General features: G+C 36.2%; 1 protein-coding gene across 2 annotated transcripts; it reads right to left on the bottom strand.

Annotated features, from left to right (window-relative positions):
- Window positions 1-25,929: 25,929 nt before the first annotated feature.
- Window positions 25,930-62,879, bottom strand: LOC131029719 (uncharacterized). Of its 2 annotated transcripts, none has more exons than XM_057960341.2 (3): window positions 62,610-62,871; window positions 62,376-62,528; window positions 25,930-26,383 (listed from the first exon to the last, which is right to left on the bottom strand). In XM_057960341.2, exons 1-3 carry the CDS (start codon window positions 62,686-62,688, stop codon window positions 26,349-26,351), a joined length of 267 nt encoding a protein of 88 aa, XP_057816324.1. In that variant the 5' UTR covers window positions 62,689-62,871; the 3' UTR covers window positions 25,930-26,348. The 2 variants fall into 2 exon arrangements, with proteins under 2 accessions (XP_057816324.1, XP_057816323.1); XM_057960340.2 differs by lacking the exon at window positions 25,930-26,383 and adding an exon at window positions 61,823-62,075 and having other exon boundaries at window positions 62,610-62,879.
- Between the last annotated feature and the right edge of the window lie 9,210 nt (window positions 62,880-72,089).

The raw sequence follows: 72,089 nt of genomic DNA, 5'->3' as shown, positions 1-72,089 counted from the left end.
ATATAAAGGGTCGGATTGAGGAACTCATGCAACTAGGCCTCCCATCCCCTTTCATTTTAAATGGGATAGTGTTGATTGAAGATCAAATGAAGCAATTTCCAAAGAAGAAACAACAAGATTAAACTCCTTTGTAGGCCCTAGGCTCTGATCCCAACATTGCAGAGGTTGAACAAATATTACATCCCTTGCGGAACTCAACTTTCATATGAAGGTTGTGCTAGTTTCTCTAGCTTATAACATCTCCTTTGAGAGATGATTGATTTGAGCTAACATCTCCTTTGAGAGATGATTGATTTGGATAAGGCTTTTGAGGCCTTGCAATTGCATAGTTAACCATTCGAAACAAATTGGGCTTCGTTGCAATTTGTGGGCTTGAAATTATGAATCCTCTCACAGCCTTCCCTTTTTTATGTGTGCAATTTTAATGTGATCTAGAGTTTTGAGTTCCTTTCCTCGCAGGTGATCCCCAAAGTGTTGTCAAATCTATAGATTCATCTACAACGATCCCTGAGACTGAATCATAAATTTATTTGTATTTCTAAGGTTCACAGTCCTCTCTTTATTTATTTTAATCTTTTCAAATATAGTTTTTGAATGTGACAAACCCGCATTAGAAAGCACCACTTGGCAGTCTGGCGAGGTTTTTTTAGTAATGTGGCAACCCATCATTCCTTTAAGGCACACGTATCTGCCACCCGTTGGCCCCATGCTCAGGATTTTTTCTTCGGGGGGGCGGGAGTTCACATCAAATAGTACCAAGTGTCACCCTCGTGGGGTTTTGAGAGAAAGGAAAAGAAGAAGCTCTTGTAGGCTCTACCCACATGCCATTTGTCCATAATGCGAGTGAGTTACAGGTGAACAGGAGAAGACCCTGTTCTCCAAGGTGGTTGCAATGAGAGTGATCTGATTTATGAAAACCAGATTACAATACCTGGTGTGATACCTGCGGTATTGTAGATTTCAACACAAAAATTGACAACAAGAAGATTGCAAGCCAAAAACTGTCTCCATTCTATTCAAAATTGGAGTTTATACAAGTCGAATGTATCCCAAGGGTCACACAAATCCCTTGGAATTGAAACGAAGAGTCACAATAATGTTTATTACAATTAAACTACTAAAACTATCAAAATTATCAAAAAACTAAATATAAAATTTAGTCCACTTTGAGAAGGCATAACTTTCTCATCCTAGCTCCGAATTACAAACCGTTTGATGCGTTGGAAAGGTATTCAAATAATCTAGAACCAAATTTCGGAAACATCGAAGATGTCTCTTCCCAACATTTGTCCAAAAATGCACCGAAGACCCTCAAAATTGCAATTTACTAAAACATAGAAAATTTTGAAAATTAGATTTCAATATTTTCCCAATTTAATCCTGATCATTCCTCCCCCCTTAAGAGGCAATGGGCCCCATTGCACTAATCTGCTGCAACAGATGAGGAAATTGTTCTTCAATTTGTTCCTTAGTAAGCCACTTGCCTTGATGAGAATGCTGACCAGCTCGAACCACCCAATACAAAGGGATTTTCTGATTTCTCAAAGTCTTTAAAATGGCTTCAGTAACATGGTCACACTGGACTGGAGCAGTAGTAGAGGGGTTTAACTCTGCAGCTTGAATGTATTCAGTAGCTTGGGAGATATCCAATAAAGGAGGAAAATAGGGTCTCAACAACTCCACATTGAAAACTGGATGCAGTCCCAAAAAGGATGGCAAATTAAGTTCAAAAGCATTCTCACCAACTTGTTTCACAATAGTGTATGGTCCATAACGAAGAGGTCGGAGCTTCCTATTTGGTCCATGCAGACGCTCTTTCTGAAAATGTAACCATACCTTGTCACCAACCTGAAACTGATGGGGAGTTCTATGTTTATCATGTCTTTCCTTATATTTCTGATTACTCTGCTCCAATATCTCATGAACTTGTTGTTGTAGGTGTCTAATGTTATCAATGAATTTTTCTGCTTTATCTACCTCCTTGTCACCATTCAATGGACTGCTAGACTGTAGAGATGGTATTGCTACATCCATAGGTGCCAATGGCTGGTACCCAAGAGAAACCTCAAATGGACTGTGCCCTGTAGTACTATGGAGTGCACGGTTGTAGCTGTGTTGCACATAGGGTAAGCTTTCATCCCACGTGCGAGGATGTTTTGAATGATACATCCGTAAAATATGAATAATCATTCGATTCACCACTTATGTCTGCCCATCTGTTTGAGGATGGAATGCTGTGGACTTTGTCAGTTTCGTGTCCATTTTAGCCCATAGTGCAGACCAAAATTTGCTGATGAACCTGCTATCCCTATCAGAAATAATGGTTTTTGGCAAACCAAAATGAACCCACACATGTTCAAAAAATAGCTTGGCAGTATCTTCTGCAGAAATCATCTTTTTACATGCCACCATGATAGCCATTTTAGAAAACCTATCTACCACAACATATACACAATCATGCCCCCGCCTGGTAGTTGGAAGCCCAGACATAAAATCCATTGAAATAGATTGCCATGGCTTATCAGGAATAGGTAATGGTAAGTATAGACCCAACTTACGGTTTGTTGGTTTTGCAATTGCACAGGCTGCACAAGCTTGTATATGTGAAATGACATCTTGCTTCATTTTTGGCCAATAGAAATACTTTTGAAGGATAGCAGTAGTCTTACCAATACCAAAATGTCCTGCAACACGACTGTAGTGAGCTTCCCATATCATTTTCTTCCGTTCTTCGGTGGGTACACATATGTGACCATTATGGCAAAGAAACCCATCCTGCAAGTGAAAATCAGAGACAGATTTTCCTTCTACCAAATTACTATGGATGTTAGCAAAATCAGGGTCAGTACTATATAGTTGTTCCCAAGTGGATGATTGATGACCGCATGAATCCAACACTATTGTCAAACCTGCAATTGGAGGCCTACTCAAACAATCTGCCACCTTGTTACTGCTTCCTTTTTTATGACGAATGTTGAGGTGAAATTGTTGTAAATAGACTGACCACCGTTAATGTCTATCATTCTGTAGCTTTCCTTGTGTTTGCAAGAATTGGAGTGGTTTATGGTCTGTATGTATAACAGTTTCTTTTCCCAGTATATAGTGTTTCCATTGTTTGCAAGCCTGAACAATGGCATACAACTCCTTATCATAGGTGGGATACTTACGTACTGTATCAGAAAAAGTTTCACTGTGATAGGCAACAGGATGCCCATTTTGTGTGAGTACCGCACCAAGAGCATAATCTGATGCATCTGTTTCTATCTCAAATGCTTGGTGTAGATCTGGAAGGACCAATACTGGTGCTGAACATAGTCTTTTCTTTAACTCCTCAAATGCTTGTTGTTTTGCCTCTGTCCATTGAAATTTTGCTTGTGCTCCACCCCTGAGTGATTGATTAAGAGGCCATGATATGTGTGAGAAACCAAACACAAATCTACGATAGAAGTTGGCCAAGCCCAAGAAGCTGCGAAGCTCTGTGAAATTTTTAGGAGATGGCCAATCTTGAATTATTTGAATCTTTGCTGGATCAACATGAACACCCTCAATGTCAATGATATACCCTAAGTATTGAATACTCTGCATACCAAAAGAACACTTCTCAATGTTGGCATAAAGTTTGTGTTTTTGCAGAGTTGAAAGAACTTGTTCAACATGCTGCAAATGCTCAGACCAAGTTCTGCTAAAGATGAGTATGTCATCCAAATAAACAACTACAAAGGAATCAATGAATGGTCTAAGCACATCATTCATCAATCTCATAAATGTGGCTGGGGCATTTGTTAGGCCAAAAGGCATGACCAACCATTCAAACAAACCTTCCTTAGATTTAAATGCAGTCTTCCACACATCTGCTGGATCAATTGGTACTTGGTGGTATCCAGACTTCAAGTCAACTTTTGTAAAGAATTTAGCCCCCCTAAGTTGGTCCAACAAATCATCAATTCGAGGGATTGGATATCTATTTTTAACAGAGATTTTGTTTAATGCTCTATAATCAATACAAAGCCTCCATGTCCCATCTTTCTTTTTAGCAAGGACAATTGGACTTCCACAAGGTGAAGCACTTGGACGAATGTGTCCTTTCTGAATCAACTCCTGAATTTGTCTCTTAATCTTATTATTTTCCAAAACTGACCTCCTATATATTGGCTCATGTGGTAGCGGTGTGCCTGGAATTAAATCAATAGAGTGCTTGACTTGACAGTGTGTTGGTACTCCCACTGGTGGTGTAAACACATTGTGATATTCTTTCAAAATTTTATCTATTTGATTTTGTTGATTCTCTGTTACCTTAGCATGTGTATTAAGAACAACTGACTTTGTTTGTTCAGGGCGAATCATGAGTACAATAAAAGCTCCAGTTTGAGCAATCAAGCGTTTACATTGTTTAGCACTAATTAAAGATGCAGTTTTTGTTGGACATACCTCTGGTATTCGGTACCTCTTCTCACCAAGCTTGATTGTAACACTACGTGGCCTTGACTCATACACCCCATGCCTCTGATACATGTATGGCTGCCCCAGCAAGACATCGCATACATCCAATGGTGCTACATCACATATCACTTCATCCTTGAAAGGCTTGATTGAATATGGCAATCGACATTGTTGATTGATTTGAATATCTTGTCCCTCATTCACCCATCCCATAGAGTATGGTTGTGGGTGTCTTGTCACTTTCAAATTTAATCTTTTGACTGTCTCCCTAGAGATCAAATTCTTTTGACTCCCACTGTCAACAATAAAATGTAGAGGCTTTCCATCAACCCACATCTGTGAATGAAAAAGTCTCTCTTCATCTTCACGGGGAAATACTTTAGCAGTTCCAACTACGGCATATGGGTTTGCTTCTATGATGGAATCATTCTCCTCTTTCTTAGAATTATCTATTGGTGGCGATTCAGGTTCAGCTTCCTCCCCTCGTATTTCTGTCATCAAATTTTTAATACTTCGACAATCCTTTGTATTATGGGTTGGGGACCTATGCAGCTCACACCACATGCCTGTGTCTGTCTTTTTAGTAGACCACCATGTGTTCTTGGGTGAATTTGAATGAGGTTCCTTGGTCACCTGTTTCCCTGCAAATTTATTGCCACCTTCAGCCCTTGGCTTGTTGTTTGCAAAGTAGTCCCTCTTCCATCTTTGCTTGGATTTTTCTTCAATTTTTGTAGCATATTTATAGGCAGTTGCCAATGTCTCAATATTTAAAAAATCCATCTTTGTTTGAATATACCTGTGAAGTCCACTCCGATATTTTAAAATTCTATGCTTCTCTGAATCATTAATACCGAGTTTTGCTGAAAGTGAATGGAATATATTGGTGTAATCTTGCACAGACTGATCCCTCCTTTGGCGAAGAAGCTGCCATTCTATGTATTTTTGTTCATATATATCCTCCGGGAGGTAAGCTTCTTTTATATATTCCACAAATTCTCCCCATGTGGGCTTCTTATCAAGAGATAGTATAAAATCATCTTCAGCAACTGATTCTTGTTCTTTGTTTGCTACTTTGGTTTCCCATGCTAATTTCACATGGGTTTCAGCTTTGAGGAGAGCAAATGTTATCTTTTCAGCATCTGAGAAATTATTTACAGAAAAGTACCTATCCAACTTTGATAACCAGTTATCAACAGCTTCAGCATCGACCTTTCCTTCAAAATTTGGGATGTCGAAATTGACCTGCACTTTGAAAGGGGTATTTCCACGAAATGGTGTTTCAGATTCAGAGGGTTTTTGCTTCTGTAGGAGGTTTGAAAATTGACTCATCATCTCCTCTCGTTGCTTATTTAAAGCTTCCTCGACCAACTTCTTAACATCATTGTCTGACATCTTCGATTGTGTGCATCTCAAAGGTGGGTATTTTGACAAATCTTGTGTATCCAATCCTAATCTTTGGTAGGAAGACCTTGTGTAAATTGGCATAAAGGAGCGTTCCCGCTCTGATACCACTGATCTGATTTATGAAAACCAGATTACAATACCTGGTGTGATACCTGCGGTATTGTAGATTTCAACACAAAAATTGACAACAAGAAGATTGCAAGCCAAAAACTGTCTCCATTCTATTCAAAATTGGAGTTTATACAAGTCGAATGTATCCCAAGGGTCACACAAATCCCTTGGAATTGAAACGAAGAGTCACAATAATGTTTATTACAATTAAACTACTAAAACTATCAAAATTATCAAAAAAACTAAATATAAAATTTAGTCCACTTTGAGAAGGCATAACTTTCTCATCCTAGCTCCGAATTACAAACCGTTTGATGCGTTGGAAAGGTATTCAAATAATCTAGAACCAAATTTTGGAGACATCGAAGATGTCTCTTCCCAACATTTGTCCAAAAATGCACCGAAGACCCTCAAAATTGCAATTTACTAAAACATAGAAAATTTTGAAAATTAGATTTCAATATTTTCCCAATTTAATCCTGATCAGAGAGTGATGAGCATTCCAAGTAGCACGCATGAGGAGGTAATAATGATTCAATATGGTTGCAACACCCTCCATGATGGCGATAACATGCAGCAGATATGTAGGGGCACTTTTTGTTACGATCACTCTTTGCATTTAGGAATTGGGATCTATTTAAGACTTGGATATTGTTATTATGCTCAGATCTTAGCTTAATTTTTTAATTTCATTAATGAAGGAAGACATACCAAATTGTTCCTATTTTACCTCTTTTGTGTGTTTATTTATGTTTTAATGAATGATTCTGAATTTTTGTGTCACTATGAATATAAGATTGTGAAGTTTTGTTTCTAACTTTTATGATTTCAAAATAAGTATGTAAGACATTGGATCATGTTTTCTACTCTTTCAATCATTTGCAATGTTTGTGATTTGAAGTTATATTATGTCATTTGATGAGCTAGATTGATAAAGAATAAGTATCATTCTAGATAATAGGGTTAATTTACACTCTAAGAAGCCTTGATAGGTGCTCTCGTTGAGGGATCTAAATATCATGTTATGTGTCTTCCTAACCTTATCGCATATCGCCTTAGATTTAAGTTTACTTTTTTTGCATCTCTCCATTCCTTTTCTTCCTCCAAAAATAAATGAAAAGACAGCTTCTAAGATTTCAAAGGTAGTCCTATAAACTTCATCTAATCCCTCATTTGCTAAACTTCTCATAAGCTTATTCCTAGAGTAGTGAAAAATTTAAGGATCAACAATATGTATATATGCATGTGCACGCACTCACACATTAACATAACCATTGCACTTCCTTCTAGTGCAAGTGCTACTTTATCTATTGAGGATGATTTTTTAATGATAGATTATTCTTTGATTGAAGTAATTCATTTGGTAAGATGAATTAATCTGAGTGGTTTACTAGTATTAGATAATCGTTTACATCATTGGAATTTATGATATTCTTTTAAATAGATAATTAATATGTAGGGAATGAACTATTGAAAATTACAATAATTACAAAGAGTGGTAAGCAAGAATACAATAAATACCTTTTATTCAATTACCCTTGGTGGAGTATAATAGTTGGAATTTTTTGAAGATGTTATAAATCAAACAAGAGATGCATTGCGTCAAGTTCCTTCCTATAAGTGTTAGGGTAGTTATTGTTAGGTAGAGTAGTTGATTATTGTAGTCAGATTAGTGGAAACATAGAGCATTTATGTGCATCGTTATTCTTCTAGCTAATTGCTCTTTTTCAATGCTCTATATTAGTCACATGGCTTATTAGGTTCAGAATTGCATGCAAGTAGCCACGTTAAAATTTAAAAACATAGATGGTCAAGATTATCTATAGCATCTTGCACCCTTCTTTACAATTCACAGCCATGTATTTCAATAAATATCTTTTTTATTCCATATTGAAATGCCTGACAAAAAAATTATTATTAAAGTAAATTAAGTATAATTAGTAAAAAGTTGTTCTTAATTAAAATTATTATACATAGATTTGAAATATTGTATCTATTTTTTTAATACAATAATAATGTATTCCTTTATTATACAAATAATAGATACATAAAGAATAACAAAGTATTAAAAACAATCAAAACATTAAATATGATCAATTGTTAAAAAATATGATAATTGTTGCATAGAGGCGGGAATTTTTGCATAGTGTTTAAGATTTTTTTTAAATTGTATATTTAATTGGATATATATGAATGACATCACAAATGTCATTCGAGGAGACAACATAATGTTAAAGTCAATAATGTACTTTTATGATGATGTAAAAAATATTTTATGTCATTCAAGTCATTGATTTAATTGACAAAAATTTTAAAATAAAAATAAAAAAAGAAACTTGTTTTTACAATGACTATTCTCAACATGAACCAATAGAAAGAAAGATAAATGACATTTTTAAATTATTAAATGAAAAAAGTAATTATATACTATAAAATTGTTGCTCAAAATTTTTAATTCTGTACAATGATTGGTTGAACTAATTAAAAAGTTGGATGCAATGAATGCATTAGTATTCTACGTATGAGAGTCTATGGCAAAACTAATAAATATATTCACAATGCTATGCATAGGTGTTGATTTAATCTCTTATTTAAAATTTATTGTTTGGAAAAAAGGAAAAAAGCTATTATTAAATATGTGTATTTCAATCAAGTATATTTATTTATTAAATATTAGAATATTCTTGAGTTGATATCTTTGATGATTTAAATAAGAATAGTTATATAATTAATTGACAAAGTTTTGAAAATTTGATTAAAGAATTATTAATACAAAGATAAGATTGTATTATCAGATTACTTAGATAAGATTGTATTATCAGATTACTTGAAGGAGGAATAATTGTGAAAATACATTGTTAACCATTATTTAATGAGTATTAGAAGCTTTGTTTGTCTACAAATAATACAAGAATTGTCATTGCAATTAGTGAATTCAAATATTCAAGTGAAGATTGGGGGTTTCATTAAAGGCTTACTTTCAAATTTTGGAAAGTATGGGGGTAGGATCTTCTACCCGAAGTCACAAATTTGAATTCATCAATGATATGCTAACTAGAAATTGTAATTGTAAAGGGTAATACACTTGATTTTTTTCAAATTTAAAGAACAAAAAAATCTAGAAACTATAGAAATCTTGTAAAATTGCATGAAATCATAGATGTGAAGATTGTACACCAAAATTGACCTGTTGTGATCAATCGAACCATGTAACTATGTTCATATATGAAACCCTAGATTTGAAAGAGAGAAATACAAAAGTATCAAACCATAAATTAAGAAATTGAAGCTATAGTGAATCTCACCAAATTAGCATTGACACCACCATTATGTGTTGTTTTATCTTATAGTATCTCATTTATACCCTCTTGTACTTGTAATTTAACAAATTGAATTTGAAATCACACTTTTGTATGTTGAAACCTAGTTTTGAGTTTGGATAAATTGGAGGTTTAGAAAACATGTTGACAAACAATTAAATAGTGTAAAATGTTCACTAGAACAATTAGATAACTCTAGTAAACTTAAATTGAAAATGAGTGATGAAATTTGAGTAGTCTGCAGGACAATTTAAAAAGTTAATTTCAAAAATTGTATTGTCATAAATGAATTATGAGTTCATTGGAAGAATATAAAACACTTGTCGAATATATGTAAGCAAACAAAACTTTAATTTTTCTTACAAGAGGCCATCATTGAAGAGGAAAGCTTGTGGCCTATCTAGACAAGACAATAACACCCAATATGGATGCTTGTGTCATATACCAAACCCCAACACCCATTAACAGAGTTGGAGATCCATAGGACAATCTAGTACCCATGTTTAGTGCTAGAGATCATGCAAACAAAACACTAGCTCCTAGTTTGGACACTAGTGTAAAAAATAAAATATTTTTACTAATACAATTGGTACTTTGATATGTCTAAGTATACGATCCTCAAAAAGTATTGAACATTTGTCACAAAACAATTAGTACTTCCAAATATGAAATCAACCAAGTAAATACATAGGGTGAAAGGAAAATAGTGATCTATCTTTATCTTGGAATAGAATATTGATATCAAGATTTTTTCTATTAATAGTATTTTGTTAGTTTCAAGCGTATTTTTAGGTTATTCAATTAGTCAATTAAATCGAGAATGGATAAAGATTGAATGTCTTTTATAAGTTAAACAATCAATGACCAAACCTAATATTAAAAATAACTGAAAGAGAACTATGTATATGATCTTGATTTCATGAATGTAGATATGCAAGCAAGTCTAATGAAGAAAGAATTTGTATGGAATCAAATCAATGAGTGCAATAACTTATGGTCCATTATCTTAACTATAATTAGGTTTTGAAATCTAATAAGAAAGACTAAATGTGTATGCATTGCATTAGGGATTGCTAAACCTTGCACAACTACTAAATAGTTGTGATTCATTTAGATAGTGGTGATGGGATATAGATCTTGATCTAGAGATTTTTGCATTAAAATAATATATCTATCTTAATGAACTAGATAATTAAATGAATTATGTGAAGTGTTTTCTATCGTGTATCAAAGTTCAACTATTCTATTATCTCATATTTCTCATCACATAAAAATTTAAAAGATCTACTTGTATGCACTAGAGATGATGTTTTGATATGTTGCACAAATGTACTTATGATATGTTCTATTGAAAGGGTAGATGATTTGATGTCTTTAAAAAAAAACGAGTATGCACTTTTTGAAGTTTTATGATGGTTTTCTAATAGCCAAGTAAAGGGGTCATTACAAAATGTAAGAAGAAGGTCATAAGGATCCTAATTTTATCATTGGTGTCATTGTGTGCCACATGGTGTCTTTTTTGCTTTGTCTAAATGTTATAACTTAACAACAATGATGGTTATATGAATGGATTCCAACCTAATTTCCACGATTGCAAAGGTCAATACAACCAATAGTAAATTATCCTTAGATAATAGTATCAAAAAACATCTCATTCTTAACAAAGATATTACCTTTAGATGAGGCCCTAGTGGAGCGCTAATCAAAATGAGTGCATGAACAAATAGGCAACATAATCTCTTTTGGAAACATTATCAAAATGGGAAGCCCTCTTCAAAATGTACAATTTGTCACACTAGAAAATGTGCTTCAAATACAAGAACTTCAACATACCATTGATTATTGCCATGAAGAACAAGTCCTAATAAAAGTCAAAGTGAACACTTGTAAGTAGAACAATTACTACAAAAGTTTCCCAATCAACCATATTCCATCCATCACACTACTAAAAACAAAAAAAAGAGTAAAAACATATGTTCCATAGAGCCTTGAGACAAGAGGATGGGTGACCAAGGGCCTGAATTTGGAGTTGACAGAAAGATTATGGAGTAAATATGTAAAGTACTTTAAAAACAATGATAAAAATACATATAAGGAATAACATATGAAACTTGGAAAAAAAATATTTGATATTGCATTAAATGAACAATGAAAATTTAAAATATCAATATATTTATATTAGATTCAAAATGATAATTGCATTCAAAAATACAATTGGCCAATGGCCCAATGCCTCACAAATCATCACTCATCTGCAAAGTCCATGCCAACTTACTCATCACTTGAACTACTAGACTCCTCAAGGGTAAGCTCCAAAAAAATACCAACAAACCTTGTCTAATCTTCATTAAATTATTTTTGGCTCCTCAAGCTCTGAATTTTATTCAACTATTGGACTCTCCTTGCCCATAAGCATGTTGCAATCAATGAGACACAAGGTGTCATGTACAATTGCAAACTTGTCCACCCTTCTAGAAAGTCAAATCCTCAATGGAGTGAATGACACAATAAATAGACTAATTCCTTTCAACAATAGAAGAACTAGAAACTTGGGGTAGTAGATGAATGGCTAGTGTGGTTGTCAAAGAATTAAGTTTGTGCAAAGTCCGCCATAGAATTGGATCCTTTGTACCATATTATCCCTAACCATTTTGGCCTCTTCTATATATCCCTAAGAGTCAAATTTTGTCCTCTTCTAAATTATGTTGGCCTATGTAGAATCATATATCTTCCGAATAGCTTTCATGAATACCTTGTTGGAAGTTGTTGGTCATTGTTGCTGCTAGGATATGTTGTTGTCATTGATGTTAACATATTCCTGTGATTTTCTCTGGTGATTGCAGATTGGGAAGATCTTATGATCCGGTTTGTAGTGTTGGTTTGTTGATCACTATTTTGCAAATTTCGGTATATCCTCCGGTATATTCCGGTGTGATCAGATCTGGTGTTGAGATTTTGGGATATTGTTTTGGATGATCTTGTGTATCTTCTTTTCAGATGGTTTGTGATTTGGTGCTCCGCAAGTTATCTTTCTTCGTGACAGTTGATGAGTGGTTGTGTTCTTGAGCTTTCAGATGTTGACCGATGAAGATTTGAAAAGCGATGGTGGTGCAATTCTTCTGGATGATTCTAACATGCTTGCCGGTGTTTCCTAGTCGTGACCTATTTGTTTTGGTGATCCGCATTGATCGTTGTACGATTTTTTGGTGGTTTCTATCAATCGGTGATGATTTTTCGTGTTATGCGGTATTTCTGGTGGTGAAGCATGATGCGGTTGATCTTGCCATGATTTTTGGTGGAGCTGTGCGTTTGGGAATTTGATTTAGGACCATGTTATGCTATGAAAACCTTTATATTGGTCTGGTGGTCGATCTTTGTATCGTGTGATGTAATTTTGTAATTGAGGCTTGAGGGTTTAGTCAACCTTGTTATCAAGGTTGATGAATTGTATATATAGGTAATATAGTCATGTAATTTGGGTGTCGTTGTGTCTGCATTATCAAAGAGAGGTTTGTGTGTGAACAAGTGATTTATCCTTCGGTGTTGAGTTTGAGGTGAGATTGGTGTTGCAGGACAGACATTTGTGCTTAACCGGAACTGTAATCAGGCATTTGGAGATGCTATTCTTTCAGTTCATTTCTTCCGGATTGTACTCCGAATCTTATTGTAAGTCAGTGAGACTTCCCTGAGGGTTGTAGCCTTCCGAGCCATTATATTTGAGCAGTGAGCTCTAGGCAGTGTGCATGAATGCATGTGCATTCCCCATTGTAACATTTTCACATACTACTGCAAAGTATCATCTTACTGTGGGTAGGTTCCCACCGTGGTTTTTCCCTTAACCGGGTTTTCCACATCAAAATATTGGTGTTGTGTGTTGTGTTAATTTGCTTAAGTATCGTATTACTACAGTTTATCAGATCTATGTTTTGTGATTAAGTTTGTGATTCCAATGAAGACTGATTCACCACCCCCCCCCCCCCCCTCTCAGTCTTCCTTCTTCGTTGTTGCTAACACTGCCTCTTCACCTCAACTTCCTTTTTAAGGGTAAATTACACCATGCCTTTGGACATACCACTTTAGGTTCCATGCATATGCAGCCATATGCAAGGGAGTGATAATCTTTACACAATAGTAACGAATGTTCAAATGTGTTCATTGTAGAACACTAATGTGGGGTCTTTCTCTTGTACAATGGTCATTATATGGTCAAGCATAATTTCAATGCACTCATACACCTCTCTAAGGCTAGATCCATTTGTATCATCATATCTAATCTCTCTAAAGACTACAATAAAGATGGTAAAAATGTACATTGCCTCAGCCTAGAAGTGCCATTGTTCACCACACCCTTCACCCTCCTCCCATGCTTTGACTTAAAATCGACCACTAGTTTCACTCTATTGTTGTGACCATTAGTTGCAATGCCTCTTGCAACTCAAGCATACTCTCCAAGAGGATGAAGTATGATGCATGTATTTTCTCTACATTTTCCAAAAGATCTTTCTTAGAGGTGGTCTTGAAAAGTGCATGTTAAGTATGGTGGTTGCAAATAAACATATCCACACCTCTAGCATTGCTAACCACCTCTTTGACCCATCTAATTTTGCCCATGTCTTTAATTCCATTATTCATGGCTTCACACTACAAGGAATCTATGAAATATACTTGTAAGTTGCCCCCAATCAATTTCCCAACAACTTTGCACACATATGTTGCATTTGTCAGTAGTTGCACCACATTCTCTTGCCCAACCTCCTCAATGGCATCTCTAAGGATTTAGAAATAAAAATTAGCATCCTTGTGGTGTCCTAAACAATCAATGACCCTAAGGAAGTAAGGTCCCCTTGTACATGTGACCATGATGTTGATGAGTGGAGAATGTCTACTAGTCCACCCATCCAATGATTATGTTGCATCCACTAATGCGCTAGTTCGCTTTCATTTTCTCCATTAGAATATTAATCTTGAATAGTTCTTATCCAAAATTGGTGTCCTCATTTTACCTGCCCTAGCGGTACATTAATGGTCCTACTTTCATTACTTTTGCCACAACCTCTTTATAATGAGAGTTAACCGCATGGAATGGAATATCATTTGCAAATAAAAATTTATCAATGACATTGTCTACCTCATTTTGATTCTACACATTGAATAACATTGCCGCCATGTTTGCAGCATCACTTATGATTATTCTATGTTTCCCCTTTGGCTTTGTTATGTCTACCCCTAAAATAGATGGAAAAGTAGAATGAGTTGACACTTGTGGATCTAGGGAAGCACTTGTAGGAGGAGCACTCATGGCAAATCAATAGGTACAAGATTTTGGTCATCAAAATAAACCCATAATCTCTTTATTTCAATTATTTTTTCAAGTGACAATATATACTCCTACATCTTTGCCTTTGACATAAAGGGATGCATTAACTCTTGTGATGTTGCCTTCAAATTCAAGTTGGTAGAAATGACAACCACGTAGCCTAGTGCTCCTCATTGCCTAGATTTTGCTACTAATCTAGTTGCAAATTGATTTAAAGGCAACTTATTATCAATTGGACCCTTAGCAAAGTCATATACTAATTTGGAAGGGAAACTAAAATGTGCACTCGCAAAAGAACTAGATGTCTCACCCCCCCGCCACCCCGCCACATTTGTACTTCAAGTCTCCACTTGAACCCCATCAATGCTTCTTAACCCTCTTTAGCACTCATGTAGTGAGAAGTAGAAATCATAGTGACACTACAAAAAATAAAACTTACGGTTACCATACATGTCATAATGTCATTAAATAATGAATTATTCATAGGCTAAAGACAGACTTTTTTTTCTCACTTTAGTTTGCATGAAGCACAAAAGTAAAGGATATGTGAAAATATGAATCTTTACTCTTCAATCTTTATCAAATAAAATTCCAGTTTTGTTTTTTTACTCTAGGTCACATTAAACACAAAAGTAATTACTCAATTAATATTACTAAATTGATGATAAATCATGAGGAGCCTAAGATTATCTTGAGGTTTGTAGAATGTGTTTATTCAATGATTGATTGATGAAGACTTAACACTTGCTATTAGTCGCACTCTTCCCAATTCTCTCACAATGTTTCTCTCTCTTGCAAGCTTCAGCTTACTATTACAACTTTCAGCCTTACTGTTGAAACTTGGGTGTGATTTGGAATGACTTAGATACCTTTTTCTAATTGTTTGCTTAGGGTGTGGATGAGGCTCATAAACCATTAGGATTAGGATTTGCAGCACAAAATTCCCACAAGAAATTTTGATTTTTTTTTAAAATGGACTTTTGACTTATCTACCATGCGAAATTCTTGGTAGCCTCAAGTGCAATTAAGAGATACCTGGGAGTCTAAGCACATCAGGGATGTCCTTAAGTCTCAACATCATCTCCAAAATAGGGAAACATCCTAGAAATTTTCCATCTTTGAGAGAGACATCCCAGAAAATGTCCTCGGGTACATGGTGGTGATGGTGGGATGGTAGAATGGAAGGGCATTCTCCCCAAGTCTTCCCACTCTGAAATGTCCCTGCCCCAGAAACAAATGAATTATTTTTTTTTGGTGAGGGGGACAGTGGGAGGACGTATCCCATAGAACAATGGAAAAAAAAAGAAAGAAAGAGAGAGAAATCAAAAAATGAAGTTAGGACCTACATATTACTCTACGACTCCAATACTCACATTTTTAAGGGTTTGGAGTCTTGACTCTTTGAGCTTCGTTTAAAACAATAAAATTATGAAAAATGGCATGTGTCATGAAGGTTCTCTCAAAGGCCATAATTTGGGCTTGATGGCATCGTCCTTAGACCCCACAAAGGATGCTGCCCCTAGATATGAGCGCATAATGTACTAAGGTTTTTTATGGTGTGGTCCTGCACTCATATCTTACACAAATCAATCAATGATTTGTCCAAGATATGAGCGCATTGGAGAAAAAAATTTCCTAAGCTCCAATAATAGTAGTATAGTTGCAGCAGGATTGCAGATTCATCTAAGATACGAGCGCAGGACCAGACAGAATTTTCTTTTTTGAAATGTTATTTCCTTCGGTTTGAATCCTCTTTTGTATTCATTTGGTTGATGAATATTTGTGTATGTGACCAATGTAAATTTAATTGATATATTTATGGTCTTTAAAGTTGTTTCAATGAAATGTGCGTGGTAAAAGCTTTAAATCCTTTTTTTTAACTATATTTCATGGTGTTTCAATTGCCAAGTAGTACCAAGTCCAAATCTGAGTCAAAAATCAGCCAAACTATGCTTTGTCCAAATCTGGTAAGTATGGCCCAAACTGACATCACATAAAAGAGACATCATATCTATTTTTCCAGTGCCCACTTGCAGTGAATATCTGGCTATGTATCTAAAACCTTTTCGATGTCTCAATAAATTTGTCCGGTCTCTACAAGAACATCTTCAAATGAAGAAATCTAAAATCAGGTCTGAGAAGTCTTAAATGCATGTTTCAAACCCTAGTTTTATTCTTTGATTCATGTGGCAAAAACAAAATTCCAAGACCTTTGAAAGTGAAAAACAAAATGTCAATTAAATGCTTTGTCAAATCAAAGAACTACTCTTGTAATCTAGAAATACACAACGGCTATTGAGAATGCTGACATGATGTATTGTTAGATGGCTAGAAGTGGCAAATCCCCTTCCATTATTTTTTTCCTTACTTCAGCAGCTATCTGAAAAACTGTTTGAACCTACCACTAGAGAGTAAATATTAGCTCAATTTTGATGAAGGCTCTGGAAAAAAATAGGGAAAGCTTGCATAGGAATTATGATCCACAATTCTCAAGTAACTCTCCGTTTTCAGAAAATTGTACAGAAATTTTGGCACTATAAGAGTGAGGTAAACTTGTAGGAGAACATGATCTACAACACCCTTATATGGAAGGATACCCTCGATTATTCACAACTTACATCCAAGCTCATGCAGAATTAAAGTTCTTTAACTATCGACAGGAAAATTAGTAATTAGTAAAACAGATTACAGCATCACTTAATACATTAATAAAGGTCAACCATAACACCAAAACAGGGTTTACAATTATCCCACTTACTCTTGGCCAATGCACCAATCAAGGACAGGTGAGACAATATTTTATTTCTGCACTCAGGCGACAAAACTTCCACTCAGTGAACATACTTTGGTGTACTTAGAATGACCTCCCACCTCCAACTTTGACTATAACTAACACAACGTCATCATTTTCCAAATCATGGTGGAAGCGTACATCCCTTTTCAATCCATGGCTATCGTAGCACCCACATTGTCTTCCTAAGTGCACATAATTATCTTTCACTTTTCCATTGGATTAAAATTAAATACAATATTAACTCATTACAAACATATTCACCAAATCTTCTATACACATCCTAGACCTCACACTTGGAATAAAGTTACTCTCTTTCTCAAAAACACTCGAGTATATCTTTTATTGAAGGGATACCATGTGGCCGCCTAGTCACCCTTTCACATTATAACATTCTGTACTTTTCTATCCCATATGCTCCCCCACCAAAGTATTTGACACTCGAAATATTTTAAACCAATTATTATTTAAGTCTGCACACGTCCTCTCCTCTCCATACATCATTTATCCACTGTCACTGCTTCCCAACCCTCTCTAATTTTCTCCACTAGACACAAGTTTCATGATTGTGTGCAATGTCCTAAAACAAATGACTCCATCTCCATCTTCTCCATCATTGTTTAAAATCTTGGACTTATCAAAAACTCAGCAGCCCAAAATGTTGATTCAATTTGGGACTCGGAAAATATCAGTCAATACTAAAATCACATAAATACACAAAATAAACTAATATATGCATGAATCACATAAAAATTGAATTTAGAGAACATACAAGTTTATTGTTTATTTTGATCATAATAGCATTATTCAAATCAGGATTGACTTGGCAAACCAAAAGTACCAATGGAATTCAATAATTCGAAATTTAATCAGGAGACTAAAAACTGCTCAAAAAATCATTGAAGGGAAAACCATTGTTTTTGTTATTCAATGCCAATAAAGGGAAAAACTCTGTTTTTCATCCAGTGCAACCCAAAACAATTTTTGTGATTTACTTTTCAAAAACAAAGCAAAAGTCTGCGGGCAGCAACACCTAGCAGGGTCAAGTGGCAGTGCCCCTCACAGGATCTGGGGGCAGTACCCCTCACGGGATCTGGGAGCAGTGCCCTTGGCAAATTCCCTGTTATGATACAAGACAAGGTCAAGGGGTGCACACCTTGTTCATAATTTTATTGCTTTTATCCAACCATCAATAAATCCCTTCAATCACTCAACAACCCATTCACACCACTGAAAACCATTATCTGAATATGAAAAAATGACAAATAAATTAAAAAAAGAACATTTTTACTAATCCCTGTCACATTTTTTTCATCACCAGAGTATCTACAAAAACTTGTCTAGGTGCTGTAAACTAACTGAGTCTCGCCAAGAAACTCACAAGTTTCCTGCACTGACTCGTCCAGCAATTCCCTGGTGAGTTACTTGCCAAGCAAAAGAAACAATGGAATTCTCACAAATCTGGCAACAACTTGCTGAATTTGTAAACCATGCTCTCCATTACTGATCAAAACAAACCATGACTTACCAACCTATTCTGTCCTCATCAGGAGCCCTGAATTCACAAACAGCGAGACTGTTGCCTATTACATTCCAGGAAAATGGAGACAAAACACTACAATCCATGCCACATCAGGGCTAAATGGGTTCCAAAAGCAGTTTCCAAGGGTTAGAAGATAATTTATATGTTCCCTCAATTACTTTGATCCATTTCAACAAGAGAGGATCTAAATTCAACGCCAGATGGCAATGTCAACTTGTTCCTCCAAGGCAGCAGTATTATATCATATATGCCAGAAGAACAATTCACGACTTTTGAAAAGAATTGTATTCATTGTGATTTAAGATTCAATCCCTCAAGCTCCTATGAAAAGATAAAAGAATACAAAAGATTGCCAGTGAAGCCCTAGACTCCAAGTAAAATCTGTGAAAAGCAGCTTGCATTATAGTAAATCTTTGACAATATCAAGCAGACAACATCTACGAGAGGACAAAGAAATCCTTCAGTATACAACTTTTCAGCTCCAATCTACAAGTGATGAGGACTACTGGACAGGGACAATACTGTTGTGACGTATTCACACATCGCCCCATTGTAAATGGGGACCCCTACTTTTTGCTTTCTGGGGTTTGTTTTTCTAGGTCTTTTAGGGTTTTGTCTATTAGCCTTTGCATGTTGAGTGTTGCTAAAGGGATCACTAAGATAGCAGGCTCTATTTTAGCTAAAGGGTGAGTCAGTGGATGCTCCGGGTTAGGGTCATCTTTGAAAGTCTTCCTTAGGACAAAGTTTTGCTCTTGTTGCTAATTGTGTCTTGTTTGAGTTTGAGGAGGTCAATGAAGCTTGGTGAGTGAATATCATCTTTGAAGGTCTGAGTTAAGTCAAATTGGTGAGTGATGAAGTCTGGAATGTCATCCTGATCTTCAAATGTCCTGAAATTTGGCTAAGTCTGGAATGTCATGCTGATCCTGAAATTTGACCAAGTCTGGAAAATTGAAGAATCATCCAAAAACTAGATTTTGCATTATAACTCCTAGAGGTCCGAAACCACTCTCAAACATCCTAACAGTATATATGGAATATAACTTAAAGTATAAGAAATGTTATATTCCATATATGAATCCTGATGGAGGGTCCAAAGCAAATGTCAAATTTCGCTCCTGACCCTTCCAAAGGGTCCAACGTGAATGTCAAATTTCGCTTCTGACCCTTCCAAAGGGTCCAGAGCGAATTCCTCTATAGGACATTCTACTTTGATCCAAACATAGAACTAACTCATTCCCAGGCATTATTGAGGGCAAAACACTTATTTGGAGTGAAGAAATATGAAAATGAAGTCAGGATTTGAGCATAATGAGGAATTCCGCTCCTGACCCTTCCAAAGGGTCCAGAGCGAAATTCATACAAGAACCATTTTTCTTCACAAAACCTTGAAGTGAATGCTAACTTGGACTAGAGGATGATCAGGGGAAGCCTAATGAGTTATATCCAAGCCAAAGAAGGGAGAAAAAAAGTGAAAATGAGCCTAGAAGGAAAATTTCGCTCTTGACCCTTCCAAAGGGTCTAGAGCGAAATTCATTTTTTCTCTATTTTGCTCTTTAACTTGACCGAGTTTGGAGCTTCTAAGGAATGATTTGGGGGACTTGGATGCATATTTGCCTTGGAGAGAAGGTTTGAAGCAATAAAATGATGGAAATCAACCTGGAAGGAGAATTTCGCTCCTGACCCTTCCAAAGGGTCCAGAACGAAATCCTCCATTTGACCTTCTTTTTTGCCTTAAGCCCTAGGTTGGCCTTGTCTGGAGCTAGTTTGATGGTGGATTGCCTTGATTAGGGTGGAAGGAAGTTGAATTGATCACATTTGAGGAAGAATTGGATGAATGAATTGGAAAATTAACAAAGAATGAGGATTTCGCTCCTGACCCTTCCAAAGGGTCCAGAGCGAAAATCCCCATAGCTCTCATTTCCTTCCTAGTTTTGGCCAAGTGTTGGTTTCTAAGGCATGTTGGAAGGTGGATTGGTATGTTCTTGCCTTGAGAAGTGGTTGAAAGCATTGAAATATGAAGATTTTGCCTAAAGGATGAATTTCGCTCCTGGCCCTTCCAAAGGGTCCGGAGCGAAATTCTTTATAAACCTCATTTGCTCCCTTGCTTAGGCTACGAACCTTGTTCCTTCGGTAAAGAGTGATGTATTTTTGCCTTCTAGAGAAGATTGGAGATGAAAAGATGAAGAGTCAAGCCTAGAGTTGGAATTTCGCTCTTGACCCTTCCAAAGGGTCCAGAGCGAAATTTCACAAAACCACTCTTTTCTCTCAATTTTGTGCCAAGTCTAGTGCGGGTCAAGGTAAATTAGGATTGGAGATGTCCTTGGGCATAACTTTGGGTTGCTAATAATCAACAAATATGAAGGAATTAAGCAAAAACTAGGATTTCGCTCATGACCCTTCCAAAGGGTCCAGAGCGAAATTCCTAAGATCACCTATTTCCCCTTCAAAACAAATCAAACTTTTGGTTCTTATGGCCTAGATAGGAATGGAGTAACGTTTTCTTGGCCTTTGAGGTGAATTGAAATGGAAGAATGAAGGAATAAAGCTCAAGAGCAAGGATTTCGCTCCTGACCCTTCTAAAGGGTCCAGAGCGAAAATCCTAAAACCTATTCTATCTTCCAAAATTTGTGCAAAGCCAAGCCTAGACCAAGGTGAGAGAAGTTGGGAGATGCCCCTAGGATTGCCCTTGGATGGATTTTGGCCACCAAAAACGAAGATTTTGAGCTAGGACAAGGATTTTTCAACTAACCCTTCCAAAGGGTCCAAGGCGAAATCCTAAATAGGTCTTGTCCCTGGCCATGATTCTTAGCGAAATTCGCCTTTCTAGCCATTTTAAGGGTCAAGCAAGTTTTGTCTTGTTGAGAGAGGGATTCAAACATGGAAGTCCAGGTATGAAAAGTGAAAAGAGTAGACTTAGGTGAAGGAAAACAAGCAAGTCAAGAAATTCGCTCCTGACCCTTCCAAAGGGTCCAGAGCGAAATTCTCAATTTCACCTAATTTGCTCATGATGAAGGTCAAGAGATGGATTCCCAGGCCTTGGTGGAGAGAAGACTAGTGTATGCTTGCCTTGGAAGACATTTTGGAGTGGAGAAGTGATAGAACTTGAGCCTAAGCAAGAATTTCGCTCCTGACCCTTCCAGAGGGTCCAGAGCGAAATCCTTAAAGACTCCATCTTGCTCCATTTTTACCTCAAACTTGGTATTGGTTGAGATTAAAGAGATCCTTAGGCATGCATCTAAGCAAGCATGGTCACAAAGTGAGAAGAATTTAGGTTAGGAATGCAAATTTTGCTCCTGACCCTTCCAAAGGGTTCAGAGCAAAATTCTTGTAGGGCTTGTCCCTGGGGAGAATCTTGAGCAAACTTCATTTTAATGTCTTCTTGTTGATGATTTAAGGTAGGAAATGCTATGTTAGAATGAATTCATTATGTGTCCTTATCACCTTTTGGTTGGTTTTGCAGATGGAAGAAGACCAGGCCAGGGCAAGGACGACCTCTTCCAGTCCATCATCATCTAGGACATTCCACATGCAAAAAGGGAGGACTCAAGGTGCTTTGAAGCGTTGGAAGATTAGGGGTGTTCAAGGAGTTCAAGTTAGCCTCAAGACCTCATTCTACCACAAGATGACAAAGAAAGACTTTGCCAGCACTTCAGGGCGAGATATGCTAATGGGGAAGGAAGACTTGACAATAAGGAAGCCTGATCAAGCAAAGGAAGTACATCATTCATCATATCAAAGACAGAGGAGGATCAACCAAGTCGCAAGCATTAGGCAAGGTGGCATCCCAGTCATTATTCCTCCGATCGGATTGGTCCACCTCAGCATGACCAGATTCAATGTACCTAATTTATCGGAGACGACACAAACTTCGAGGCACCGACCCCTGTTTCCTATTGGTTCTCAAATATTGAATGTAATTTTCTCATTGGCTAGGGAAGTTTGTTATAACAAACCCTAATTAGGGTTTTTGTCTTGTAATCCTAGCCATTGGTTCTAAGTCAATCAGAGCCATCAATCTGTAAAGGGCTCTCTATATAAAGCCCTGGCTCCTCATTTGTAAAGGTTTAATAGTTAATTGTCAGAGAATAGGAAATTGTTAGAGAGAATAGTAAATAATTAGTAGCATTTTAGCGTAGAGTAGAAAGAGAAGGCAAGGATTGTTGCAAAAGACTTGTAAACTTCATTGAAGAAATGGTGAATTCTATGTGTCGATTCAACAATTTGCATGGTCTCTATACTTCTCAAATTTGATTTCATGTTATTAGATGAATGGAAGAAATTTGTATGATCAATGGTGAAATTTGTATATCCATACTACTAGTGGTTTGTTGATTGCAAACTTGCCTTGCGTAGTCAACTAGAATCATTCAGCTTAAGCTTAACTTCAATTATCGCTTCTTCATTGATATGCATCAACGTGACGGTGTCTATGCTTGTAGCGGTGATCTGAACATCATAAAGCTTTCCTTAGAAGATCGCACTAACCTTGTGGAGATGATCCTAGCATGTCAAAGCAAGACTTAGTTAAAGTTTCATCAAAGGTCATCCATTGCTCCTACATTCTTAGTGTTAGAATTAGATCCTTCTCCAACCCTTATCGTTTTCCCTTTTTTAAAAATCAAGGATCAGTAAAGACCCACGTTCCAGTGATATCCAAAGCAAATCAGACGCTCAGGCCATCAAATGTAAGTCCCCTTGTGATTCCAGCAAAATCACATCATACCACAAGAGTTTATCCACACGTAGAGAACCTACAATCAGAACCTTGGAGCTACTCCGATTGATCCTTCTGTGAGATCTTCAGCATTCGGGGAAGCTTTATTCAAGAGAGGACAAGGTACCTTTAGGTATTTTATATTGTGTTTGGTCGTGTACAAAAGACACATCAACAAATACCATGAGCTTATTTACTCAGACAGGGAAGAAGTGAAGGTCCAGCAGTGTGTCAATCAGGATAGGGAATTTAGCTTCCATCCTATTCACCTCTTTCCTTGCAGTGCTTGGATTTGCCCAACTAATCTCTCTTTGAATACTTCTGGAGTCACTTTTTCATCACCTACTAACACTATTAGACCCCTTCAGCCACCCCACCTGTGCATACTCCATTGCTGACCCTTGGATCTCAAATTCTACATGACATTTTTCAAGCTCAAAATGCCCCTCTAAATTTCACTACCTTCACAACCAAACTTGACAAAAACAAAGGAAATTCCTACCAAATTGGAACTCCTAACTAATGCCATTGACAAGGGTTTGCAGAGCCAATATTCTCCAAAAGGCATCCTACATCCTGAACCTTCCAGGAACCCCTCAGCCATTACTCCACTACCCAATACGAATCCTGCACCAGTAAAAATCCCAACCCTGAACTCCATACTGAGGAAAAGAATTATGTTAAATTGGTTAAGATCATTAATGGTTTAGAGGGCAGAGTTGATATTCTTGTCAACAAATTTGATTATCTACTTATACCGATCCTAATGATTAGAGAATACATATTCAATCTAACCAGTTTGACTACTCAGTACAAGGAATGGATTGAGAAGTTCACACAAAATAATGAGTACCAACAAAACCAATTGTTCATCGTGGAGAACTATTGCTCTATGACACTATTCTCAAAGAGAGACCAAATGTAAACCCTCTTACTTGGCTATTTGTAGCAGTATTGATGCCCAAGCCACTGACTGTGAGGTTCTTACTTGCAGATCTGGATCTTCATCTTCCACTGCTCCACCACTTAGAAGCCCATTGATCAGATGCCCTCTGGGGCTCATGAGATTCAGGGAACAAAATCATGCTTAAATCAAAATGTACAGTCAAAAGTATGATTATTTTTTGCTTTAAAATATCAAGATACCTTGATCATATTACCAGTGTATCTTCACAAAATCCTAGCCTATCAGTTGACATACTATTTATTGTAACTCATAGTTAAAATGCAACTTTCTTTCTAGTTCTCCTGGATACTTAGCCTCTAAAGTATTATAATTTATAACTTAAAGTTAATTTGCAAATCACTCTCTAGTTCTCCTGGATAGTTAGCTGGATATATTCGCAACTGCACTATTAAAATCTCATCTTAAGACTATATTCCTTATAGCTGTTCTGCTTATCAAAGTCTCTAACTCAATCCTGAGCATCTTTGCCAGCCCCATGGTTTTCGCTTAAGGGCTGCTTTTGTAACTGCTTTCTCTTTAATATATGTAAACATAACCATTTTATTGAAAAAAGATATACTATGTATACAAAATATCGATACACTAAAATCCAAAAACTCAAATAAAAGCTAATCAATTTCACTTGTCCAGATCTATTGTATATGACATTCTAGGAAGTCATTTCCACTATCTTGTTTGTTCACAATAAATATCAATACACTGAATATTCATAAACCAAAGTTCTCAATCATTTTGGTTCAACAATGTTGTTCTAAAGGCAACATTAGTAATGTGCAAGACTGATTCATAAAATCAACTACTAAATTGAATGTACTTGAAACAACAACAGAGACACCAAGTCCAAAAATACAAAGAAAAGCTAATCTCAATTTCACTTGTCCACATGTACATGACATTCTAGGAAGTCATTTCCACTATCTCGTTTTTTCACAATAATATTTACACAATGGTGAGTGGACATTCATAAGCACCAAAGTTCTCAATCATTTTGGTTCAACAATGTTGTTCCAAAAGGCAATATTATCAATATGCAAGAGTGATTCAAAAAATCAACTAATAAATTGAATGTACTTGAAACAATGGCACAAGCATCAGCAACTTTGTTTGAAGTTGCAGAATTAACTTCACCTTCCATGCAAACTGGTTTGAAACTCAAGACACCATCAAATCCACAAATTCTGGATTGCATTTAGAAGTTCCATCACATCAAGTTTTTACTTAAGGCCTGCTATTGTAACTGCTTTATCTTTAATATATGTAAACATAACCCTTTATTGAAAAAAAAAATGCCATATACAGTATATATAGAGACACCAAGTCCAAAAACACAAAGAAAAGCTAATCTCAATTTCACTTGTCCACATCTATTGTACATGACATTCTAGGAAGTCATTTCCACTATCTTGGTTTTTCACAATAAATATCAATACACTGGATATTCATGAGCACCAAAGTTCTCAATCATTTTGGTTCAATAATGTTGTTCCAAAAGGCAACATTATTAATATGAAGGAGTCATTCATAAAATCAACTACTAAATTGAATGTACTTGAGACAACAGCGGCACAAGCCTCAACAACTTTGTTTGAAGTTGCAGAATTAACTTCACCTTCCATGCAAACCACTTTGAAACTCAAGATACCATCAAACCCACGAATTCTCGATTACATCACAGCAAAATCTCCAATAACCAACCAGTATGATATCCACAGATTGGTCAGAAAATTCTGCAGGAGGCAGTTTAACCTTCAGCTTCTCTTGGAAAATGAACAGGGCCTGCAAAATAGAAAGAACCATGAACTTTATTAGTTGTAACTAGCAGGCAGATGTCATCTTTATCATGGAAGAGAACATACATCCAATTAGCAATAAAATGCTTCCATACAATAAGAGCACAGCTCCATAAATGATAGAAATGACCATGAAATGAGAAATTTGGATCTTCATGTGGAAATGGCACTTGAGAAGTGGGGATTGCATCTGCAGTAGGCAGAGGCCACAGAACATGGTCATGATTGCTTCATGTGGGTGATGGAGTATATATCTGTAAGGAACCCACCATTTGCTTGTAATTGCTTGGACCCTCATATTAGAGCCCATGTTGCAATATTGGGAGCTCTATGTTGTGTGTGTGTTGGGTCTTGTTTTGGCCATGTGCTTTTGTGTGCAACTGATGTTTCTCCCTCAATATCTTCTCCATGTAGTTTTGTGATGGATGGAAAGAGTCATAAGACCCTTATTTTATTTTGCCATCTCTTCTTGCCATGTGTGTGATGAACCTCCTTGATGCTTTGTGTCATATCCCCTCCTTGATCGTTATATATATCCTAAATGAAGCAGTTATTATTAGTAATTAATATAATAATTCACAACGAACAATTATTTGAAATTTATTTATTATTATTATTATTTAATTAATACCATATTATAAACATAGTTTATATATTATAAATTATAAACATATTTCTAATTGTAAACACAATTTATAAATTTTAAATAATTAAATAAAACAGTAAATTAATTCCAAGAATATAAATACACTATTAACAGTAATTATTTAATTAATAATTTTATATTAATTAAGTAAGAATAATTGATAAATAATTTTATATTAATTAAGTAAGAATAATTATTATCAATTATTAATATATTTAGGATATATTATCTGATCACTAATATATTATACAGACTTGTTAATTGTCTGAAAACGAATTAGGGAGAACAGATTATGATCAAAAGGAAGCAACCGATGTGTATTAAAAGACACGTCTATTGATGAATAACATTCCGAAACATATTAAGAGGAAGAGGACGACAATCCTAGAAGGGCGTAGAAGATTTTGTTTTTAATATTGAATTTAGATCTGTGGTGCTCAGACGAACCACAAATCTACCCAAGTAGGGACGCATGATTTAAAAGTATTCCACATCAGAAAGAGCATTGACATTTACTAGAGACAGTTTTATCTAAATAAATAATAAATTGTGCCATGAGACTTCATCTAGTCAGACAGGGTGTTTTCTGAACGGGATCATTCTTCCTTTCATACACGGCAACTATGGTTTGACATATAGACTCTCTCCTTTGTCGCATGAGATTACTTTAGAAGTCATGGCACCTTTCTGAGATTATTGAGGATGAACTTTATATATATATATATATATACTTAAGAAGAAGCCTGACCAAAGAATCTAATAATAATATAAATATTAATATAATAATTATAATTATTACAGTGTTTTCTGAGAACTGCTGTGCAGTATTAAATAAATAAAGGAGGGGGAAATTAACAACAAGAAGGGACGAAGGAAAGAACAGGGGAAATCCTCAAAACTAAAAGACAATTCTGGCTGTGATGACTCAGGTACGTATTAGTGCAATTCCAAAATTAGAAAGGAAGTATTATACAATCCAATATGATTAAGCTGCTGTTACCAGTTCATTATGACATTAAGACATAGCCGTAATATTATTCGTATCTATATGAAAGAGGTATAAGTTGGCTATTGTTTTCTTAGGACAACGCAGTATTGCTATAACTATTAGTACGTGGAGTATTAATGGTATCATGAACCACAAAAAGCATGGATATAATTTATAATTCAGTAAAACTCAGTGAATTCACGTTTGGTGTATTTGTTGGATAACTGTGTAAATCATACGAACTATTAATAATTAGATACTATGATTTAAGTTACAGTATTTTTCCAATAACACAAAATTGTAAAATACGTTAAGGTTACTTGTAATAGTAATGAATATAGAGACTACTGATGTCAGAAAGACTACCTGCGTCAAAGATTGTTCCCTAGCATTAGACAATGATAATACTCCCAAATTAACTATTGAAGAAATCATTTAGAATAGCATCGTATCATATAATAGAGATATTAATTAAGGAAAGTTGATACTAGTTCCATACTATCAATGGGGAATAAAAGAAAAAGGAATATACATTATTTGCAGCCATAGATCAGATCAGATCAGGAATATTATTAAGTTACAGGCAGTAACATCGTTGTCCTTAGTGGTAGGCATAGGGACGTGCTTAGTATGTATGTTTAATATAAAAGGCCGCTGGTTCATATGTAGAATATTATTCTGAATATTAATAATAATATAATAATTATAAATTATTGTAATACTGGAACTGCTCTACAGTAATATATGTATAATAATAATATCTGAAAATAGATAAAAGTATATGAATATATATATATAGAAATAATGGTTTGATCAGACAAATAAATATTAGAATATAAACCACAAGAATTATTAATCTACTATCAGTACGAAGAATATATGTTTTCTATTTTGATTAATTAAAAACAGGTTTTTGAAAGGAACCCGGAACCTTGTTACATAGTAGGAGAAAGATAAAGCATTAAAGAGGCAAGAAATAACAGTGCCTGGACACCCATACAAAGAACAGATCCCAGTTAAAACAAAAAGGGATCACAAGACAAAGAGAACAGCACTAGACAGCCTAAGGACAGCACAAAGACAGCACCGAGACAGCACAAGGACAAGGACAGCTAGATGTTTCTTATGAGTTCTTCTGCATGAACCACCATCTGCTTCATATTGACCGCAGAGTTTTTCATATCATCCAGCTCTTGTTCCTTGATACCAACCTGTTTCCGAGTGTTGGCCCTTGTTCTTTTTCATGACCCTTCTTCTCAATCTGAGCTTTCTCATCCTCCTTGCCTTTAATCTGTTCAAATTTATTTATCAGCATGTTAACATGGTCAACAGTCACCTTAAGGATCTGGAAGTTTTGCTCAGCAATCCTCTTCACAGTAAGCTCCATCTTATCCACTCTATTGACCAGATTGTTCTGATTAGTTTCCAGACCCTTATCATCTTTGATCCCTTCCAGCTCTTTCACCTTCTTTTCCGTTTCCAGAATTTTACTAACCATTGCCTCAATTGCTTTAGCCTTGTTAATAGCAACCATTAATTTTTTAACGTTCTCAGAGAGAGGCTTCTCACCCATAGTTGCCTTTTTTATAATATTGAGATCAGTCTTCAAGTCACCAACCTCTTTTGCCATTTTGCTAATGACCTCACGGAAACCCTTGATGCTGTCATTACCAATGGCACCATGACAGACATTTTGATTGCCCATGTTGTTCTCCTAACCCTCATTCTGCATTCTCTGTGTGTTCAGGTTCTCCCCATGGTCACCATCCAGCATTCCATTTTCCTCCTTACCCTTATTATTATCCTTTTTTTCAACCTCAGAATCCTCATCAGAAGAAATAATAATCTTCCTTTTCACCTTATTTATCCCCTTACTGGTCTTCTTGGTCCTTTGGGTTTTGCTTACCCATTCCCTTTCTCTTCTTGCTTTTTATGATTTTATCATCAAAAGACTCATCCTCAGAGTCCGAAAGGTCAAAATCCACAACAGTCCCCTTGCTCTTTCCCTTGGTCTTCCCCTTGTTGCTAAAATCCTCAGACTCACCCTCAGTTTCAGAATAGAGATTGAAACCGCTATTCTCACTTTCAGTATCATCATCCCTAATTTGTTTGCCTTTACTAATGGGTTTCTCAATAATTTTCCCCTTCAACATCTTATAAACTAAAACCATTAAACCCTGGTGGAGGACGTGATCTCTTTGAGAATCTTTCTGCATTTCACGAATAGTATGATCCATAGAACAGGCAAGATAGTAAGACAGACTAACCTTGTCACCATGGCGAAAGTAGTTGAGCAGCACAAAGTGATGCCCATAAGCCCTTGTGAATCTCCTGTCCAGAGTAATGTAGCTGATGGTGGCAAACAGCACAAACATCCATGGCCTGCAAATACGCTTAGGGGAATAGTAGGGATTATCTGCCTTCACCAATTTCCTTTTTTCTCCATCTGTGACGGGAAACCTATCCGCGGCCTTGTCAGACAAACTTCGGTCTCTGTAAAATTTCATACCTTCTTTCACCATACCCGTAGCTTCAGCAATGACATCCTCTTCCACTTGCATCATTTGGGTGCCAACAAGATCCTTACCATTCTTACAATTTTTTATGAAATGCTTAGTGACAATAGGGTCTTTGCCACAGAGCCTTTCCATAAAAACATTCAAACCTCCTTCTTGAAGAATCTCCCAGACTTCATTGTTTTTCTTCCAATCCGAGCAAGAAACCGATTCAAACCTCTTTTTATTACCCCCCATTTTATCCTTAAATATCCAATTCTTCCTTATCGCTGCTCTGTTATTTTCTCTGCGATCTCTGTGAAAAAACCTAACAATTTTATTGTTGTTATGAAGAGCCACCCAGAATCCGTGCCAAGTAAATATGATATGACAAATAAAACAAGCCTCGCAGCCGTTGTGATCAATCATAGAAAAATGAGGAAAAGGCATTAGAAATTGTAATTAGCTAAGACACGTTGCTTCATCTAGATACGGTCCACTTCAATCAAAGATTTCGCCTCACACTTGAGATTACTCTCACCATAAAGGGCAATGATTTTGTCAGAGCGGCAAGCCAGGTTGGCAGCCCAGTCAGCACACTTGTTGGCTTCTCTATATGCATGTGTGAAAATACACATTTCAAAGGTTTTACTTATATCCTTCGCAGTTTTGATGGCATTGTGTATAGACCAAGAGGGAGGGAAAACATTTTTCAAGCAGTTAATAATGTTCAAAGAATCGCCTTCAACCCAAACTTCAGTGCAATTTGAATCTTTAGCAAGAACCAACCCATGATAAGCAGCAATGGTCTCAGCAACATGATTGGTTTGGTGACCTATAGGAATACATTTGATAGCTTTGCATATTCCCCCTTCATCTCTTAACACCACACCGCACCCTGCATTGCCAGGATTACCCTTGGAAGCGCCATCAAAATTGATTTTCATCCATCCCTGAGGGGAGCATTCCCATCTCGCCTCTTCTCTAGGATTAGTATTGTATGATTTCACTCCCCTTTGTTCTCCAATTCTTGAAAATGATGTTATCACCTTGATCTTTGGGATTCATTATTCCACCAGTTATGTAGAGGTTCTCCACCATATGTCTTTTGATTTTCTCAAAAATAATTTGAGCTTTTGAGGCCTTATCTCTGAACACTATCATTTCTCTCTTTCCAGATTCCCTAACAAATATGGGGTAAAGCAAATTTCCATAACAGATTAACTGAATTGTTCTTCAAAGGGTGGAACCAAGAATTGAAGACATCTTGGACAGCTTCAGGGAAGACCCATCTGACATCTAACCCAGATATTCGCAGAGAAAGGACAATGGAAAAACATGTGATTACTGGTTTCCTCATTCTGCATACAAAGATGACAAATACTAGGCAAACAAAAACCTCTAGTTTTGAGATTGTCAATCGTCAAAATCTTATTTTGAAGAACAGTCCAGAAAAAATTATTAATTTTGGGAATAAGACCTTTCACCCAAGCCTTAGCCCAACAAGGACTCTCTTGACTAGAATATTGCTGAAAATAAAGGAGACAGAAAATTTACCATCAGCAGTAAGTTTCCAGATAAGCTCGTCCTCGTCATAAACCACCACCATAGAATTCATAATTTTATTCAGATGCTCAAGAGAAGGATCAACAGTGGATAAGTCCTTCCACTGACCTAAATTCGAGTAGTCAGCCACAGTAGTACCAAATTTTTCCTTACACTAATCCTGAAACTTGCCCCAATCAGGATTGTCACTAATGGGGGAGTCTAACAACCAAGTGTCTTCTCAGAATTTAATAAAATTACCCTTCCCCACCTTCCATTTCACTCCTTTGAGTATTATGTCTCTAGTTCTAGTGACATTTTTCCAGATGTTGGAATCAATCGGAATATCTTCAGCCTTGAAGAAACTATGAAGGGTCGGGAGCTGTCTTTTATACTTATTATCCCATATCAATTTCCATTCTCCCTCAGTTTTATAACCTCTCCATATCTGCTTAGCCATGAGAAACTCATTCATATCTCTGATTCTTCTAAGACCAAGTCCTCCTTTTCTTATAGGTTTGCACACCTTGTCCCATGCAATCAAATTCATTCTCTTCTTTTCCTCAACCCCAGTCCAAAGAAAGGTTCTTAGAATTCAACAATATATGTTTTATGTTATGACTGTTAGTATTTAAGAAATTTGGGAAAGGAGATGTTTTCACATAGGAGATATTACCATTGGTTTGACACTTGCATAAAGAACTATGGATGTATGATAGATGAACAATTTATTTATTAATAGTTAATTGATTGAGCTGCGGAATACCACTGATTTGATTCATGTTAAGGTGGAATTTTCTCCTAATATATTTTGTTTGAGTCATAAGTATATTGAAATAGATTAATTATGGTTAAAACATGCCTAAACCTAGTAGGGGACATTACACTTTGAGTGCCATCATTGATCTTTTCCTAAAAAAGTAGACATGTTAATGGTAGTTATTCATTTTGAGTGAAACATTGTACTTCTCGGTTATGCATATGGAAATTTGGAAAAAAGGGGTTGTGACAAAATCATATGCATGGAATTCATAAAGAATGTTATTTGTTTTTGAAATAATAGTAATAGTAACGCATGTGCCTTGTGACCTTAACTAGGTGTTTATCATTTCATGCAGTGCACATGTTGGTGTGTAAAAGAAAGTGTTGCATTGGAGTTACTTGTTTAGGATGAGAGTCCTCAATTGTATTTCTCCTTATATATGATGTCTAAGTGATTGTGCTTATAGTGTTGACCATTTGAGTATGTCTTCCATCATGTGAATTTGGCATTTGTACTTTGGATCAAGTAGGTATCTTAGTGCAAATTATGTATATCGTCATGTGGAATAAGTGCTTAGCATTGATATGAGAGAATGTTTGGGTAAATAGTTTAGGCCCTAATTGAATTCTTCTTAATATATGTTGTTTATTAATAAATATTGTTAAAAATGACTTTGGTGTATTTTTGGCATGATATTGGACAATAGAACACTCCATGTTGCATGTTGTGTTGCGATGCACCACCTTGTGAATTGGAATATTGTTGTTTTGATTAATTATGGCCTAGTATGTAAATACTAGTGTGCAAGTGAGCTTGCGTAGATGCATTGTGATGCTCTTGAATGTAAGATAATGGTTGGATTCCATTTATATCCTAGAAAGGTTAATTCTAATACATGTTTGGGTGAACTTCTTAGAAACCCTTGTGACAATTATATTGCATAATAACGTACAAGAATGTTGTTTTGAACACTAAGTAATGAGCGCGGAAAAGGAGCACTTTTTGTTCCTTTGTGGATGTGATTACCCTGTTATGTGTATATGTTATGTGTTGTGAACACCTTATATGAGTATTTATGAGCTTCTACTATTGGGTATCCATCTAGGTTACCGAGTTCGGCCCCCTAGACCCCTGGTACTGGTCCGGTCCGGTCCTAGTTCGGGGTTGTGGTCCGGACAGGGTCCGTGATTCACAGGCCTAGTTCGGACCAAGTCGAACCCAAGGATCTGACAGCCCAAAACGGTTTGTTTTTTTTTGCAAATTTTTTTTTTTTTGAATTCCATCACACAAAAAATTAAAATATAACCCTCAAAGAGTTTTAAAACATTAACTTGGCTCATTTCACACAAGCAAAGGGAAACGAAGATCTGGGATATAGAGCCAAAGCATAATGATTTGGATGCTTTCACTTCTCAGCTTGTCGCATTTGATGACTCAGATAGCAAGCAAACTTAAAGTGCAAGTACAAGTGTAAGTGCCATAGGCATTGGCATTGATTCATCTAATGTCAATGTCAATGATGAGGAGGAGGAGAATGAGGATGATGAATTAGAGAATCCATTTGATGATCAAACTTTAAATTGTTGAAAGTTGAAACAATGATACTTGAATATTTTATCATTTTGATATTAAACTTTATGTATATGATGTTATGGTATGATCATGATGCTATGATTACAAGTAACCCAAACGAACCCAAACCCCTTTTCAAAATTTTGCCGTATTGGTTCTTTGAACCCGAACCAACAACCTAGGTATCCATCCTTGAATCATGGGCATAGCTGCAAGTATGGTGGAGTCATACTTGCATAGTTGCTTGTTTGTACATCCTGTTGAGAGCCAATCTTGTGGTTGATGACATCAACATATGTGGACTTAAGTAAGGACATGAGAAAACTTAGGAGGTTTCGGTGCTATTTTATTGGGATCGATTTTCCCCTAAGGAGATATTTTATAGGATCAAGCGCGTGAAAATTGAGATTTTTAGTGATCCTAGTTTTGTCTAAGTGTAAACCCTTTGGAGCGTTAACGTGTTTTTGAACGTCCTCGTCAGTGATTTTAAGTGCTAAGGTGTTTTTAGACCTTTTGGAGTTGTTTTCTCGATCCTAGGAAGTTATTCAAGTTGATTTCACACTTTATCCTCATAGATTTCCTTGTGTTACGCTCCATTTTTTGATGAATTTACCTGAGTCCGGTTGAGTTTTATTGAGTTTCGAAGTTTCCTAATGATTGGACATGGATTTCCATTGAAATCCATACTTGCCTCGATTTTCCACCACTGTGAATCCATACTAGGGTCGTTTTTCCCCTAGATGCATTGAATTTTGACTAAGAGTCGAGATTTATCCTGACTACCCACGTTTTTTCACCAAGGAGTATGGATGGGATTGTGGATGACATTTGTCTTGATTCCACACCTGGGTCAATTTTCCGCCAGGTATTTTGTGACAAGTTTTGAGGATTTTGTGCAGACTCACAGTCCTGACTGAAGTTGATTTTCCACTGAGATAGATTTCCTAATGTTTTGAGTCTGGATTTTCATCTAGACTGGGGTCGTTTTTCCGCCAGAGGGGTATTTTTGTGTGATGACTTAATTTTAAGTGGAATTTTTCATTCCACACCTAGATCGATTTTCCCCTAGACCCCATTTTATGCACATTTGATGATTTTCAATGAGATATTTCTATCCCTATTGGGATCGATTTTCCCCTAAGGAGATATTTTATGATTTTAAGTGATTTTTGTGAGGATTTTTTAATCCTTACTGGAGTCGATTTTCCCCAATTGGCCCATTTTGGATTTAAATTGAAATATTTTAATAAGGTGAGCCCCATTTAATTGTTTTTTAATGAAAGGCAATGATCATTTAAAATAAAAAATAAAAAACAATTAATGATTTGCAAAAAGCATTTAATGTTTCAACCTTCTAGAAGCAAATCAGTTTCTACCAAGCAAGTATAAGAACAAGTGTTTTATCCCACATTGCTTGTGTGGTGAGATTTGATGATGAAAGTGAGTTCAAATAGGGAGAGAGCCAGCATTATTTTATTATTGAGTTTGCCAAGTGTGTCTATGCAAGGGTGATTTTCTCCATAGTTGGCGATTTTGGAGGAAGTGCTCAAGTAAAGTGATTGATTGAAGACTCTTCTTGCTGCAATTTTTCCCCATTGCCATTTCTTTTTCCAGCTGGGCGACATGTTTGGTGGCTGCCATTGTTGATTGAATGCCACGATTTTTTTGGTGAAGTTTGCCATTTTTGGGTGAGGTAGTGATTTTGTGTGGAGGGGCGATTTTTGTGTTTGGAGTTTCTTTCTCCAACTTGGGCGATTTTCATTGATGCCTCCATCCTTGCTTGCTGTTCTCAGACCCCAGTTGGCAGATTGGAATGCCTTCGATGGCATTTTTAGACTTGTGTGAGGTGACGCCGTAGCTGGAAAATTTTGATTTTGGTTTTGCAAGGGTTTGGTGCCATATTTTGGTGGATTCCCTTCACGCTTGGTGGTTGCCATTGTTCCTATTTGCTGTGGTTACTTCAGATCTGAGTTTTGACGCCATTACTACAGCTAATTGACCTCCATTGTTGGCTGATCATCAATTTTCAGACTTATATTTTATTGCCCAGCCAACAACAATTACAGCGATTTACATTTGGAGATATTTTGGGGGCATTTTGAGATCATTTTCAGACCATTTGAGGGCTGTCACAGGTCTGCAACTTCATTATTGGCTGCTTGTCCTCGGAAATTTAACCATTAACAACCATACCTATGTTCCCGAATTTTGATTAGTTTCGTCATCAAGACTTCTTTTTATCAAATTTGAAATGATTGCAACATGTTTTGAGAGGTTAATTTATTAGTTGCAGGTTGTCTTCAGATTTGTTGGCAGCCATTGTGGACTTCGGAAGGTGTCCTCAGACATAATTTTGTGTAAAAACACAATCTTTCATGCCTTTCCTTTGTCACTATTGATCCAGTATACTCCTTTGCACTGTAATTTGCATAAAATTTCTAAGTATAAGGAAGTGTTGATTTCATGAGGGTTTTATACCCTAACCTTGCCACATTTCGTATTTAAATTGTTGAGAATCTACGTAGAGCGTGGATTATTTTCCTGATTTCCATACCCTAATTAGTCTAAATCATTAAGAAGTTAGGAATTTTATTAAGAATATTATTTTTCCTAAGTTCTAACTTCAAGCTTCGTACAGGTGCGATGTCGAAGTCCGGACTTAAGGAAAGGAGAGAACAACAAAAGATACTAGAAACTGGATTCTATCCAGAATCCAAGATGCCATTCAAATGGAAGTAGATAACGAACACAAACATGCATTTCCTGAACCTGAACCAGATGCGACAGCGGATGTTCAGAGTTGGAAGCCAAATTCCTTTTCCCAACGTATGTGAACATTATGAAGAGTGGTATTTTTCAAGCCGTTGGATTTCCACAGTCTATACAATGCAGTGAGCTTATCCTGGAGAGTGCACGATGTTATGATCCTCGCTCCCGAATGATCAAGACTCCTAAGGGCGTTGTCATTGCCTACCTTGCTGAGGATGCGATTGTTGAAGTGTTTGGAATTCCACATGCAGCAGATATGAAGGATGTAACTAAATATGAATATGAAGATCGATATATGAAGAAGATGGATGAGTGTAAGACCATGGTGAATAAGGAGTGGATGATCGAGCCTAGGCCTCATCATTCCAAGGCTCCCAAGACACTCATGTGCACAAACTTCAAAGACGAATATAGTGATTTAGTATTCCTATTTAACCGAGTGATGGGGGTGTCGCAGGGTGCAATATACGATGGATGGATGTTCTATTTCATTCAAGATTGTCTTAGAGGAACATTGATAAATTGGTCTAGAATCATAAGTGACAATCTGGACTTTCAGCTGAGGAATGTAGAGCGGTCCAAGTCATTCGCCATGACTTCCTACTTGGTGTACCTACTTGCACGGTTTGTTACATTCAAAGGTTTGATATGCAGAGGTGAAGTCGAGAATGGGCAAGGACAATTCAGGAGTTATGAGTGCTATCCTCATCTGAACATGTATAGAATTGAAGATTATAAGAGAGTGAATGATGTATTCACAATGTACATCACGCGGATGTTGCAAGGCGAAATCCACAGGAGGTTGTCCAAGGAAGCAACAGAGCTGATAGAGAAATATGGATCGTGGTATATACAGTTTCCCACTTTCACGTACCTTAGGATTCATGGGTTTCAATCCAAACCCTATAGGCTTCCTAGGTATCCTTCCAACAGAATGATCTTATTGGAAGTGGTGAGACAGTTTCTAGAGTTCGATTCCATTCTGAAAGAGAAGCATAGGACAGGTATGACATTCCCTATTTCAGTTGGGAAGACGTTGGAGGTTTGCCAGTCTGCCTTAGCCACCAGCACTGCAAGTGAGGAGCTTGCATTCTATCGATTTGCAACCTTAAGAAAAGAGAAAGATTTGATCCAAATAAGAAAGTTGGAAGGATCAGGAGAGAGAAGTCCATCCACAAGGCAGACATAGAAGATTATTGGGCCAACCTGAAGGACGAGCAGGCAGTGAAGAGACGAATGTGGTCCAGGATGTCAATGGATTTCATAAGGAAGTGTGGACTTTTCCTCATTCTTGATCAGGTGTTCGACGACAAAGATCATACGCATCCACAGTATGAAAATGAAATGAAGAAGGCGATCTTATTGCCTAATTGGTCAAAATCAGAAGAGATAGATTTGAAGATATTGATGAGAGAGGTCTTGAGTTTCTCCCGTACATGGGTAGATATTCAGATGAATAAGTTAGTTGATATGGGTGTTTCCTTCACTTATGAAAAGATGAAGAGAGTCGAGCTCCCAAGAGAAGGAAAAACACACTAGGAGGAGTCAAGGCCAGAGGGAAGAAGATTGAGGAGGTCAAGAAGAAGAAACAAAAGACTATCATTCCTTCACCTATCATTCTTTCACCCCCTCTCAGTGTCTCATCAATTAAGGAAGTTGAAATGACAGAACAGAACAAGGAGACCCAGCAATGTTCCAACATAGTGATACTATCAAAGAATATTCAGGATTTACATGCCACAGTGACATCTGCTCCACCAAATGAGAATGATGATCAGTCGGGATCCCCTACTGGACTTGGAAGTTAGTTTGGGAAATGAGGTAGATGATTTGACTAGGAGCAATCCTAATGATGATGATGATGTTATCTCGACATTGAGAGGGATTGATCGAAAGATGTGTCTCGATGATGGTATGGAGATGTCCGCTATTCCTGATTGGCTGATGAAGAGTATGGAAAAGAGTAAGAAAGTGATAGAGGTACAGCCTATTGATAACATTGATGACTACTTAGCTAAGAGCAACAAGGAACCAAAACCTAAGAGAGTTGAGATCTTGTCACACATAGCTAGAGATGAGACAAGAATGTGGCTTGCGCAGGTGGTTGTTCCTATTGGAGGTGTGACGGCGAACATTGCTACTCCTATGGATTTCTAGATTACTTCAGTTGCCCTTGGTTGTACTACAAGGGAGCAAGAGTTTCAGGAGGTTGGTGATAACCTTAGGGCGATTAGCACAAGATTGGATAGAGAGATTGAAGAGAAGGAGAAGTACAAAGAAGAGAATATCAAACTTAGAGAGTATATTGTGGGGATAAGGCGTGAGAATCCCACCCTTATTTCCCCTATTGCAGTTGATCAAGGACTACATTCACACTATGAGGCAGCGAGAGATACACTTTCGGAGGTGGAGAAATGGATTGAAAGTGCAAGAAAACAGGCGAATGATTTCCTTACTCAGTTTGTCCAAGCATATGATAGGACAACAGGGCTCATGTTTAGAATCCAGTATTTGGAGGGAGTTTGGGAAGAATTTCGGCCTATCCAGGAGAGGAATATTCCACGCATCAGAGCTTTGAAGAGGATTCCCAAGTCCACATTGATCAGAGAGAATATTGCGCACAGTGGAGACAAATACGATTTCCATGGCTGGTATTGTTCATTGGCCACAAAGAAATCGACTTATGAGAACGCCCAACTGAGTTGTACAGAGATGGAAGGATCAATTCAGGATATTCAGTTGAAGATCCTTGCCTCAATTGAGGAATTATTGGGTGTTGATGTTAGTGATGCTAGTGGTTTACATTTAGCCGAATTAAGAGACAAGATGAAACTTATGTATTTTTGTCAGTTGGACTCTGATTTGGTCTCTTTGTTGATTCATGTTCATAGTTCGCAGAAGCTCATGCCAGATTGGGAGAACACTTTGGACACTTGCTCGGATACATTGGACGTGATTAATTTACAGCAAGATACCTTACCTAGCATTTCCATGGAGAATTAAATTATGTATTGGCTAGATCCTTGGAGTATGCTAGGAGAGAGAGAGATGCGGGGAGGAATCTTCTAAAAGATTCTTTATTTGATGACTAGGTATCTTTTTATTGGGCCATATGTTGGTGGCACCATTTTTTATGTAAACCCTAATTAGGGCAATTCTAGGGTTTTGTTGGCATGATCTTGGCCTTTGATTTAGTTTTAATCTTGGCCATCCATTTTGTATGAGACTCTATATATACCTCATTGTCTCTCATTTGTAAGAGAGAGTTTTTGTAGAATTGTTGGTATATGCTGCAACTATTTGAATCTAAATCATTGTTCAATTTGTTGGTGATTTTGCTCTTCAAATGTTGTTTTTGCATTCATGGTTCTCAATTTCAGTTAGATTAGAGTTTTAGTTTAGAATATGTTTTCATGTTTGTTAGATTGAGTGGAAGATTTGTTGAATATATTTGTGTGGAATCCTTAATCCATACCACTAGCCTCTTGCTCTTGGTAAGAACGCCTTGTGTGGTCAATTGGAAATTTGAGTAAGCTTAACTTCAATTATTATGCATCCCTTGACAAGCGTCAACTTGGATGGTGTCAAATGTGTGATGATCATAGTTTGAAAATCAATAAGTATACCTTAGATGATTGCACTAAGATTGTGTCAATACCTATTTGTGAGACCTTGCCCGGTTCAATTCCACTAAATTTGTTCATCATTTCCTACATTCCTAGGCTTAGAATAGATTTCCTGAACCCTATTCCTTTTGCCCATTTTTTAGTAAGAATTAAGTCCGGAGCTACATTGTTAAATCCTAAGTTGTCACCACACCTATTCCACATATTTCATGATCAAAGAAGAAAATTCGAACATTTGTGTAAGTCCCCAAGTGAACACAGCAATTCACATCGACCATTGAGTTACCCACTCATCAAGACCTGACATGTAGAAACCTTGGAATCATTTTAGTTGATCTTACCCTTAGCATCTGAGGTGATTTTGTTCAAGAGAGGGCAAATTACCTTGGTATTTTATTCTGAAATGTTATGTGCATAAAACACACATCAACAAGTCCTCGGCTTATTTTAAATAAAGAATTTTGGAGTTTGCCATCCAAAACTGGGAAACTAACCAAAATTGAAGCACAAGTCCTGAATACAATTTCTCCAGGCCAAAAATGAGATGAATCCACCTGATTATGCTAGTTGTTGGGAATGGTGCCACTAGATTGCAAATTAGAAAGGCGTTTTAGCCTCCCAGTCAAAATGTCCATTTTTTGGACCCCACGTGCCAAGCCTGAATTGTACAGCCAGCAAATGGAAACTATACGGTTGCTTATTGAAATGAAATCTGCTGCTAAAAGGGGCATCTAACCTGATTTGCCCTTTCCTTATTGAAAAATTTGCAATATCTGAAATAAAGAGTCTTTGTTGAAGCACAATAAGACTCCTGAATGAAGCCTTCACAATTGCAATAATTTAGCTGATCTTCCATGGCCTCACAATCACAGATCCACGAAGAATTTTCATTCTCCAATGGCCAAACCTCTGAAACCCTTGTCAAGGAATTCCACAGAGCAAAATAGAAGCAATGTCAAATAATCAATAATCAATAATAGAGGTTGAATTGCTTGCTTTGCCTTTATAAACCCAAAAGGGCATAATTCTTCAAAAAGTGTGATTTCCTCTTGAAGAGAGTTAAATACATTTAAAATGTATTTAATATACTTTATGCAACATTTGAATTAATTCCCCACTTGGACATACCCTTTTGATATTCACTTCATATTATTTAAGTGACCCACTTTTTAATAAAGTTAATAATATAACTTTATAGTAACTCCGAATGGCACGTTCTCCAAGAAAGTACACCCAAAGTCATTTAAATACATTTAAATGTATTTATTTCACTCTCCATAGTTTAATTTGCTTTGGGGCGTCCAAATTCACTTGAGTGATTTAAAAAAATCACTATATAAAATTTGAGTGGCTTTTAATTTTAATAAAGTCACTTTATGACTTTATAATATCCATATAAGTTAATTTAATAACTTAACCACTAAAATATTAAGTATCTCCCTCAATATTCAGTCCTTTGACGTGTCGTCTGAAGCTGGAGTCAACACTGAATAACCCCCATGTGTCCAAGTGCCCCAACTAAAGATAACACTACTGCTAGATTGACTTACTATAAATAGTAAGTCCCTCAACTAAGTCCACACATTGACTGCAAAGGCCCTGAAACTAAACCCAAGACTGGACTGAAGAAGTGGAATTGCCACTGAGACTCTCTATCCAAACATGTTAGCCTACAAGAGTCAAAATAATAGGTTGATCCCTCGAACTCTGATGCTCACGAAAATGGGGACATTACAGCCCGCCCTCCCTGAAATTGCTTGTCCTCAAGCAATCTCTACTACAAAGCAGCTCCACTCCACCAAAGGTTCAAAAGATGAATTGTGAAATGTCCCACTCATCTCCCACCAACTCCTGTAGCACCAACATAGACACAATTGTGCAAGGACAAACATCATGCCAACTATCCAACCCTTGCGCACAAGAATAGTGCATCAAAATCAAAACATGTTCAAGAAGGCCAAGGATGAACCGGTATACTCTCAGCACACTGAACACACTGCAATGCTCAACTGTAAACCATGTCTGGAATCTCGATGTACCCAAAGAATCCCAAACTCTATACTCAATGCTCGGCTGAATGATAGGATCCCAAATCACTCTGTAGAGTACTCCCTCCAAACCATGTGGCATCAACATGATACCATTGTATAGTAAAACTAAGTCAACCCCAACAGAAGGAAGAAGCAATCCACCAGCTAGAACAATCCCTGGATCCCATAGCTGGTATGGAAATTTGTCATGAGAAACACTCCCAAACCTCCGCTGCTCAGATCTGATCTCAACTTCACCATCCAGAAGTGGTGAAGCCAACCAATGGGACCCATCCAAACCGTAGTGCCAACCTTGTCAACACCCAAGTGCCAATGCAAACAATACACACATCCATCTGCTCTATGGAGATAGGAATAACTGAGAGTACTTCCCCCCTAGTGCTGAATGCCCCCCATAGGTGCTGAATAACATGTAATCTCCCCTCTTATGTTGCTGATATGAAACCAAACAGCACCCTCAAAACTACAAGACCAACCTGAGGGGATGCTAAGGATACCAACAGGTACATAAGATGATAGAGTATCATCCCCATGCTACTCTCATGATGAGGAAATGATCTAACTCTTTCCCAGCCTCATGTGTAGCAATGACATTAGTAGCTGATCCACTAAGTGTATATTCAACATGGTCACACATCTCTAAGGCATGAGCACTTAATGGCCTCTCAACCAAAGATAACTCATGGGTCTCAAGATGCAAGTTATGTGTACCGATAAAAGTTTTTGAATCATACCTCTTCTCTTGTTCACACATGATTGCATATTCTTCATGCTTGCTTACCTCAAGAAGCTCCTCCTTTGCATGCTCAACTTTAATATGTTCTTCCCTTGGAATTAGAGATCTAAGGTGTGACTCCCCTTGCCTCTTTGCTTGATCTAGCTGGTTGCAATGTTCTTCGATTTCTTGCAAACGCTGTTTCGCTTGGGCAGCCAATAACCTTGGCTTTTTAGCTCTTTGCAACCATCCATCACACATGACCTGTGTCTTGTTCACCTCTTCCAAGATCTAATATACAAAATCAGTCTTGTTGTGACTTGAATTTTTAACGCATAAATCATTTTTAACACCCAAATCTTGAGTGTCATTGCTAGGAATCTTCAAGCAACCCTCTTCCACACATGGAATGGCTGTTACCTCATGATAGTGCAAAGAATTGTGACTGCTGCTACAAAATCAGAATTGTTAGAGCTTGCATCCTTTGCACATTCCTCATCTTTGACACTTCCAACTCGCGTGCCAACATTGGTAGATCCTTACGCAACATTTTCGTCATTTACTAACACATCTACATCGTGATTATGCTCAATAGTTTGGCTATAGTTGCAAAAATCAGAATTATTGTCATACCTTTGTGTCATGTTTTCAACATCTCCAAGGACTTCCTCCATCCCTAATGCATCTTTTGTATTGGTAACATCATTTGCATTAGCATGTGTTTTCCTTTCTTTTGCAAACAAAGGATCCAATATCTTCGTATGTTGTAGAAGCCTTGTTAGATTCTTATCATAGTTTTGAGAAGCCTGCATGAGCTTTGGCATGAGATCATGTATAGACTTCATTTTACCCATACTGAAACAATGCAAGAGTGTTGGTCACTCAAATGTCAACCGTGTGAGCTCAATGATTCCCAATGGAATCTCTACAAATTGATCCCGGTTTCCCTATAAACCAAGCCTCCTACGTGTGTAAAAACCTGTGAGGCCCAAACTAACGTTGATGAATAAGAACTTCTAGCCCTCCAGAAAGGCAGGATCAGACCTCTGATACCACTGTAAGAACCCTTGCTGGTTCTAACTCTCCTGAATTACTATTGCTGATGTGTTTTTGAATTTTCAAGGTTTTTGAACAATTTTAAAGCAAAAAATAACACATGCCAAGCAAAAATTGCACATAGAACCAAATAGAAATAAAATTGAGAGCAACTGCAACTATATTATGAATAAGATAACTGCTACAATAATTTCTACTGCTAATTGCATACCCGTAGGTCTTCAGCTTATTTTAAATAAAGAATTTTGGAGTTTGTCAGCCAAAACTGAGAAACTGACCAAAATTGAAGTACAAGTCCTAGAATACAATTTCTCTAGGCCAAAAATGAGATGAATCCACCTGATTATGCTGGCTGCTGGGAATGGTGCAACTAGATTGCAAATTTGAAAGGCGTTTCAGCCTCCCAGTCAAAACGTCTCTTTTTTGAACCCCACGTGCCAAGCCTGAATTGTACAGCCAGCAACTGGAAACTGTACGGATGCTTATTGAAATGAAATATGCTACTAAAAGGGGTGTCTAACCTGATTTGCCCTTACCTTATTGAAAAATCTGCAAAATCTGAAATAAAGAATCTCTATTGAAGCACAATAAGACTCTTGAATGAAGCCTTCACAATTGCAATAATTCAGTTGATCTTCTATGTTAATGCATGATAGCTTCGGTAAGATAAATGATTGAATGAGAGATAAATGAAGTCTCTCATTCAATCATTTATCCTATCCATAAATTATGATGGAAAACTTCAAGCTATTAATCCTTCATTTGATAACCATTCTTCATTTGTATATGAACAATCTACTTAGTTCGATCAAATGCTTAAACTATCGATAATCATCCTATAGCATAGAATCCCAATTAATATCGGTTATATTATTAACTGTATTCACCGATTATTAATCGGGCTAACCAATGTATTCCGATTTATATAGGTTAATATATTTAACAGTGAACAATAATGATTATCGTATTAACTAACACCGATTGGTATCGGGTGGCAATGTAAGCATGCACCGATTGATATCGGGTTAAGTATGCACCGATTGGTATCGGGTGGCAAGGTAAATACGCACCGATTAGTATCGGGCTGTTAAGTTAAGTATACACCGATTGGTATCGGTTTGACATACACCGATTGTAATTACTGCGATAAGCCAAGAGGTACGATCAAGTAATGTCTTGATCGGTCATGTCTAAAAGACATGACCGGTCAAGGCATTGCTTGATCCTCCTTGCTTGCATATACATATTAATCGGCATTTGTGCGAAGGACATCGAAATCAATAAATGCTCCTCTCACCTGCCATAGAAAAGAAGATAGTCAGATTTATTATATAAAATAGATAATACACAGATCAAGTAAAGATAAACTAGAATATTACTTGCATATTGAATTGAGAATTGAACAACATTTACATGGTATCAGAGCTATAGTTAAATCGAACCTGAGGCTGTTCAATTTTGTGGAAAATTCAAAACAAGCATATATTCAACATCACAATTCTTCTAATGGCTAGTGCTATCAGATTGAAGATAGACTCAGAGGAGGTGATGACTTCTCAACATGGAAGTTCAAAATTCAGATGATTCTAAAAGAAAATAAAGTCGAATCATTTCTAAAAATTGAAACTGCAGAACCTAAGACTGAACCTGACAAAACAACTTGGAGAGAGAGAAATCAAAAGGCCATCAAAATCATAGTTGATGGGGTGAGAAATAATATTATGCCCATCATAAGGAAACATGAAACAGCCAATAACATGTTCAAAGCACTTGAAGATGCATTTGAAATATCTAATGCTAGTAGAACCTTGGCTTTAAAAAGAGAAATAAATCACATAGCCATGATCAAAGGAGAATCAGTCAATGCCTACTTCGTGCGAATATCAGCCTTAAGGGATGAACTAGCAACTCTTGGATATGAGATCCAAAGCAAAGAATTAACACTCATTGCTCTAGATGGATTGCCTAGCATATGGGAAACATTCGTCCAAGGCATCAGTGCGAGGGATGAATTTCCAAAATTCGCTAGGCTAAAGGCTGACTGTCTCCAAGAGGAATCAAGGCAAAATAAGAAAGGGATCAAGCAAAAGAATATAGATGAAGATCTCCAAGTTCTAAATACAAACTCAAACAAGAAAAGCAAGCAGAAACAATTTAGAAAGAGAAAAGGTCGTCACGAGAAGAACACCTTCAAGAAGGACCTTTCACAGATTCAATGTTACAGATGTGACAAATTTGGGCACTATGTTGCCAAATGTCTAGAAAGAGCCAAACAACAAGCAACATTTGCCAAAACAGGAAAATCTAAAAGGGAAGAGGACCCCCAAAAGTATGTATTCTATTCAACACTCACAAACCAAGCATCAAACAAAGTTAACTCCTGGGTGATCAACAGTGGCTCATCCAGACACATTACAAGATTCAGAGAAGTGCTAGACTCCATGAAAGAGGAGAATGATGAGGAAGTAACTATCGGAGATGACTACACACATCCAATCAGAGGAGTTGGAACCTGCACCATCAAACTAAAGTCAGGTGTATCATTACAACTTAAAGGAGTACTATATGTTCCAGGCATCAAGAGAAACCTAGTCTCAATATCAGCACTGGAGGACAATGGATACAGAGTGACCTTCATGGACAACAGAGTGTTGGCTTGGCCAAAGAATTCATCCATCAAGAAAGCTAAAACTATTGGTCAAAGACAAGGCTACTTGTATGAGCTATGCACAGAGCCCAACTTAGTCCTAATCCATGAAACTACAGATGCTAATGAAGTCTGGCATAGAAGACTAGGCCACCTGAATTTTAGAACTTTATCATCAATGGGAGACCTTGTCACAGGCCTACCTAAGTTAAAGCAATATCATTCAAGGGCATGCAAAGGATGTGCCCTAGGTAAAAATACTAAGGGTGCTTTTCAAAATAGTACTAGGAAAACAAGTAAAATTTTAGAGTTAGTTCATTTTGATGTATGTGGACCCATGTCCGTACCTTCTTTGGCGGGATTTTTGTATTATGTAATATTTGTTGATGACTACTCTAGGAAAACTTGGATCTACTTTCTGAAATGTAAAGAATCAGAAGAGATCCTCAATAGGTTTAAAGAATTCAAATCACTAACAGAGAACTACTAAGGAAATAAAATTAAAACCCTAAGAAATGATAATGGGGGGGAATACACATCAGAATTATTTAAAGATTTTTGTAAGAATTCGGGGATTAAGAGGGAGTTACCAATACCTTATAATCCTCAACAAAATGGGGTAGCTAAGAGGAAAAATAGGACAATCGTTGAAGCTGCCAAAGCTATGACTCTTGATCAGAATCTAAAAGTCAATCTTTGGGCAGAAGCAACTAGCATTGTTGTTTATATTCAAAACAGATGTCCTCACTCCCATCTTGAAGATAAGACCCCTGAGGAAGTCTTTACTAAATCAAAACCAGATATCAGCCACCTTAGAATATTTGGATGCCCTGTCTATATTCATGTACCTAGGGAGAAAAGATTAAAATTAGAGCCTTCTGGAAAAAGAGGAATCCTTGTAGGATATAGTGAAACCTCCAAGGCCTACAGGATCTATATACCTGGTCAAAAGAATATTGAACTAAGTAGGGATGTGATCTTTGAAGAAAACTTAGCCTTCAAAAGAGCCCAAAACTCACTAGAGCCTGAAGTCTATATCCCTACCGCTAGCATAGATGAAGATCCTACTCCTGAGCTTCAGAGGGAGAATCCTAAGGAAACTATAGGTGAAACTCAAAACCCACCTAAAGAAAACCTCAAGAAAAGACCACTATGGGCCACCAAGACTGTAGCAGAAGCTCAGAAGTTTGTTGCTCCTTCAGGAACATTCAGGGAAAGCAAAAGGCCTAATAAACTCACTAGCTATGTTGCCATTATGAATGATCTCTCTAAAGCCAAACCATACAATGTATCAGATGCACTTGTACATCAAGTATGGAAGGATGCCATGTCTGAAGAGTACCAGTCCATTATGAAGAATGATGTTTGGGAGATTGTTCCTAGGCCAACTAAGAAATCTGTTGTTTCATCTAAATGGCTTTTCAAGATCAAACATGCTGCAGATGGCAGTATTGAAAAACACAAAGCCAGATTTGTAGCTAGAGGGTTCTCACAAAGGGAAGGAATAGATTATGAAGAAAGATTTGCACCTGTTGCCAGGTATACATCAGTAAGAGTTGTACTAGCTATTGCAGCAGCAAAGGGGTGGAAGGTACACCAGATGGATGTTAAGACAGCATTTCTAAATGGTGAGATCTCAAAAGAAGTGTAATGCCCCGCCAGGAACCCTGAATGAAAACCCACAAGAAGGGTGAAACATTTTTTTTTTTTTTTTAAAGTATAAACATCATAAGTGCATTTACACAACATGCACGATAACACAAGCGGAAGACTTATACCAAAATTCCTAAGGGTTACCAACAAAGAATTAACTTCAAAAATAAATTCCACAAAATCATAAATCCACATATGCATCATTAACTCAATGATCACAAGAAGCCATAAGCAAATAAAGATTCATCATAGAAATATTGAAAGGATACAATATAATTTCCACTTCAATAAGCATTTACTAACATCATCAAGGAAACTGATAAAAACATCCCAACATAGGATTACATTGTTCTTCCAATACATAGCTTCTCAATAAACATGTAAGGATAGATCTCATCCAATTACAAAGTTACATAAGATCAATGATACAATATACAATGACCACAAGGGTCTCCAAATAACAATAATCTTCAAACAAGAGATGAAGCATGAGTCACGAACCACAATAACACCTGCGAAGCCAATCCTCGCATGAAGGTACAAATCCGAACATCCGATGGGAAGGGGCACTACCACCTGACCATGTAATTCCCAAATGGAATCACCCCACCGTGCTAGGAGATAGCTGAGGACCCTCAAGCAAGCATAAGCATGACATGGTCGACAAAACAATACGACTCCATGACAGCACAAAATCCGGGTGACTCAACATCACAAACACACAAGTGAACCAAATGAGAGAGTGTCATCGCATAGCTTAAAATGGATACCATGGTACAGCCTCCATAGGTCCCGGCTCAATGTCTTGGTAACCTCTCCCGAACCTCCGGTTCCAACTAAGTCTCATGCCGACTCTACCAGCCTTTCGTGAAGACAAGGTGGTTGGTTTGCCATTTCAGGCCTTCTCGCAACATTATGAGCCCTATACTAGCACTCACCTATGCACGAGGTACAATTATCTTTTTTAATGTTATGATACTACCCACCTAATCAATTCATTAGATTTCCAGTTATTATCTGACTTTCGTTGGGTCGTAATGCCTACCACTTTGGGCGCAACCCCCAAGCGAAAGCCACTCTCTCAAAGGACACTAAACAAACATGGTCACTCCCCGAGGACCCTATGGCGAAGCAGACAACCATAACACCACTATCAGAAACAAGTGGTCAAACAAGGACATACTGACTCTTGGCTAACCATAAGGCAAAGACACTACATGGTTAAGACAACAAAGCCAACATATATCTCTTGGTCAAAGGTACCAAATATGCCTCCACGGACAACTGAACCACAGACCAAAACAACACATAATACACTTGCAACATCATAGATTGAAAAAAATGAAATAAAACACTCTTTCAACAGTCACATTATTCAATTTCTAAATCAATATCCCATCAGAAATGAAATCCATATTGAACATTCAACCAAATAAAAATATGAATTCCGAATAGGCATTTAATTCATTTCCAGAATATACCCAAATTAACCAATTTGAATCTCTAATTCATGCCTTGATTCCCATTGATAAATTTATTAACCACATAATAAAAATCACATGAAAAATCACCATTTATGCTTAACATAAAACAACCACATCAACATGTTCACTTAATAAAATTAAATTAATTTTATAACGCATACCAGTTTGCACCGGTAAGGCACATGGTCAAGCAGTGGCAAAAGCCAACCTGCAATAGTGATGCTGCCGAGGCAACAAACACTACCTGCCGGTAGTGTTGCTACCACTGGTAATAACCCTACCAACCGGTAGTGCTGCTATCGCCGATAACAGCCATTGCCGACCGGTAGCACTGCTACCAACCGATAGCGGTACTGCCGGTAGCAGCTGCTACTACCAACCGGTGGCAGTCCTACCGACCGATAGCACTGCTACTGCGTAGCGGTGCTGCCGACCGGTAGTTCTGCTACCTGCGGGTAGCAAACACTACCGACCCACGTGATGAGGCAAGCCCATCACGGGAGCGGTAAAGTCTACGAAACAAACAAAAACACATGCCTCCAAGGCATTAAAATCAACACTCCACCAAATCGTTTAAACATGAAAACGATTCATTCTCGGATCATTTCATAGGCACACACATACACAGTGCCAAATCCAATTTTCTCAAATGGATATTTACCAGCAAGGTAAAAGATGAAATATAGTCCCACAAGAACCCCAAATCTATGCAACATGAAACTAGAAAGCACACAACAAGCTAAATCTAGTTCATTCATTCCAAATAGAAGAGGTAAAACAAGAAATTGATTTTCAAGATCAAACACACAGCAGATAGAGAAATGATGAACCATTTCCTTCCTAAATGCAAACATGTGATATAGATTTCACAAAACCAACAATAATAAACACTATTTCTTCCATTCCAATTATTCCACAAACATCTACAGGAAGATTGCATAAATTTCCACACACACGAAGCAAACTGAAAATTTCAAAAAAAAAAAATTCAAAACAAGAAGAGAACCTCCAACCTTGAAGCAATTAGCAAGCAAAGAGATGAAGAAATTTCAGTCTTACAACCAGGTCGAATTTCCAGCTCCTCCAGGAAGTTTTTCCAGAATTTTCTCTCCAAAAATTCTCCTCCTCTTCTTCCCATGAATCCCCCAGGAATAGCATGAAAAAAATCTTTTTAACCTAAACTTTCTAGGTTGAAAGTTATTTCATCCAATCAGATTTAAAAATTTAAAAAGTAAAACAATCAGATTTACTCCTTTTTCCAAAAATAATTCTTTTCCAACAATTAAAAACGAAAAAGCAAAAGTCAAATGGAAAAGCAAAAAGGAAAGCTTTTATTAATTTCTATATCCAAAATACTTTCTTCCAACATGCGCATTTTTCATTTAAATGGCTAGGCCACTATTCATTTCGTTCCACAAAACACATTATGCAACTTTACACAATAAATTAAGCCATTTAACCTTTTAATCTAGCAATCATTAATTTAAATAAATCAATAATCACAGAGCATATTAATTAAATGATTATGCCAACACAAGATAGCATCATCCATTTAAATTAAATAACCATTTAAATAAACGGAAACACACAAAACCAAGACAGATCAAATGACGACTCTCAAATGACCAAACCAAGGCACCATGATACGCATAATAGCCAGACAGGGAAACACAACCGACTGACAACACTCATACGAGTGTAACTACGGTCAAGCTAAGGTACAACAACTATCTCCTCCACTCCCATCGGTTATATAAGGCATGCTCAGACCTGCGAAACCAGGTGGAGTCAATACCCCGTACCTACCCGGTACTAGTACCTGCAATGTCATGCACCAAAGAACCACACGTGCGTATAGACCAGGGTATATATATATATATATATACAGACACGGCACACACACCGATGAAGGAGAATCGTGTCGTTCCCTATTTCACCGGAGTGAGTGAAGGAAAATCATCCCCTCGCATCCCAATACACTTGCAAACACGCAACATATAAATAACGCATCACAATATAAGGGAAAAGTGTCAGTCCATGATAAAGATCCATAAAATAACATTATTCATAAGCACTGAGATATTGCATAAAATCATACACCATAAATCCAGATAAAGCATGAAATAACATTGCATGACATCCGAATCATGATACAATAATGTTCCACAGAACAGTCACTGAAGTAATTCAAAACATACAAAAGAGGTTGATCGAGGAGGGGTACTGCAAGAAGTCTACCTAGAGCAACCTGAAGGGTTTGAAATTCATGATGCAGAGTCTCGTGTGTAGACTCAAGAAAGCTCTCTATGTTCTTAAACAGGCTCCCAGGGCCTGGTATGAAAGAATTGACACCTATCTCTCAAAACTAGGCTTCTCTAATAATGATGCAGATCCTAATCTCTACTACAAAAGAAATAAAGGTGATATGCTAATATTGATTTTATATGTTGATGACTTATTAATCAAGGGAAATGATCACCTTATAGATCAATGCAAGAAAGATCTATCCAAAGAATTTGATATGAAGGACTTGGGACTCCTTCATTACTTCCTAGGATTGGAAGTATGGCAAAATTCTGACAACATTATACTAAACCAAGGAAAGTATACCTTGGACATTTTGAAGAGATTCGGAATGCTAAACTGTAGGCCCACGACCTCTCCTATGGAAACCAATTTACATAAACTTAAAAAAGCAGCAGCAGAGTCACAACCCACTGACCCTACTCAATACAGACAGATGATTGGGTCCCTGATGTACCTGGTAAATACAAGGCCAGATATCTGTTATGCAATTAATGCTCTAAGTCAGTTTATGTGTGAACCTAAGGAGATACACCTGGTTGCAGTAAAGCACATTATGAGATACATACAAGGTACCCTAAGCCTTGGTCTCAAATATGAGAAAGTTGATATAGACCTACATGGATTTACAAATTCAGATTGGGCTAGAAGTGTGACTAACAGAAAAAGCACTTCAGGGTGTTGCTTCAGTCTAGGTTAAGCTATGATATCTTGGATCAGCAGGAAGCAGTCTTCTGTAGCTCAAAGCTCCACCGAGGCCGAATACATTGCAGCTTCTATGGCTGCCCGAGAGGCAGTATGGCTTGGGAAGTTGCTTGTGGGGTTGTTTGGAGAGCCTATGAAACCCACTATTATACATTGTGACAATCAAAGCTACATAAAACTTTCAGTAAATCTAGTGTTCCATGACAGATCCAAGCATATTAAGATTCCATACCACTATGTGCGAGATATGGTAGACAGGAATGTGATCCAATTAGAATATGTTTGTACAGGAGATCAAACTGCAGATATTCTAAGCAAACCTCTTTCTAGAGTGAAGGTTGATCACTTCAGAAAAGGTTTAGGTATGATAGAAAGGTAATTTGCTTTGTAATCTGTATTTGCATATCAATAAGATGTTTAATGTGTAAACTTCTTTGTCATGATAGGACATTTTGGATGTTATCCCCTGGGTTCATATCTAAGAGGTGACGATCTCTCAAGATAATGAACACTTGCATGTAGACATTATAAGGTGACGATCTTATGATGTTCAAACCAGTTATCATGTTGGATCTCTGGTGTGTCATGGATGTGCCATGATTGTGTTGTGGTAAAACATTTGTATAAGATGTTAGTGCACATACCACAACTTGGATAAGATGAAAATTTAATCTTTCTCATATGATTATCCTTAAGAATTGCATGTTTAGGCAATACTGATATCACATGCTTAGGTGATATCCTGTCATCACAAGATTGACGTGATGAACATTTGTATCACGTTTTTAGGTGATACTTCATATCATGTGATTAGGTGATATGATTTCTAGAAAGTCAAATTGTGTAAAGAATACTAACCATCATTTGAATTGTGATGCTTGATATATTGTTTTCATTTATCTTACCTAGCTAAGAGGGAGTGTTAATGCATGATAGCTTCGGTAAGATAAATGATTGAATGAGAGATAAATGAAGTCTCTCATTCAATCATTTATCCTATCGATAAATTATGATGAAAAACTTCAAGCTAGTAATCCTTCATTTGATAACCATTCTTCATTTGTATATGATCAATCTACTTAGTTCGATCAAATGCTTAAAATATTGATAATCATCCTATAGCATAGAATCCCGATTAATATCGGTTATATTATTAACTGTGTTCACCGATTATTAATCGGGCTAACCAATCTATTCCGATTTATATCGGTTAATATATTTAACAGTGAACAATAATGATTATCGGATTAACTAACACCGATTGGTATCGAGTGGCAATGTAAGCATGCACCGATTGATATCGGGTTAAGTATGCACCGATTGGTATCGGGTGGCAAGGTAAATACGCACCGATTAGTATCGGGCTGTTAAGTTAAGTATACACCGATTGGTATCGGTTTGACATACACCGATTTTAATTACTGCGATAAGCCAAGAGGTACAATCAAGTAATGTCTTGATCGGTCATGTCTAAAAGACATGACCGGTCAAGGCATTGCTTGATCCTCCCTACTTGCATATACATATTAATCGGCATTTGTGAGAAGGACATCGAAATCAATAAATGCTCCTCTCACCTGCCATACAAAAGAAGATAGTCAGATTTATTATATAAAATAGATAATACACAAATCAAGTAAAGATAAACTAGAATATTACTTGCATATTGAATTGAGAATTGAACAACATTTACATTCTACAGCCTGACAATCACAAATCCACGAAGAATTTCCATTCTCCAATGGCCAAACCTTTGAAACCCTTGTCAAGAAATTCCACAGAGCAAAATAGAAGCAATATCAAATAATCAATAAACAATAATAGAGGTTGAATTGCTTGCTTTGCCTTTATAAACCCAAAAAGGCATAATTCTCCAAAAAGTGTGATTTCCTCTTGAAGGGAGTTAAATACATTTAAAATGTATTTAATATACTTTATGCAACATTTGAATTAATTCCCCACTTGGACGTACCCTTTTGATATTCACTTTATATTATTTAAGTGGCCCACTTTTTAATAAAGTTAATAATATAACTTTATAATAACTCCAAATGGCACATTCCCCAAGAAAGTACACCCAAAGTCATTTAAATGTATTTAATTCACTCTACATAGTTTAATTTACTTTTGGGCATCCAAATTCACTTAAGTGGCTTTTAATTTTAATAAAGTCACTTTATGACTTTATAATATCCATATAAGTTAATTTAAAAACTTAACCACTAAAATATTAATATCTCCCTCAATATTCGGTCTTTTGACGTGTCGTCTGAAGCTGGAGTCAACACTGAATAACCCCCATGTGTCCAAGTGCCCTAACTAAAGATAACACTACTGCTAGATTGAAATAATAAGTCCCTCAACTAAGTCCACAAACTGACTGCAAAGGCCCTGGAACTGAACCCAAGACTGAACTGAAGAAGTGGAACTACCACTGAAACTCTCTATCCAAACATGTTAGCCTACAAGAGTCAAAATAATAGGCTAATCCCTCGAACTCTGATGGTCACGGAAATGGGGACATTACATTCCTCAAGGTCTAGCATGTGTCCCCCTCGCCAGGATGCCTTGCTTTTGAAGCCTGTTTTCTATTCTTTTGCGGTGCCAAGCATCTAGATATCCCTTGCAAACATTTCCTGAGTGGAAAAAGATGTTGTGGAGAGTTGGTGAATTATCCTGAGAGCTGGTCGCCCTGTTTAAGTGCCTCATCTTGTTGGGTAACCTTGGTGACATTTTGATGTTGTAATAAAAAATGTGGAAATCAGTCCCAGGTATGACTGATAATACTATTACAGACCTGTTCCTGACTTCCATGGCAACGCGGGACTGTTCTGGAAGTTGCTGAGTGAGTGAATTGTTGATCTGTGTCTTAGAAAGGAGTTTAATGCATGTTGAGAGACAGATTTTGGGTGGTATGGGGCTGTCTAGACCTGTGAGAAGTGAGCTACAGCTCTGCTACAGCTTCTTCATTCAGTTTTCAGATCTGCAGCATATAACTTTATCATCATATCCTAGGTATTTCCCACGAATGTCATATCAATATGTATCTGTCTTATGTATTTACATATTATGAATGTTCATCTGGCATGATTCCCATAATAGTAGATGTATGAATGTTGATTTTAACATAGCAGACCTTGTGAACAGCAGTGCACTCGTATTTACAAGTTTATGTCATTCCCTCTTATCGTCAAAAACATGAACAGCAGTGATTGACACATTAAGATATAAAAATCAGGAATTATAACAGCGAGAATCTAAAGTGCATTGTTAATGTTATGCTCTTAACCTTGGCAAAAATTCAAAAAAAAATAATGGGTGGTTGTCACATAAATTTGGCATGCAATGTCCCTTTTTAGGATATTCCTAATTTTTGCCTTACAATCCTTACTCAAAATGACAATGGTTTTGCCAAAAATTCTCAATTTATTATAACATCCAGATCAATAAATCATGACATAATTCTGAAAATCAATCATATCTTGAATTCTTTAAAAATGTTTTCAAATCTGATGAATCAAAAGGTTTTCATCCCTAACTCAGGAGTGACAAGAATAAGGGTTTTCGTCCTTAACTTGGCAAGAGTATTTAAGGATTTTTGTCCTTAAAACTCTTTAGTTCACATTGGAAGGTTTTCGTCCTCCAAGATCAAGATTTGGGTTTTCGTCGAAACTTGATAAGAGAGATAAGGCTTTCTATCCTTAAATCCCTTGATGAACTTTAGTCCCCCCTTGGAAGCTTACCAAGATTTGGGTTATTGTCCAAACTTGATAAGGAGAAATAAGGGTTTTCATCCTTAAGTCTCTTTATGAACTTGGGAGGGGTTTCGTCCTCCTTTATGCAAGTCACTTTCTCAAATTCAAAACTGATTGCTTGATGGATTGATAGATTTATTGTCGATTGCTTATTTGATTTTTGCTGATCGGTAGATTGCTTGATTTGATACTCGAATGCTTCCCTCTCTCCAAGAAATGATCTCCCCTATATATCTTATTATTGAGGGAGTCACAACCTTTCACAATTACTACCCTTTGGGAGAGTAGAACCCTCCATCCTCAGTCACTGGCTTGAAACTCTTTATTTAATTTTAATTAAATCTCTTTCATTTTAGGAAATCACTGCCCTTAACAAATTCTTTAATTTAATTTTAATCAACTTCCTCTACGGATCGCCAGCGTCATCCTTGGTGCCAGCTTTATTAAAATTGCCTAAGTTATATTTTTAAGGAGCTGCAATCTGTGGCATTGTGACAGGGCATGACAGTCTACCCTACCCAAGATTGCTTGTCCTCAAGCAATCACAAGATAGGATGTTGCTTGGAGTTACCAGGATCACAAATCATCCTTGTGGATTTGTAATCCCTATATCCTCCTTGTGATGTAATTAGCTTCTGCTGCGATAATCTAATGCTAAGTGATGCTTCTCTCATGGTTATGTATGTCTCTGTAGTACAACAATGTTCTAAGGTGATATCATCCTCTAAAGTATGAGGACAATTTGTTGTCCAATATATTTTTTATTCATGTACTTGTATTTCCCAATAACTCTTAATAATGAAACCAAGAGTTGGAAACTGGCAAGTTCCATAGTTTAAGATAAGTTTTCTCTCATCCTTGAAGAGGAAAGACAAAAAGTCATCTTGTAATCACATAAAATCAATCTGAAAATTGATTTCCCTTTTTGGCATCAATTGTTTACATCATCCTCCATGCATCCCAAAGAATAAGGACAAGCATGGTTTGTTAATTCCAAACCAAGTTCTTTTACCAATTTACAAGAAATCAAATTTGCTTGAGAGCACAAATCAAATAAAGCATCAAACATATTACCTTTGCTTCTTTTCACTTGGAGTTCTTCCATTCACCAATGCAACACCTTTGTTCAGGTGGGCTAGGAAGGTACTCATCAACATCAATGTATTTTCTTATCTCTTAGCTTTTCTCCATGATGACAACATTCTTGCCCTTCGTCTTCCTCCAAAAAAAGCATTAACTCAAGATGCATATACCAACAACCTTTTTCTTCATTCACATGCTTATCGTAGTAAGTACAATGAGTTTTAGCCTTACCTCTACCATTGGGGTTTGAGAATGAAGCACAACACTTCTTGCCTCTACCTTCTAAATTCTCTTTACCACCTTGCTATTATTCATTACTCTTGCTACAAATAGAAGGAAATCCCCTTTTTTATTAAACTCCCAGGCATGTGCTTGGGCACATGCCTCATCAATAATTTGGGGTCTGGCCATGAGGACTGTTCTTTGTAGATGGTCAAGCAAACCTCCAACATACTTAATCAGCACCTCACACTCCATGATGTCCTTCCTACATTGTATAATTCTCTTCCTAAATTTTCTCATTTAAACCTACACACTCTATCCTTGTTCCTACTTCAAATGATGTCATTGCATCACCCACTCTTCTTCATGGTGAATTGGGTAAAATTGCTTCTATAACAATAACTTGAAGTCCTTCCACTTTGACATTGATAGTACTTTCTGAATCTCTAACGAATGTACATAGCTCTCATACTAACTAAAAGCTTGCCCAACAAGTTTCAGCCTCATAAAAGATATATGCTATTGTTGAGGCAAATGGTCATCTAGGCACCTGTCAGTCTGAATTTCGCCATCATAGGGTTGGATATCAATTTTGGCCTCCACTTTGATGACCCTATCAAGTTTTGGAGTATCTTCTTGTGCAACATCTACTTTATCGTCTTCACCTTCATCTTGGTGGATCTAATTGCCATCCAATCTCGCCATCAATGTCAACATCATCCTTTTCAACCTATCTAGCTTCCCTTCAACCACAGCACATCAGCTTCCAATATCTAAAATGTAGTCCTCTCTTTTCATGCATGTTGATCTCACTCTTCTCAACCACTCCCTATATTCAATCTCAAGCTAAAAAAAGTACTAAACTACTACTCCCACTTGATCTAGTATTGCGCATAAGATAATAAGGTCATGAAATGGCGAGAAGTTAAGTTATTACACCCTTTCTAACGCTTTCTTCCCACAAGGAAAGTTGGGCTTTGATACCACTTGATAGATGATCCATAAACTACTAGATTGACAACCCTAGTGATGCACTAGCAATGGATATCTAAAACTAGATCTGCACCTATAATTCCCCTTAGCGTTTTCCTATTAGTAATTAACTTAAAACAGTATTAGCATTCAAAATAACATCAGGAATATGTGGTAATAAAAAATAGCATAAAACACAACACCAAGGTTCCTCTAGAAAAATGTTAGAAAACTAAGATACTGAGGTGTGATAATTATTTATATAGAAATTAAATTATACAAGAAGTAAATTTGCAAAGTAAATATATAAAGAACACATAATTATGAGAAAATTATAAACATAGAGAATTATTGTGGGAGTAACTGTAAAGGTAAAAATCCCCACAAGCTTCATCCTTTATTAAAAAGCTTACATTTGGTCTATAATAAACAAACATACGAGCACCTAGGTTTCTTATCATCCCTTCCTCATCCTTACCAACAATGGCCTCACACAAAACCTTTCTTGTGCAACTTCTATGAATATAATGCGTTCACTAAATTGCTCTCTTGTCCTCATTTCCCTCATTAGGAACTCAAATATAGGGCAAAATGGTAAGTTGAATCCGATGAGGAAGTAAACATAACAAGGCATTATATTTAATCAATAAATTAGTAAATAAAAGGTTAAAGATTTTACTCAGATATTAATATATTAATAAAATAGATATCTAATAATATGCCTTAAGCATATTTTTATATTATAAGGCTACAACTTTTAATTACAGCCTTACACGGAGCTGTCGTAGCTATACACAATCTCTTTTATCTCTATTCTATTACAATTCAACAATTTTTTTGTAACTCTCTCTCTCTATTCTCCTTGAATCAATATCAGAATATCTTATTCCTAGCCCTCCTTCTAACTTCCTCTCATCAGCTTGGCATTCCCCTCGATGTCCTTCCAGTTTCCCCATTGGACGTTGATTGTTGCCGAGAGTGGTAACCACCATGCATGCAACTACCAAGGCACTCAAGAGTCAAATGCCATCCAATTCACGTAGAAAGAAAAGGACAATGGCTTGCCAGCATGCACAAAGATTGGTTGCCACCAAGGATGAATAGCAACTCATCACATCCGCCAAATCAGCCCCAACTCAACAAAATAGCCCCCCACAATAAAGAAGTCCTACACCATCTTTCTTCCTCAAGAGCATTGTCACAGTGGTCCATGCACACATCCTACTGCCTCCTTTGCTCATTAGAATAGTCTATTTGGGGATCTTAGATCTCCTTTGCTAGTTATAGTGGTCCATTTAGGGATCTTACCCATGATTTTCTAGTTACAGTGGTTATTCAAAAACCCTATACCTATCTCTCATTCTATCTCATTGGGTTACTATGACTTAGAAATTTCTACACCTCTTTTATTCACATTGATTATTGGAATTACCATGTAGTTGTTGTTTATTGGAATTATTATGTAGTTGTTGTTTATTGGAATTTTAGTATTTGTATCAAATCCTTCTAATGGAATTTGGTGCATGTAGATTTGAAGACAAACCTATCATAATGTTGAGTGCAATTGGATATATCATAATTTACTTTCATGTCTGCTGCTTGTTTATTTTGACATGGATGATTGGTAGTAGGTGACATGCAAGTCAAAGTGGGGACAAAATTTAGAGATGAAAAGTACATCCGTAGCACTTTTCACCACTTGTTTTCGACTCACTTGAACCCTTTGTCCCTAATTCAATGGTCTAATGCTCAATTTATGTATTTCTATGAAAGAGTTGGCACCCTACATCTATCTCTCACTCTATCTCTTTGCGTTATTTATGACTCTTCAAGAGTCCTACACCTGTTTTATTTACAAAATGATTGTCGACATTGCTATTTAACTATTGTTTATGCTCATTTCAATATTCATTCAGATGCTACTAATGGAATTTTGTGCATGCATGTATGCAGAGAAACCTATCATCAAATTGAGCACAAACAGATCTATCATTGTATACCAGTTGATTGCTTGTTTACTTTGACATACATGGTTCATATTAGCTCACATGTAAGTCAAAGTGAGGCAAAATGTAGAGATGAAAAGTGCATCCCTAGCACATGCACCTCTCATTTTGAACTCTATGTAACCCTTTGTCCGTAATGCAATAGCCTAGTGCTTAATTTGCATTTTTTTGGGCAAGAGTTAGCACCCAACCTGTATCTGAGCTGAACCTAAGTTCCTATTCCCTAGTGGTCCGGAACCAATCATAAATCATGCTGTTCTCTTTCCCAGGTCAAGACGGCTAAGGTGGCCTTCCAAGTCAAGATAGCTAGAGTGGTTTTGACCTCTGGTTTCAAAAATCTAAATTAATCATGACCCAAGCCGACTTGATCCTAAATAGTTGTTATCCATTGAATTGTGCAAAATATCCAAATTTGAACATTACATTAGGGTACTGCATAAAAGAACAAAATCCCAGACCATTTAGATCCATCCAAACATTGCATCCATTCGATCATAGAGAGCATTTACATCTAGGAAGCATTGCATCAGCATCTCCATACATTAGAACAGATACATAGGTGTCCCGCAATATGATTTTGCTCGTATTCGATCTTGTTCAAGCACCTTACACAGGCCCTGACTGCAATCAAAACAAATCACAGATTATTCCGCTTGATTGCAGGTCCTATCAGTGCTTTTAAGCATCACCAGTCCGAGTTGACACGGACGAACAAGTTTCTTAAGGACAAAGACAGTATTGGATCATGGCCACACAAAATTTCAGAGCCACACGAAAGTTTAGGGCCATGAATCCCTGGATTAAGGCTGCCTGTGCGGTTTCAACCCCTGACGGAGCAGAGTTCATCTTTGAGTCTGTTAAAGCCTTACTGTATTGTTAATCACAAATAGAAGAAGAATAGGGAAAAGGAAGTGGGCGCACCTCGCGTATGAGAGCGGAGGAGAAAGCGCGAAAGGCGGGGCAGTGGCAGTGGCTGTGGTTGTGGAGCTTTCTTTGTGCTCTTCCCCTTTGTCTTTGTGAGCTCCTGCACAAGGGGAACATGTACCAGGACTAACTTCCACGCGCCAACCCATCCTACAACACACAACACAAACACGGGAAACGTTAATTGGGTACTGTCTTTGTTGAGGGAAAGGAAAGAGGGCAGTAGGAAACCTAAGATGATGAGAGAGATAACCAACGCCACTGCAACTACGGGACGAAGGACAAACATCACCGTAATACCACACTCCATCGCCCAAAACTCTAAAATTGAATTATTGTATTTACTAGTTAATCCAAACCAGTCAAGGAATAACCCGTTTAATTTATCTTTGTAAGCGGGAGATCGGAATAGCAGGTGACGTGCAGCAACCAGAGCATAAATGTCTAAATTGCCTCTCCATCAGGTTTCCAATTTTTATTTCTTTCTTTTCCATCGGACTCTCTATATAGGTATATATAAAAAATGGAGACATTAGCGTGCCATGCTATTCATAATTAGTTTTGTGTGCATTTATATATATAATGGTATAATATTTGTAAAATTGAATTCATTTTCGTAATATCATATATATATATATATATTTCTCATTTATTACTACTTCACTAGTACTATTGCAACTCGTTGCATTCAATTTTCATTAACTCGTTATTATTCAATTGGTTTTCCACCAATTATATGATCAATTTCACCAATTATATCGATCAATATTTTCATTAACTCGTTATTATTCAATTGGTTTTCCATCAATTATATCGATCAATTTCCACCAATTATATCGATCAATATTTTGTTTCAATTTTTATATAATTAAGATGCATAATTTTTACGGAAATTGTTTTTCGATCCACTTTCTACATGAATTTTTTTAGCTAAATTTTTAAGTCATTAAAATAATAATTAGTATGTTTTAATTTCTTTTCAAATTATTTAAAATTTGTATCTAAATCTTTCCTCATGCAATTTAGTAATATAAATATATCTTTGATAGATATATTAATATATATTTTGTATATAGTATATAACTAAATTAAATATTATATAAAAAAGAAATAAATAATTTTAATATTATAAATATTATTAATATATTTAAGCCTATAGCCCGTTAATGGGTCTTGCGGGTTAATCCCCCTCTAGAAAAAGAGGAGTTTAAATGGGAACCGCCAACTAAGGAGTGGATAAAAATAAACTTTGATGGGCATCTAGAGGAAACCCAGGAACATCAGGAGTGGAAGTAGTCGCGAGAAATGATAAAGGAGACATCCTCTTCAAGGGTGCATGACGGTTGCAGGATGGAACAAATAACGAAGCAGAGATACAGGGGGCACTAATGGTAACTGAATTGGCTATAAACATGAAAATTCCAAAGTTACACCTGGAAGGAGACTCACAAGTGATCATCAACGCAATTGCTAAGGGCAACACCCCATCATGGAAATTATCCCACTGGGTGGAGATCATTCGAGAAAAACTCAACCTCTTTGAGGAGTTTCGGGTCTCCCATGTCAGGCGAGGTGCCAATGTCGTGGCGGACCTCCTCTCCAACATCGGATGTGACATGACAAGCCAATTGGCCAAGTGGTGGAAGGGAGATGGCAGAGTGTGGAAGTGGAGTTAATGCAATCCTAGAAGCATGAAATAATCACCAAGCACGCAAGGCAGCCCGTAAAGACAAGTACGCTCTATCAACGACAATGCAATTAATGAGACAGTTACCAAGTGTAATGTATCAGTTCGAGACAATGGTGGAGGGCAATAAATCTACTGTGAAACCTTTCTCCCTTCATATCAATGATCATGCATTTATGACCTGTCGCAAACGACGGCAGAGGAATTACTATTTTGGTTTATGAGCAAAGTATTATAAAATAACCGGATTAATGTGAGTTTTATGTCATTTGCATTGTAGTGTTTGGAGTTAACAGGTTTTGTGCAGGTTCAATGGAGGCAAATTTCACTCTAAGAACTAAGAAGAAATTGGTTCATTTTCTGGGGACAGTGTCGGATAAAAGAATACAGGGACTCTTCAAATACAAAGAAGAGAAATTGTGGAGTGCAGCGCGTCTAATGTTGGGGGAGGAGCTGGTGCACATTCATTTCTGGTATAGGACGAATATGGAGGTTTATTCCTTGATTATGGCCTGGGCTTGCGAATTCGAACCAAAGGTGGAGAAAATAAAGCTCGCGATGACAAAGTTGATTGATGGGGATTATCTGATAAACCTGGACTCCATTTTGGAATGGGTTATCCCTCAGACTGGAATCTGCATTCGGGAAGGAGATGTCGAGGAGGAGATATTACCCTTTGTTCGAGGGCCGGAAAACCGAATAAAGGAGCAATGCCGGGAGCGAGCACGCATAGGCTGGGAAGCCATGAAGCTATGTTTCAAACTAATAGGAACAGATGAAGTGTTGAAAGCCCTCAAGGTGGTGGTGCGTATGGAGGTGGGGAGAGAACTGAGAGATCAATTTGAGGAAAGGCGGGCGGTCCAGTTTTTAGCAAGTCTAGAAGGAGACCCTGATTTCGAGAATTTGGATTGCATCCCGAAAATGAAGACCGAAGCAGCAAAAGGAAAAGCACTAGCAGACATTGCAAATGAGGAGGAGAAGCAAACGAACCAGAGCGACACCGAATGAGAGGCAACGGGTTTTAAAAATTCTTTTTTGCTTTACAAATACTACTGGTTTTAAAAAAATATATATTTTATGGATGACTATAATATTTTAGTGCAGAGATGCACAATACTGGTGTTTTATTTCCTCCTTTTAGTTTGAATGCCCTACTTAGTAGGCTAGGACTGTTAGTTTTGTGGGTTGATGTTGAAATCTGGTATGGCCTCGAATTAATGTATTTCTTTTTTGGAAATCAATATAATACAAAAATTACCGATCAAAAAATATATATATATTTAAGCCTATATATATGCAATAATATAATTAAAATTATTGTATTAGGATTAAATACATTTTCGATATTAAATGAAAATCAAAATTAAATATGTTAATTATATATAATCAATGAATAATAAAATTATATATAATAATATATTAGTAAAGTTAAATATATTAAATTATTATTATATTAAAAAAATAGAGATTAAGGTTTCAATAAATAATTTAATATTATGCATATTATTCACCTAATTAATTATAATCTAAATTATATTCATAATATAAATAAAATATAATAGCATATATCCTTATCATATAATATTAATCTATACAATGCAATAATATAAAAAGATTAATATATAAATTATAAATAATCTATTAATAATGACATTACCAAAAATATATAATAATAAATATATTATTAATAGTTATATTAAATTTTTTCATTAAATAATTATTAATTAAAATTAAGATTGTTATTATTACATAATTGGAAGCTGAATAAATGGGTTCCTATGATAAAAGAAATCTGAGGAAAATTGGGAGCTATGAGATTGGGCATGTCTACAGAGAAGGGAATCAGGTGGCTGATTACCTTGCGAACCTCGGGGTGGGAGACTACGATGTTCCAGCTTACTTTTGCCAGACTTCTGCAACGGAGGATATCAAAGGGCAATGCTTGAAGGATTGCAGAAGATATCCGCGACAGGGGATCGGATAGCATGTCTTTGACTTTTGGGTCCCTATCGACTGCCAGGGTATCGTGGTGGCAATTTGATAAACAATGGCGAAGTACGAATTGGAGGTTGCAAACAGGAATTGACTCTTGGGCGGTAGGAACACATGGCACCCGAGCAGTTCATCATGATGCCTAGAAATTGCTACTCTTTGAAAATGATATGTTTGCAGAATGAAAGATTCTAACAGGGTATGGACAGAAAGCACTTGATTGATATCACAGATCACAACTTTATATGGAGAATTCGGTGGGCAAAGGCAAAACAGGGAAGTGTGTGGGCTATTTCGAGAGAGTTGCAGAGAAAATTTGTGGCAATGGCTTACTTTGGAAGGGTTGATTGTGTAAACTGTGGGAACGCATTCAATGTACAGTTGAGAAACTTGTTTTGCACTGATGAGTATGTATACAATTCTATGAGGGGGCTCGTGGGCATCACTCTAAACTATGACAAACACTGGTGTGATGCTATGGTATTGGAAGTCGTTCTCCTGCCACTGGTGGATATCATTGAATCGAAGGAACATGTGGTTGAACTGTTAGCAGGATTCATAAAACCATTCATCACTGACACGGTTGTTGATGCCATTCTGAGTATGGAGGAAGGAGTCAAAGTGAGCATTATGAAGATATACTTCCAATTTGAGAACTACTTACCCTCGGACTCAGAGGATGATGGAGAGGGCGATGAAGATGGCAATGAGGATGGAGAAGACAGCGAGGAATATGCAGACGAGGAGGATTCTGTGGACAGTGACGTCGTTTGGGAGATGGCCTGCAGAGAAGTATGGAAGGAGGAGCGGGCGAGATTGAAGACTTTCGGGGATGAGGCATGGGAGATTTTTAGGTGTGCGGTTTTTAATGGAAACTTGGAACCCTTTCGAAGGGTACCTGAGTCGAACGATTGGTGGCTCCCGGAGAACTCCACCCACAACGCAATTGGTATTGGTGAATTTGCTACAGTAATCTATCAAGCCATCGGGGGGCGGGTGTAATCTCTGGATAGTGTCGAAATAGGAGTGGGGTATATATGTGTAAAAGTGGGCTGATAACTTTTTGGTTCTTTTATGTAATGTTGGGTATATGTGCACAGAGGGATAGATGTGTATATGTGTCTACAATCATATGTAATTTCCATAATTTCAAGCAATATAGGGAGCTATCCCAATAAATGATAGCACTTATCTTTTAAAAAAAAAAAAAAAAAAAGAAGATTATTATTATTAATTTTATGGTTATAATTTAAATAAATGATTATAATTTAATTTATAATCCTTAATTATATTATAAATTTAATCTTAATTTTTATTTATTATTATAATTCTAAAATCTTTATAATAATGATTAGGATTAAAATTAGGTTTCTTAATAAGAGTTAGTGTTAAAATAAGGGTTAAGGTTAGGGTTAAAAATAAGGTTTAAATTATTTCTAAATTAAGATTAAATTTAGGCTTAGAGTTAGATTGAGAATTAGGGTTAATTTTTTTTTAAAGGATTAGGGTTATATTTAATGTTAGATTTAGAGTTAGAATTAGGTTTACAAATTATGTTAAGGTTATTGTTAAGGTTTGAATTAGTTATAGATATTATTGTAATTTAATAACTATATCATAATTATGGGCACTCTCTATTATATTATTGCAATAAAAAAAGATTAGGGTTGTATTTAATGTTATATTTAGAGTTAGAATTAGGTTAAAATTTTGGGTAGGTTAGAATTAAAGTTATTGTTAATGTTTGAATTAGTTATAGATATTATTGTAATTTTATAACTATGCCATAATTATGGGCACTCTCTATTATTTTATTGCAAGAATATATTATCTCAAATTATTATCCAACCTGCCTATAAACAAAAATTTTACAAAATTTTTACTATTACAATACTAAAAAGGCAAGTACAAAAATTTTACAAATTTTTTACTATTACAATATTAAAAAGGCAAGTACTACCCACTATGTGGCACTTGTTTTATTATATATTGTCATATCTATCCATTTATTAGTACTTGGGCTATTGCAATCACTTGCACCAATTTTCATTTAACTCTTATTACTAAATTGTTTTTTCACCAATTATATCTACGATTTTTTTCTTCCCATGTTTTCTTCAATCTAATTGGCTCAAATAATTTGCATCTTATTACTGGATTTCCCGGATCCACTTTCTACATGAAATTTTTTAGGCAAATTTTTAGGTCATTAAAATAAAATTTAGTATGATTTAATTTTCTTTTGCAATTATTTAGAATTTGTATGGCAATTGGTAATATACGAAATTGATAATAAATACAAACTTTTTTTATTTATTTGATATATATTATAAGGTAACTACCATGACAAATAAATTTTACCTTTATTATTGAAACTAGGTGAAAATATTTTGATGCTAGAATTAATTGATTATTAATTAATTGTGAAATAATACATATTAATACAATGTAATATAAATAAAAATTGTTCTCACTTTCATCTCTTCTAGTACATCAAATATTTAAATTTTCTTTACTACTATGATCTTTGCACTAATCACATTCTCAAATAAATATTAAATTTGAGAAGATTTACAATATTCTAATTGAAAAAAATTAAATAAATTAATTTTATATAATTAATTATATAATGTTTTTAATTAATCTCTTCTATTTGCAAATTGTTTGAAAAAAACATATTCAATTACTATTACAAAAAGGGTTAGGATTATATTTCAATTAGGGTTAGGACTCTGATTCAAAATAAATATTAAATTTTAGAAGAGTTACAATATTCTAATTGAAAAAAAATTAAATAAATTAATTTTATATAATTCTTTTAATTTATCTCTTTTGTAAATTGTTTGAAAAAAAATATTTAATTACTATTACAAAACGGGTTAGAATTATATTTCAATTAGGGTTAGATTTGTAGCTTAGTGTTAAAGTTTTAATAGGAGTTGGGTTCAATTAGGGTTAGGACTATGATTCAATTAGTGTTTAATTAAGGTTATAAAAAATATTTTTGAGTTAAGGTTAAATTATGGTTATCGTTCAAACATGGTTAGGGTAAGGATTTAATTAGGGTAAGGGTTAGGTATAAAGTTAAATTAGAGTTAGGGTTAAGGATCAATTCGGCATATATGTAAAAAAAATTGATTTAGTGTTAGGGTTAAATTATGGTTAGGATTCAAATAGGTTTGGAGCACAATTCAATTAAGATTAAAGTTATAATTGAGATTAGAGATGGGACTTTTATTAGAGTTAAAATAGGTTTAGGATAAGGGTTAAGATTAGTTTTCAAATTAGGCTAGGACTATTATGCGTTAAATTCGAGATTCGGTTAAATTTATAATTAATATTCAATCAGTATTATAGTTAGGGTTCAAATAAGATTACAACTTAATTAGGGTTCGGATTCAATTACAGTTACGGTTACAAAATTATTAATTTCTTCTATTTGATAATTGTTTGCAAAAAATACATACTCAATTCCTATTACAAATCTAAACGGCAAGTACTAGCCACTACGTGGCACTTGTTATATATGCATTAACTTTCATTTAATCATTTGTCATTTCAATTTAATTCTAACTCATGTCAACAGTAGTCTACAAGTGTAGGAAACGACTTCATTATCTCACTTATTTCCTAAATTCAATATGTAAATTTGGTCAACTAGACCAATTCACCCTCTCTCTTTGAGCTAACTAAACACACATTTGGTGCATTCTAATGTTATGTGCTAGTATTTAAATACATTTAATACATTCATTTTGATCTTAAAGCAATCATAAAGGAATCAAGTAATCATCATTCTAGAGATTAATTAATAGTAATATACTTCAATTTGGTGTAATAAAAAGCGTAAAGAATATGCATGCTTACACTTACCCATTTTTATATTATGCAATATCTAGGGGTTGATTTGGGAGAAAAATTGCTTCCTTGTGACAAATCAATAGTCCTTAAAGGTATTTTAAACTACTGCCAAGTCCCCAACACATTGAGGAAGATCATAGATAAAATCATATATCAATTAAAATTACAAAGAAAAAGACCATTGATTACCAAAATAAATTTGAATCCAAAGTTTAGATCCATGGCCACAAGTGTATCCCAAATATGTGAACATATCCTTTGATGGAAAAAAAATCCATCATAGACTTCAAGGCACTTCACTATAGAGAAGCATTATTTTCAATTTTACCATTAGATAGATTCCAAAACCTCATCCATTTAGCCTTCATGCTTCAATTATTGAGCTAAGTATCAATATCCTCCTCATTCAAGTTATAAATACTTCATCAAAATTATTTTGTCTAACTATAATTAGTTGATCTATCTTGATTGTGTTCATTTGGGTGCAATTAGCCTCTATTAACTCTTAAGAAAAGGTTATTTTCCTTTACATTTTGTTGAACTTGTCCAATCGTACAAATATCAACCTTCTTCTTAGAGTGTTGGTATTTGCATATGTATAGTTTTCTAAGATTACATCTCATTTTCAATTTGACTCTTCCTTTTGCATCATTGTGCTTTTAAAATATTTTTTTCTATTAGAGTTTATCTAAGTTTTATTGTTGTATCTTTTTCATCCAACCTTCACTTTCACATTAGAGTTTCATTTTCTAATTTGATATACCATCAATACCTTTTTATTTGAAAGTGGGCATTTGAGTTTCCTTTTTAGGTATTTTGTTTATCATGACTAGAAGGAGTCCCTATCTATACCTTGGCATGGTCCAAATCAATGAGAATGAAGTCTATTTTGATTCTTATTACAGATGAGTTGGCCAATTTAGTTAATTCAAAGCATCCTACATAACTAGCAAATATGTTGTAAAACATGTTTGCAAGTAAGCTATATGGACTCAAGACTATAATTAATTTCATTAGGCTTACTTCTTGTATATTGACTAATGCATCTAAGTTTATTTCCTCCTCTACCATTGTAATGCCCTCATTTTTTGGTTCTAACCTTCAAGGTATGTGCTAGCATTATCAAAGGAGTTATTTGATGTTACTAGTGATCTCATATGATTTAGAGGACTCATATGCATCTCTCCAAAGTGATTTTTGGCTTTTGGTACATTCTCCAAGATTATTGGAGAGGGCATCTATTTATAGTAAGTCGCCCAATTGTTTTCATTTTTCATCATCAAGATCACTCTAGTGTAATCAAATTTTGATTTTGAGGCTCTTCGGTAGTTTCCACAAAATGGGTGCATTAATGACTTTAATTATTTTACTAAGGTTGCTTAAATTTCAAAAGAACCACACATATAATAATATAAATGATATATTGTAGAAGATATATCTCACATGACACGAGAGATGTATGTGGGCCAATACCTAATCTCCAATATATGCTTACATAGAGTAAACCCTTAAGGTAGGGTACATTATAGAATGCTCCGTTTGGAAGAAGCCATTGCATGCTATATCTCCCAAAGATCCTGAATACAATATCATACTTCACGCAGATCCCTTACAATGATAATCACATTCCTCTATATATACCTCATAATAATAGAATGGAAGGGTAAATCCTAATGATGGCCTACTCAACTCTTATTATAATTAATTACATAAGTTTTTCACATGACCCAATATAACTAACTTAAGGGATGTGTACCATATGGTGACATCTATATCCGCCTAAATACCTTATAACATCATATCCCTAGTTGCATAACATGGCATCCCTCCTTGACATTTTTCATCCCTGAAACATGAGAAGTCAAATAGTATGAATATCACAAGCTATTACAAATATGATGTCATGACCAATTATCTAACCATTAATTGTTGATCCTTTTTTGACCCTTTTTCTTGACAATTCTTGGATCCCATCTATAATCTATAATTTGTTGCACCCATTTGATTTCAGTCCTTATTATAGTAAGTCCTCATTTTCTTCCATGAGTAGCCATTACTTTTGTGATATGACTAAATGGTATAATTGTTTCTTTGTTTCCATGTATTTCCATAGTGATTTCCTTGTTGATTTTGTATATTAACATGTATTCATGAAGGTTTCCTCCATTATT

This window comes from Cryptomeria japonica, chromosome 9 (genome assembly GCF_030272615.1).
Source record: "Cryptomeria japonica chromosome 9, Sugi_1.0, whole genome shotgun sequence".
Classification (NCBI taxonomy): Eukaryota; Viridiplantae; Streptophyta; class Pinopsida; order Cupressales; family Cupressaceae; genus Cryptomeria; species Cryptomeria japonica.
This window is presented reverse-complemented; position numbering and strand designations above follow the sequence as displayed.

Bases quoted from the DNA above. Each gene is read 5' to 3' on its own strand.
- LOC131029719 (XM_057960340.2), bottom strand. From the start codon at position 62,688: ATGGAGTGTGGTATTACGGTGATGTTTGTCCTTCGTCCCGTAGTTGCA. The intron at 62,529-62,609 runs GTTTCCTACTGC...TGTGTGTTGTAG, and splicing joins TATCTCTCTCATCATCTTAG to GATGGGTTGGCGCGTGGAAG. The intron at 62,076-62,375 runs GTGCGCCCACTT...TTTTGATTGCAG, and splicing joins CCTCCGCTCTCATACGCGAG to TCAGGGCCTGTGTAAGGTGC.